Source organism: Podarcis melisellensis (assembly GCF_964234715.1).
Source record: "Podarcis melisellensis genome assembly, chromosome: 7".
In the NCBI taxonomy this organism is placed as follows: domain Eukaryota; kingdom Metazoa; phylum Chordata; class Lepidosauria; order Squamata; family Lacertidae; genus Podarcis; species Podarcis melisellensis.
In genome coordinates this window covers 76,011,745-76,083,833 of record NC_138539.1, presented here as the reverse complement: position 1 = coordinate 76,083,833, position 72,089 = coordinate 76,011,745, and the positions used below count along the sequence as shown (strand labels likewise).

The following is a 72,089-nucleotide window of genomic DNA, read 5'->3' as shown; positions in this document are numbered from 1 at the left end:
ACAACGATTTTAGTGACAACAACCTCTTTTTATTTGTTTTAAGGTACTGCGTTTTAAGGTATTTGCACTTCAGAATGATCTTACACCTGATGAAATGCAAGAATTCAGAATAATACCATTTCACAGACTGAAGGTGAAGGAACCCTGCAAAATGTGGTGCAGTCCTTTTTAGGGGGTATCTCATTTGTTACTCCTGCATCACTTATTTGAGGATGACCGGACTTACCTTACTCTGGCACCAGTGTCTGATTTGAGCAGTCACCTCCTGGCAGCCATCATTTCACTCCCCACAAACGCCTTGGAAGTTGCATCCTGGAATGAAATGGCCCTGGCCTCATGCAATGTCAATACATTCTGTCTGTCACTGGGAGGCAGCTGCTGAAATTAGCTCCGCTGCTAAATGCAGCAGTAAAACCCATAAAAACAAGAAATGTACTTTAAATGAATAAATAATGAAATCAGTGTGGTTTTTAATAATGAAAATGAATGGAATGAGTCTTTTTTCCCCCTTGCATGCCCCTAGGTTTCTTCTTAAATCACATTCATTGAAAACTTTTGTTTATTTCTTTAAACTGCCTATATTCTCTCTTTCTCTTCATGCCTGCAACCTCTACATGTGAAGCCAAAGACTTTTCTGTGCCTTTGCTCTTGTGCATTCTTTGTTCTGTTTGCCTTCCTTTCTGTCACCTTTACCATATTTTACAGCAGCTGAATATCCACCAGTTTTCTTGGTCTTTTCCTCCTTAAAATCTTGATTCCTCTGCCCTTAATGTCATAAACTCACTTTCAGACTGTGATCCTCATTAAAAAATATATATTTAAAAAGCTTATGACAGAGTATTTTTGGAAGTGCTTGAAATAGCCTTGGAAGCTCTGTAGAAGTAATAAATGTACGGTTAGTAATTCTGTGCAATGTTTAGATTCGTTCTCAGAGTAAGCTTGAATTTAAGACTAGCCTATTATATTCCTTTGGGAAAATAGGCATTACAATCGCACAGCATTTTATACAAGGATGACAGCACAAATATCTGTTGCCTGGGAAGAGATTATCAGGGTCTAGAAGAGAAAGCTTGGGCTGGGTTAACAATTATTCCAAATCCTCTACAGATTATTCCAAATACTCAGACAGCTTGAGCACTCCCTTGCCCAAACCAGGTGCCCACCACCACCACCCAAGAAAGCTCACAGGACCCATCATTTTGAGTCAAATCAGGCCACAACTTTATTGATTACAGATGTAGGGTTTGGCAAGGCATTGGACAGAACCATTGAACCACCAGCCCTATGTTATAGGCAAAGGGGTCCTATAACATACATCGAGCAGGAAACCCTGCCTTGAGGAGGTTGCTGCCTTGAGGAGTGCTGTTGTCCTAGCACCCACCTGAGCTTCTGGTCAGAAGCAACTCCTTCCTGATCCCTTTAAGTGGGTACCCTGGAATACTGGAGGGGCAGGCAGTGGTTACAGCCTCTCCTCCATCAAAGACTAAAAAGGTAAAGGGAACCCTGATCATTAGGTCCAATCATGTCCAACTCTGGGGTTGCGGCATTCATCTCACTTTATTGGCCGAGGGAGCCGGTGTACAGCTTCCGGGTCATGTGGTCAGCATGACTAAGCCACTTCTGGCAAACCAGAGCAGTACACGGAAATGCCATTTACCTTCCTGCCGGAGCGGTACCTATTTATCTACTTGCACTTTGACGTGCTTTCGAACTGCTAGGTTGGCAGGAGCAGGGACTGAGCAACGGGAGCTCACCCTGTCGCGGGGATTCGAACTGCCAACCTTCTGATCAGCAAGTTCTAGGCTCTGTAGTTTAACCCACAGTGCCACCTGCGTCCCATCAAAGACTAAGGCTTACCTAATGCCTCAACTGCCAAAATTTGCTAGGAGGTAGGCAAAACCAAAAGACAGAGCCAATTCGCCCAGCAGATGAATTCCTACAAAGACATGCATTGTTTCCCAGTACATTTCTGAGCACAATTCAGTGTTGGTGCTGGCATTTAAAGCCCTAAATGGCCTCGGCCCAGTATTCCTGAAGAGCATCTCCACCCCCATCGTTCAGCCCGGACACTGAGGTCCAGCTCTGAGGGCCTTTTGGTGGTTCCTTCACTGCGAGAAGTGAGGTGACAGGGAACCAGGCAGAGGGCCTTCTCGGTAGTGGCACCCGCCATGTGGAACGCCCTCCCATCAGTTGTCAAGGAAATAAACAACTCTTTGACTTTTAGTATACATCTGAAGGCATGCCTGTTTAGGGAAGTTTTTAATGTTTGATGTTTTATCCCTTTTTATTGTTGGAAGCCACCCTGAGTGGCTGGGAAAACCCAGCCAGATGTGCAGGATATACCGTAAATAAATTGTTGTTGTTATTATTTTCAGGAGAAGTATGCATTGTGTGTGAGGCTTCAGGAGACAATCTAGAGGTCAGACCCAAAGCTTTCAGCTCTGATCTGGGACCTGGCAGCTGCAGTTTGGTGATCTCTCACTCACTCTCCTGTGGTGTAGTGGTTAAGAGAGGTAGTCTTGCAATCTGGGGAACCGGGTTCGATTCCCTGCTCCTCCACATGCAGCTGCTGGGTGACCTTGGGCTAGTCACACTTCTCTGAAGTCTCTCAGCCCCACTCACCTCACAGAGTGTTTGTTGTGGGGGAGGAAGGAAAAGGAGAATGTTAGTCGCTTTGAGACTCCTTAGGGTAGTGATAAAGCGGGGTATCAAATCCAAACTCTTCTTCTTCTTCTATCTTTGGTAAAGTTGAAAGTAACAGCACTTTTACAGTTGCGTGATATTGTTGTAAACAGAACCTGCCCTTACGTATCCATAGATACTATTCCAGCTGCTGGTGCAAATCTCCATTCCCCCAGTCTCAGAATTGCCAAAGTGTTTCAAGGAGGAAGTCTCAAATTCCTACCCTCTGGCTCTCATGCGACATCCTGTTTTAGACTAAACTGGCTGGCACTACACATTCCACAAACTGGGGCTGATTCAAGTATGTGAAGGGGAAACTCTTGTTATTCCTGCAGCCATCCCATGTGTATTTTGGCTTTCTGAAGTGCTGGTCTCTATGACGAGGTAAACATCAGGCTCCAAACTTAAGTGATGAGAGGGGAAAATGGTCTATTTACAGACTTTCCTGGTAAATAATATATTTAGACTATGCCCGCCAGATTCCATCTTTACATATGTTGTGGAAATATTCTAGCACGTTTTATGCACGTGTGACTATAGAAAGCCTTTTTATGATTAGTCTTGTTGGATTTTCACCTTTTTTCAATAGAGCCTGCCAAGGCTCCTGGAAGTCAGCGAGAAACAATCCTTGGAAACGTAAGCCGAGAGCAAGAACTGCCCAGCTCTAGCAAGAGGAATAAATTGCTGACTCACTGACAACACTCATTGTGTGAGCTGCTGTTATTACACACTGTTCTTTGTGGAGGGTAGAAACCTAGAAGCAAGGAGAGATAACCCAGCCAGTTTCCTTGTAGACAGGATTTTTAAGATCATGGGCTGAACAGCTCTTGAACATTGTTCAGCCCGTGATCTTAAAAATCCTGTCTACAAAAAAACTGGCTGGGTTATCTCTCCTTGCTTCTAGGTTTCTACCCTCCATTCTGCTGCAGAATAAAATAATTCAGTTTCCTAGATTTCCTAAATTCCTACTGCAAAAGGATATCTATTCAAAGTGTTGGTTTTTACTTACAAAGCCTTAAATGGCTCAGGACCACGATGTCTCTCCCCATATGAACCCATACAAACCCATCAATCACCACTCTGAGGTCCTTCTTTGTGTCCCTCTTCCACAAGAGATACACAGAGTGGCCTTTTCTGCAGTGGCTCCCTTTTTCTTTGGTATGCTCTTCCCAGGGAGGTTCATCTGGCACCTTCATTACACATTTTTAGACATCAAGCAAAAACCTTCCTCTAGGGTTGCCATATGTCCTCTTTTTCCAGGATACGTCGTCTTTTTAATGGGTATGTAAAATCAGAGCCGTCATAGTGATCCCTAGTTAAAACTACCATAATACAGTGGTACCTCGGGTTACAAACGCTTCAGGTTACATACGCTTCAGGTTACAAACTCCGCTAACCCAGAAATAGTGCTTCAGGTTAAGAAATTTGCTTCAGGATAAGAACAGAAATCGGGCTCCGGCGGCGTGGCAGCAGCAGGAAGTCCCATTAGCTAAAGTGGTGCTTCAGGTTAAGAACAGTTTCAGGTTAAGAACGGACCTCCGGAACAAATTAAGTACGTAACCTGAGGTACCACTGTAAAAGGTAAAGGTAAAGGGACCCCTGACCATTAGGTCCAATTGCGGACAGCTCTGGGGTTGCAGGGACTGAGCAACGGGAGCTCACCCCGTAGCGGGGATTCGAACCGCCGACCTTCTGCTCAGCAAACCCTAGGCTCTGTGGTTTAACCCACAGCGCCACCCGCATCCCTATCTAGTTAAAAGTAGAACTCAGCATATGTGTCTTCTTTCTTGCTCTTCAAAATATGGCAACCCTACTATAACCAGGCCTTTGACCTTTAACTATCTGTGGCATTTTCATTAAAGAACCACTGTGAAGAATTTCCACACAAGGTAGGGGAATTAGGAGGAATACGGTGAACTTGTATGTTAACATACAAACAACCTTCACCCTTAAGATGCTTTTCAAGACCTTCTCATTTCTGTTATTACAGATCTGGAAACAGGCGAGGAGGGGCAGAAACGAGTTGGCAGTGGATTATCTACTGACACTGTCTATTGAACTTATTTTACATAGGAAACTAGCTGTCTATGCTCTTGCAAGAATGGTGGGGCAGAGCTCCATTGCAAATGAATATGAAGACTAAAGCTCTCAGCCTAAGATGATGAAGCAGGCATTATAAGCTCAGAGGTCAGGCAGTTTTTTATGATACTGATTTGCATTCTCCTTGTTTTTATTCTCTTGAGATGCCCACTCGAGTGTGATGAATGTTAATTGTATGCACCGCGACGTTTCTGTGAGAAAGGCCACTTGTGATGGAGTCAGACTGGTTATCTCTTGAAAAATATCCCTTCAAGTGATGCTCAAAAGCACTGCAGTGAATTTGCTGAGCCTGGATAGCGCTAGAAGATTTACAAAGGGAGCCAGGTAAGTTTGCATATATCTAAAGGGTTCCTCCTACTTAACCGTATTCATGTTTTCTTAAAAGCCTGAATCTGTGCTCTCCTGCACCATGCTGGGGGAGGCTGATGTTGCATTTTGTCATATATTTACTGACCAAAAAACCCCACCAAAACAAAACTGGTAGAAGGAGGATTCAAGGCAGAGTTAGAAACCTGTGTCCCCCTGGTTTCAATTTAGGATGCAATTTAATTGAAGCATGTCACCAGTTCGTCTCCATGCCATCCACAAATATAAAAGCATCGCCACAGAAAAGCAATTTCCAGGTAACAGATTAATCACTGCTGAAAGTGGTCACTGCAACCTCCCACAATGCCGTCTTAAAACTGGTTAGGAAGTCACTAAGCCCCACTGGAATTTGTGGGATTTAATACAAAGTCAAGGATTTGGACTGAAGTGTTAAAGGCTCAGAATTTGGAGGCAAGGCTTCTGTGGAAATAACGGAAACTATTTGCCAGTTATAAAAGTCTCTCATCCCCACACTTCGGCAAGGCCTCTTTTGCTATGGCCTGTTTCCCTACTAGGGGCATCTACTTCTGGGTTAGCGGAGCTCGTTACCCGAAGCATTCGTAAGGAGGACAGTACGTAAGCCAAGGTTCCACTGTACAGCATTTTGGCCTGGGCATGGGTTAGAAAGCCCCTGGTTCTCATCTGCTGCAAAAACCTCTCAAGCAAACTCCTCTCTCTGAGCAGCTGCTCCCTGCAATATGTGGATAATACTGACCTCTCACCTGACAGCATTGTTCAAAGTGTTTGATGTTTCCTCAGCAAATCTTTCATGTGTCTGAAATGCAACTCAGCTGCGCGGCATAGATATCTGAGAGCCGATACAGTGGTACCTCTGGTTGTGAATGGGATCCGTTCCGGAGGCCCGTTCGCAACATGAAAAGAACGCAACCCGCAGTGGTGCGTCTGCGCATGCGCAGGTTGTGACTTGCCGCTTCTGCGCATGACGTCATTTCGCGCTTCTGTGCATGCACGAGTGGCGAAACCTGGAAGTAACCCTTTCTGATACTTCCGGGCTGCTGCAGGACGTAAACTGAAAGAACGTAACATGAGGTATGACTGTACTGCAAATAACCAGCAAAACATGCTTTCTTATGCATAGGCTTTATTGATTTGAAGTCTGACAGCCAGTTACACCGGGCTGAGATCTCCTTGGGAAACATGCTGAAATAGCAGCAGGCAGTACCACACTTCCCTGCGACTGGATCTTCCTTCCACAGTATTGCAGAAAGAACGAGGCAAGCTCAGGCTAGTCATGCTTATCGCTGGGCACTTTCAGAACCTGACTTGCGCGCGGAAGTGCATCTGCTTTGTAGCGTTATTCTGCATGCTGGTCTTCAACATCCACTTGGCCTTCATCCTCTGAAGGTACTGCATGTCACGCTCACGAGCCAGTGCTGCTCCTGAAGTTATGGAGAAAGAGCCAACATTCAAGGTAAACGTAAAGGACCCCTGGACAGTTAAGTCCAGTCAAAGGCGACTATGGGGTTGCGGCGCCCATCTTGCTTTCAGGCCGAAAAGTGGTCATGTGGCCAGCATGACCAAACCGCTTCTGGCAACACCATGACGGAAACCAGAGCGCACAGAAATGCCTTTTACCTTTCCGCCACAGCAGTACCCATTTATCTACTTGCACTGGCATGCTTTTGAAGTGCTAGGTTGGCAGGAGCTGGGACAGAGCAATGGGAGCTCACTCCATCATGGGGATTCGAACCGCCGACCTTCGGATCGGCAAGCCCAAGGGGCTCAGTGGTTTAGACCACAGTGCCACCCAACTCCCCCTTCCAACATTCAACACTTAACCTGAAGGCAACGTAACTTTTACGATGAACAGAAGCACCCAGTCCTACAAGGATGTCTGCACAGGTCTAGCGGCTTCCTACATAAAATGCCATTGATGTTGGGAGGTGTGTTAAATTTGGGCCCAGGAAGCATGCCTAAATTTGGCAACCAGTTAAATCTAGGCCAGCATTCTGTTTCTAAAAGAGGCTAGCCAGAAACCTCTAAAAATTCCCAAAGAATAGATACACACACACACACACACACACACACACACACACACACACACACACATACAGCTGGGCGCAGAGGGAAGTAACAGAATGCCTAGCCCAGGCATGTCCAAAGTCCGTTTCGGGGGCAGTCAATTTCCTGGGGTAAAACTTTAATCCTCAACAACTTTGGGGTAAAATTGTATGGCAGTTTATTCCCTGGGGTAAAATCCCCCCAAAAGCTCAACAACTTCAATCCTAAAATAAGTTCGATATCTTTGGTTGGCCCTCACACATGTTCACTTCATCGAATCTGGCCCTCTTTGAAAAAAGTTCTAAACAGATGCTACACACATGGAATTAAGAGACACCAGCTCTTTGAAAAGGTATACCAACTACCATATTTTTCGCTCCATAAGACGCACTTTCCCCCTCCTAAAAAGTAAGGGGAAATGTGTGTGCGTCTTATGGAGTGAATGCAGGGGGGAAGCAGGCAGGAAAAGCCCCTAAGAGCCGCACACAAGCTCCGCGCAGCTCTTGCGGGCTTTTCCCCAAGAGGGAGAAGGGACTGACACGGCCAGTCAGTCCCTTCTCCCTCTTTGTAGAAAAGCCCGCACGATCCATGCGCTCCTTAAAGGGTGCGCGGCTCCTGTGGGCTTTTGCAGGAGGTGGGGGTATTGCCATAGCTGCGCGCAGCCCCTCCAGCCGGGAGAGGCAGCACATGGCTATGGCTTCTTTAGCTGCGCGCAGCCCCTCCGGCCAGGAGAGGCTGTGCGCAGCTATGGCTTCTTTAGCAGCGTGCAACCTCTCCAGCTGGGACAGGCTGCGAGTGGCTATGGCAGAAGCCAAGACAGCGAGTGGGATGCTTCCCCCGGCAGCCCCAGAAGCTCTTTGGGGCTAGGGGGGGAAATAAGATTTTTTCCCTTGATTTCCCCCTCTAAAAACTGATGCACCTTATGGAGCAAAAAATACGGTAGTTCAGAATAAGAGAGAATAGCAGGCAGCTACCATAATTGGCTACTTCCAGGAAAATGTCCCTTCTTATGGCTGAAAGAGATGCCTCTCAAGGACAATGTCTAGTAACTGTATTGATATAACACACTAATGCTGTTTGCTTACCTGTGCTGCCTGTCCATCCCAGAGCTTTATATTGCTGCAATACTCTGCCCACAGCATGTTTATTTTTAGAAACAGCCACAGCTCTTGAAGAACCAAACCGCTGCTTATAGTATCTCATCAATGAACGGTGACCGATCCGGGCACCTTTGTAAGAAGGAAATGTGAATATTAAAGCAACAGAGCAGCTTTTAAAACAAAGGTAAACTGGAAAATGGGGATATCATTAGCTACACCGTGAAACTCAGAATCCCATAAGGAAGAGGGTCCCAATTGCGGGAACACGTAACCCACTCGGGGGATCCGTGAAACCATTTACATAACAAAAACTATCATAGAGATATCAATGTTTTCAAAAGTAGTGGGTCCATGGCTTGGCTTCTGAAAAACAGGGAGTCCATAGTACTTAGCTAACTGGGAACCACTGCCATAAGGGAGGGTAGACAATGCCATTTAGGGTAGAAGTAACTGTCAATAACACATTATGTAAAGAACATGTAGAGATTTACATCATACCTTTCCAGTTTGCAAGATCTGCAAGGGGCAGCATACTATACCAAACAAGACTAAACGATGTACAATGGTATCTCAGTTTTCGAACGTAATCCATTCCAGAAGACTGTTCTGAGTTCCAAAACATTTGAAAACTCAAAACAGAAGCCTCAAAACGGAAAACTCAATACGGAAGCCATGTGGCATGTTCAACTTCCGAGGCTTGTTCAAAAAGCGAAGCTTTTACTTCCGGGTTTGCGGTGTTCGAAAACTGAAACATCTGTCAACGGAGATGTTCAAAAACCAAGGTACCACTGTAGACTAAAATCCAGGTAAGAAGAACTCCACATGGGATACGGCAGATCCTGGTTGTTTATAATACTTACTTAGGCACAACGCAAACCTGAACATCTCTAGCACCAACAAACTATGGGTGTATAGAAAACACCCAATTCCACAGAAAGACCTATTTTTTACTTCCTTAAATCAGGGATTGGGCAGGGGTGGGGGTGGACCTGCAATCCAGCCACCAGCTGTTCAGCATGGAGAAGGTAAAACAGGTTTTTGATGATGTGTAAAGCATACAATTGCAGCTCCCTTCTCTGCAAACGGTTCTGCTGCGAGAATATCATGGTAGAGAGGGAAATGTCTGAGCAGAGAGAGACAGACTGTACTCCTTGCAAATATGCAAAAAGTTATCCATGTATTTTGTAGCTGCACGCCTGCATGAAAGTTTTAGTAGTAGTAGTAGTAGTAGTAGTAGTAATAATAATAATAATAATAATATATTTTTTATTATTTATACCCCACTCATCTGGCTGGGTTTCCCCAGACACTCTGTGCAGCTTACAGCACATAAACAATTGTAAAACATTTGACAGAGCTTGCAATTCTGCTTATAATCTGCATTCTTCTGCGGGACTTGCAAAGTCTTTTGCTATCTGCATAGGCAGGACAGATTTTTAGAAAAAAAAGTCCCAACACCCTTTAACACAGTTTGGAAAAAAACTATCCACAGAGAAAATGGACAGTGAAGCTCAAGTGCAGTTACTAAGAATTAAATATATGCCTCTATTTCCAGGGGAAACAGCTGTGTGTGTGTTTAATGATTTCGTGTGGCCTCACCCACTATTGGAATGCAGCCCCCGACAGATTTCCACTGGGATAATATGACCCCCTTGTCCCCAAAACAGTTCCCAACCATGCTAAGAATGTGGTTCTCACTTCATTCTGAGAACTTCAGCATTTCATCCCATTGCAGTGAGTTGCAATGGCTCTTCAGAACTTCACTAAAGATTTCACACATTTGGGGGTGGGGAGTTGAACACCCCTTTCTTTACGTACTGCCATAGCAGACTACATGCAACAAATAGGGAAAATGGCTAATCAAGACTCTCTCCCTGTTCAGTTTTGGTTAAGCGATGCTCTATCAGGGTGGATAAAAATCAATGACTTAAAAAATAATAATCAAAAAAATTGCGTGCCTCTCTTCAAAAGAGGGCAGGTTGCTATATTGTAATACAGTGGTACCTCGGGTTAAGTACTTAATTCGTTCCGGAGGTCCGTACTTAACCTGAAGCACCACTTTAGCTAATGGGGCGATCTGCTGTCGCTGCACCGCCGCTGCACGATTTCTGTTCTTATCCTGAAGCAAAGTTCTTAACCTGAAGCACTATTTCTGGCTTAGTGGAGTGTGTAACCTGAAGCGTAGGTAACCCAAGGTACCACTGTACTGTCCTCATGACAAACTGGATGTGTTCCCTACATGCACACTGCAACCCAAGTCTGATATACTGGAATAGAAACTATCGTATTCCACACCCTTGTGAATGTGTTGACCACTTCAAACAACGTTTGTCATGGGAACAATCTCTAGTAAACAAGCAGAGTCCAGGAACCGGAATGCTAGAATCCTGAAAGTGCCATCTAGTGGCTTACATGTTTAAATATTTGCATCAACAGTTTAAATTTGGAGTCAGCAAAGTTTTTCAGCAGGGGGCCAGTACACTGTCCCTCAGACCTTGTGGGGGGCCAGTCTATATTTTGAAAAAAAATAATCAATGAATTCCTATGCCCCACAAATAACCCAGAGATGCATTTTAAATAAAAGGACACATTCTACTCATGTAAAAACACGCTGATTCCTGGACCATCCGCGGGCCAGATTGAGAAGGCGACTGGGCTGCATCTGGCTCACAGGCCTTAGGTTGCTTACCCATGGTTTAAAAGCTTGAGGGTCAGATTTTCTACACTGCACACCTCTATTTTCAGGAATAAATCACGAGCTGAGCTAGACATCACTTATACAAAAGTGTGTTGATAATAAACATACAAATCACACAGTGTTCTCTTTAAGCACTGCCCTCAGTATGTGATGACGCTGCACTATAATGTGCTAGAAATCACTGAAAAGGCTCTGAAAGAGAGCATTTCATTTCATTTGCAGCCCACCTTTATCATATGTTACCACCGATTTTCTTTTCTTCTCTTTTTATAAAAAAGAACTTTCCTGTCCCCAAAAGGATTTTTAATCAGGCAAAGAAAACTCTAACGGGCAGAATCCTGAGACCTCACACACCACTTGGCTGATTTAAATCAAATTCTTTGTTTTGCTCTCCCATTTAAAGCACATACTTCCTTTAGAGTGGCATAAATGTGGATCTCAAGGCTAGACCTGCCGGGGTCACAGCAGAACTGTGTTGTCATACGCCTGCAGACCTCTCCTGTGAGATTTTTAAAGCCGGGGAGCGATTTCCCCATTTCTCAGACAGCACAATATTAAAGACACACGTACTAAAATGACCAGCAAGCTTAAGGGGTGTGCCGTGAAATTTTGCAAAGTGATTGCTGCTGCATGTCAACCAAATGGGAAGGTTAGCACTGTCCCCATGTATCAGCTGCATTGAAAGTAATGGAAGAAACCGTTTATTCATGATTAGTACAATTACATCCCACTTTTATTTCAACATGGAACTTAAGGCAGCCAAGTTAAGGCTCCCCAAGGCTGCTGTATAGCTTGTGCCTTCAGACCTTGACTGGAACATTGCACATTAAGTCTACAATGTTCAGTGTGCTCACTATGAATGCTGCCACACTGAAGTCAACACAACTTTCTTCTGAGTATGCCTTATAAGATCGGAGTGCAAGAGCACGGGCAGAGATGCAATAACGTGGCACACACTGGGCTGAGGTCTTTTTTCTTTAAGACTCTTCTCTTAGGGATGGAGAAGATAGGTAAAGGTAAAGGGACCCCTGACCATTAGGTCCAGTCGTGGACGACTCTGGGGTTGCGGCGCTCATCTAGCTTTATTGGCCGAGGGAGCCAGCGTACAGCTTCCGGATCATGTGGCCCGCATGACTAAGCCGCTTCTGGTGAACCAGAGCAGCTCCTGGAAACGCCGTTTACCTTCCCGCTGGAGCGGTACCTATTTATCTACTTGCACTTTGACGTGCTTTCGAACTGCTAGGTTGGCAAGAGCAGGGACCAAGCAACGGGAGTTCACTCCGTCACGGGGATTCGAACCGCTGACCTTCTGATCGGCAAGTCCGAGGCTCTGTGGTTTAAACCACAGCGCCACCTGTGTCCCTATGGAGAAGATACAAGGGCCCTTAACAGCCCTGCCCCACAAAGTTCTTGTTGACTAATTCCACTGCAACAGACTCGACATCTCCACGCACATCAACACAATCATCAGTGGATCAACAACTGATGGGGCAAGGAACTCGCTTCAGGGGGTCAAAATCTGCCAACGGATGCTGGTTCCTGGACAGAGGCATGCTCACACCGCAGTCATAGCATTAATACAAAAGCTGGGTGTCCACCAGTATGCAGATGATACCCAGCTCTACCTCTCCTTCAGGTCAGAACCAGTGAGGGCAGTGAAGGTCCTGTGTGAGTATCTGGAGGCGGTTCGCAGGTGGATGGCGTCTAACAGACTGAGTTTGAATCCTGACAAGACAGGAGTACTGTTTTTTGGGGACAGGGGGCAGGTGGGTGTGGGGGACTCCCTGGTCCTGAACGGGGTAACCGTGCCCCTTAAAGGCCAGGTGCGCAGCCTGGGAGTCATTTTGGACTCACAGCTGTCCATGGAGGTGCAGGTTAATTCTGTGTCCAGGGCAGCTGTCTACCAGCTCCATCTGGTCCGCAGGCTGAGACCCTACCTGCCCGTGGACTGTCTCGCCAGAGTGGTGCATGCCCTGGTTCTCTCCTGCTTGGACTACTGCAATGCACTCTGTGTGGGGTTACCTTTGAAGGTGACCTGGAAACTACAACTAAACCAGAATGCGGCAGCCAGACTGGTGACTTCTGAGCACCATTCAAAGTGTTGGTGCTGACCTTTAATGGCCTCAGCGCAGCATACCTGAAAGAGTGTCTCCACCCCCATTGTTCAGCCCAGACACTGAGATCCTCCTCATAAGGTTTTCTGCTGGTTCCCTCACTATGAGAAGCGAAGTTATAGAGAAACAGGCAGAGGGCCTTCTTGGTAGTGGCACCCGCCCTGTGGAACACCCTCCCTTCAGATGTCCAGGAGATAAAAAAAATTACACAACTTTTAGAAGACATCTGAAGGCAGCCCTGTATTGGGAGGTTTTTAATGATGTTTTATGTTTTTGGATATGCTGTAAGCCGCCCAGAGTAGCTGGGAAAACCCAGCCAGATGGTTGGGGTATAAATAAATAAAAAATCATATTATTATTAAATATTCTGGGGAAAGGCAGGGACTGCTCACCTTCAAGGCAAGTCATTTGGAAGGCAACTGTGTGAACCACCCACACTGACTTGCACTAATTGTTAATGAATCTGTAAAGTGAGCACTTGGGATGATCCTGGCATATTTCAATAATACACTTACCTGAAGGTAAAATCAGCTCCATTGAATCATCATCATAATCCAAATTCTTCTCCGGTGGCAGTTCTTCAGACATCTCTGCATCATCTCCTTCCTGATAGTCAGGATAAGTGCTCCTATGAAAGAGAAATAGCAAGATCCTGCGTTATTTCCCTCAGTAAGGACTGCATGCTTAGCAGCTCAATCTCAAGACCAGCTACCAACCAGTGATGTACACAGGTTACCCGTTAAAACCTCTAGGGAGGAGGTGAAAGTCTCTTTTGAGTAATATGCCACAAACAGCTACATGTTCTCCAGAACTGTGACAGCAAAGCCACTGCAAGTTTCTGGAACAGCGTTCCAATGAGACTTGGCTTCTGAAATCTCTCAACACACTCAAAGCTGATCTTCTCATCCACAACTGTCATGTAGTATAACTGTACCAGGACCAGGAACACAGAAAGGCGCCAAACACAGGAAAATCAGGAAACATGGAGGTTTTAGATGAGAGCTAGAGGACCACATATCTCAATGCTCCCCTTTGAAAAAATTTAAAAGGAATAGAACTCCTGTACTTATACTAGGGAGTAAGGTTCTAGCATAGCTTTCACTGTGATGCACTAGTTTTCTACTAGTAGGTCCAGTCCTGACCGATTCTGGGGTTGCGGCGCTCATCTCACTTTACTGGCCAGGGAGCCGGCGAACAGCTTCCGGGTCATGTGGCCAGCATGACTAAGCCGCTTCTGGCGAACCAGAGCAATGCACGGAAATACCGTTTACCTTCCCGCCGGAGTGGTACCTATTTATCTACTTGCACTTTGACGTGCTTTCGAACTGCTAGGTTGGCAGGAGCAGGGACCGAGCAATGGAAGTTCACCCGGTGGCGGGGATTCGAACCACCAACCTTCTGATCGGCAAGTCCTAGGCTCTGTGGTTTAACCCACAGCGCCACCCGCGTCCTAGCACAATACTAGACCAATGCCAAAACTGAAACGTTTCATTTGCTGTGTGTCTAAATTTGGCCGCTGCCGTTTCCCACCTGAAGTCATAGAAGTCTGCAAACTCCAGAGCAGCATCGCCTTCCGTGAAGAGCTTGCAGTGGCTTTTGTCGTTCATATGGGCCTGCACAGCTTCCGTTGTGTAGAAGGATTTCCCCTTCTCATTGCACCACAGGCAGATCTTCCCAATGCCAACCTTCTCTCCTGTAGATTGCGAGGAGAAAGATACACACACTGTACTCTCCCATCTTATACTAACGCAACGTATTTGGTGGTTTCACAGCATTCCACAGCCCAAATGTTGTTCTACTGTACATCAGGGATGGGAAACCTTGCTGAACTCCCAAATCCAATTAACCCCGTGGAAGTTTTAAGTCTAGCAACATCCGGAAGACCACACCCCTGCTTCACATTATACAGTAAATACAAAAACGTTCACAAATAAAATAGTATAGAGGTAGGGTAAAGGACCCCTGGACGGTCAAGTCCAGTCAAAGGCGACTATGGGTGTGCGGCACTCATGACTGCATGAAATTTATTACAGTCCCAAACCAAATTCACATACTGTACTAAGTGAACATAAAACACAATAGAATTACGTTTGACAATAGAATTAAGCCTGTACAGTAGAATTAAGTTTGTTACAATAGGACTAAGTTTGCGGCACTCATCTCGCTTTCAGGCCGAGGGAGCCGGCGTTTCTCCACAGACAGCTTTCCAGGTCATGTGGCTGGCATGACTAAACCGCTTCTGGTGCAACGGGACACCATGATGGAAACCACAGCGCACAGAAACACCGTTTACCTTCCCGCCACAGCAGCAACTATTTATCTACTGGCGTGCTTTTGAACTGCTAGGTTGGCAGGAGCTGGGACAGAGCAACAGGAGCTCACCCCGTTGCTGGAATTTGAACTGTCAATCTTCTGATTGGCAAGCCCCAGGGGCTCAGTGATTTCGATCACAGCGCTACCCGCGTCCCCCACAAATATAATAGCCTTGTAGCAGTTCACCTCACAGTAATATCATAATTATCTGTCTATGTATTTCTAATAGTATAACCAAATCAGTAATTTTTGATATAACTCTAAAAACTACTCTGAAAATTTATTATTCAAAAAATGAAACCTTCATCTGGTTGTAAATATTAAGATTATACCAACAAGATGGAGTCTTTCTGTAAAAAAATTAATGATTTAAATGAAGTCTTACTGACTAGTGATTTAAATCGTGATTTAAATCAATTTGATTTAAATCAAATCCACCCTGCTTCAAATGATATGTATTTTACTCTGAGGAACAACACTGAGATGAATGCCACAGGATGCCCTCTTAAAATCAACAAGAGAGCTTTAGATAGTTGAGGCTGGCATGTCTTAAGACTTACCCAAGTACTTAATCAGACCTCTGATATCCACAAGATATTCTATATCTGGAATAAAGAAACTGTGAACTTTTGTCATGTGGGACACATTCTTCATGAGGCAGCTTGAATGGTGGGAACAGAATAAGCAGTCGGTTACTGGGATCGCGTCTGAGCTAGGGTGATCCTTCCCAGACGCACTCTCTTCGGCCTCATCCGGGATCCCTTCCATCGGTCCTTCTTCGACCTCCAGATCTTCATCTGAGTCTACATCCTCCCAACCTTTCAAACCAAGCGAAAGCGAAAGCTTAGGAGGAATCTTTTCATGCTGACCAAAAGATGCAGGTTAACCATTCAATACAAGCGGCAGGCTAGTGATTCATAATTATGAATGGTCTACCACCCCCTTGATTGCTCCCAAAATCATTTGGGCTGCTTGAGCGTTCAAGGCGAACACTAAAAAAACTCCCTAAGAACACTGTGCTGTCTTCTTTTTAGTGCCTGATTAAAAAAAAAAATGGTTAGGCTTTAACTTTGTATCAATTTGGTGACAGTTGGTTAATTTTTTGGGAAAATCAATAATAAGAATAACAATAATTTCCCCAGCCACTATGGGCGGCCCCCAACAGAACATTAAAAACACGCTAAAACATCAAACATTAAAAACTTCCCTAAAGAGGGCTGCCTTCAGGTGACTTCTAAAAGTCAGATAGTTGTTTATTTCCTTGACATCTGATGGGAGGGCGTTCCACAGGGTGAGTGCCACTACCAAGAAGGCCCTCTGCCTGATTCCCTGTAACCTCACTTCTTGTAGTGAGGGAACCAGTAGAAGACCCACAGAGCGGGACCCCAGTGTCTGGGCTGAACGATGGGAATGACGCTCTTTCAGGCATACTGGGCAGAGGCCGTATAATTAGCAAAAAACCCCCACATTTTTCTTTAGGCAAGTCTGTTGAGACGAAGTTACATATGTTTTACCTCCTTTGAGCTACTATGAATTCTAACAATCCTTCGGAATGTTTTTCTATACATGTATTTTAACCATTGTTATCAATAATTTTATTGCTCTATATTTTTCTAACCAGCTTAGGGGTTTTCTTACAATCAAGTGGTATAAATTTTTTGTTAAATCAATTTTTTAAAAAATATTCAAGCAGCCCAAATTCTCCCTATCTCCTCTATATTTTCAGCCTAGATATAAACTGCTTATTTGAACTAGCTGCTGTACAAAGCCTATTAATGGGACTTTCTAATAAACCAGGGGTCAGACAGCACAAACACATGTTGTTGTTGACCACCTCCCATCAGCCTCAGCCAACATGGCCAGGAATGATGGGAACTGTAGTCCAGAAGATCTCCCAGTACGTTTCCGAGCACAATTCAAAGTGTTGGTGGTGACCTTTAAAGTCCTAAACGGCCTCGGTCCAGAATACCTGAAGAAGCGTCTCCACCCCCATCTCATACCTGAAGGAGCGTCTCCACCCCCAGCTCATACCAAGAACTAACTTAGTTGGTCTTTAAGGTGCTACTGGAAGGAATTTTTTTGTTTTGACTATGGCAGACCAACACGGCTACCTATCTGTAACTCCACCCCCATCGTTCAGCCCAGACACTGAGATCCAGCGCCGAGGGCCTTCTGGCGGTTCCCTCATTGCGAGAAGTGAGGTTACAGGGAACCAGGCAGAGGGCCTTCTCGGTAGTGGCACCCACCGTGTGGAACACCCTTCAGATGTGAAGGAAATAAGCAGCTATACTATCTTTAAAAGACATCTGAAGGCAGCCCTGTTCAGGGAAGTTTTTAATATTTAACGCTGTATTGTTTTTAACACTTGATTGGGAGCCGCCCAGAGTGGCTGGGGAAACTCAGCCAGATGGGTGGGGTATAAATAATAAATGATTATTATTATTATATGGATGGCTTTTCCTGTGCTAAAACATCCAAACTCCCCAAAAGACTGCTGCCAGAATAAACTGCCCTTGTCCCGCTACCTTCTTCCATATCGTCGGCCTCCTCTTCTTCCTCCGATTGTTCTCTTGCCAGCTTCTTGGCCTGTTCCTCAAACCACTGCAGCCGGGGAGCTTTTTCTGCACGCTCTCTGCTACTTTCCGCAGCAACCGAAGACCCAGCAGCACCGCCAGGCAAGAAGGGAGCCTTCTTTGGAGACAAGGAGGGCTGGGCTCTGATGGCTTGCTGGATGGCGGCATTCATGGCATCTTTGTCGACGTTCTCTTGAGCGAGGCCTTTCTCCAAGTTCTTCTCGTTCAGGAGTTCGACCTTCTTGCTGACCGCTTGGACGGCTTTCTTCTCGAGCTCCAGGTGCTTCTTGGACTTCAGGTGGTTCTCGTAAGCGTTGAAGTTGGAGAACCTTTTGCTGCAAGCCGTGCAGTAGGTAGCAGTCGCCTTGTTCTGCTCCTCCAGCCCGGCTCTCTGCGCCAGAACCCTCTCCTGGAAGTTCTCAGCAGTGACAGGCGGCATCTCGGCGACTTTCCGTTTCAGGTTGTACCTGTGCCAGTCGGTCTTGTAGTGGGCACGCTGGACATCAGCATCCTTAAAAGCCACGCGGCAAGTGATGCAAGTGTACGACGCCACGGCTGGAGAGGAAGGAGAACACACAAACAGGTTAGCCAAGACAAGCAGACGCCTGAAATTCAGCTTAAGACAACTGTCTTAGGCATGCCTTATACAGTGGTACCTCAGGTTAAGTACTTAATTCGTTCCAGAGGTCCTTACGTAACCTGAAACTGTTCTTAACCTGAAGACCACTTTAGCTAATGGGGCCTCCCACTGCTACCGCGCCACCAGAGCCCAATTTCTGTTCTCATCCTGAAGCAAAGTTCTTAGCCTGAAGCACTATTTATGGGTTAGCGGAGTCTGTAACCTGAAGCGTATGTAACCTGAGGTACCACCGTATTGTATTAACAGGAATAAAACAGGCAACCTGGGAGAGATGGAATTTTACACATCCCATGGATCTAAAAACAGAGGTTAATGAAACATGTGGCACAATTCAAACAAACACTTTGAAGTCCCATTGGTTTTTCCAACAAACAAAATCAGCATCTGGCACACCGGCTGAGACCCTACCTGCCCACAGATTGCCTTGCCAGAATGGTGCACACTCTGGTTATCTCCTGCCTGGACTACTGCAATGTGTGTGGGGCTACCTTTGAAATTGATCCGGAAGCTACAATTCATCCAGAATGCGGTAGCTAGACTGCAGACTGGGAGTGGCTGCCGGCACCATATAACACCGGTCTTGAAAGACCTACATTGGCTCCTGTGACGTTAACATATATGAGAGAGTGCTGGAGGGGAAATAGTTAAATAGGTTGCGCAGACAGGACCCAGGGGGGTGGAGTCAGTGAGTCTATAAAGCTAGTTCTGGGAGGAGTTCGTTGGGAGTTGTGGGTGGGTAGTTGGTTGGATTTCATGGGTTGGCTGGTTGGGAAAGGCAGTTGGTAATAGAGAGACAGTTAGGGCAGTTGGTCCTTGAGCGTGGGGGAAGGTAGCAGAGATAGAGAGAAGAACGTAAGACTAAGAAAGTAAAGAGGAACAGCGTTTGGTATGCTGTAAAAGTTTTGCTTTACGTCTGAAATAAAATACACTCTTCTTTATTAATTAAAAAGCTGACTGAGACTGAAGTGATTTTACCAGGGAGGACCTGGTTGGTGGATTAGTGGGGTATGGGTCAATAGTCTGTGAGACGACCGGGGGCTCCGTACAAACGCCACAGCTCCCAGTACATTTCCGAGCAAAATTCAGAATGTTGGTGCTGACATTTAAAGCCCCAAACGGCCTTGGCCCAGTTTACCTGAAGGAGCTTCTCCACCCCCATTGTTCAGCCTGGACACTGAGATCCAGCTGCGAGGGCCTTCTGGAGGTTCCCTCACTGCTGAGAAGCGAAGTTACAGGGAACCAGGCAGAGGGTCTTCCTGGTAGTGGCACCCACCCTGTGGAACACCCTCCCATCAGATGTCAAGGAAGACATCTGAAGGCAGCCCTCTTTAGGGAAGTTTTTAATGTCTGATGTTTTATTGCTTTGTTGTTGTTGTTGTTGTTGTTATTCTGTTGGGAGCTGCCCAGAGTGGCTGGGGAAACCCAGCCAGATGGGCGAGGTATAAATAATAAATTATAATATTATTATTATGCCTTATATTAACAGGAAAAAACAGGCAACCTGGGAGGGCAGGAATTTTACATAGCTCGTGGATCTAAAAATACAGCTTAATTATATATGCAGCACAATCCAAACAAAGTCCTATTGATTTCCCCAACAGACAAAATCAGCACAATATTGTTGGCATCTGTCTGTCTGTCTCAAGAGGCAAAGAGATGAAGTAAAACCACCAAAATGACTTCCCAGGAGCGCAAGCCTGGGCAGTGTGTATGGAGGTCCTTGGCCGCCCAGACAACAAGGCCCCCCTCTTGGCCTCACTGATGTGGTCCAAAGGAAAGCAGAGCAATATGTTTGGCATCAGCTTGGCTGCAGGAGTTGCCAGAGGGGGGCATAGAAGGTACCATCCAACCATCTTAGGGAATCCACTCTGGATTTGTTTTGTGTTCTCCGAAAAGGCCGTGGAGGTTTGGGATAAGTGTTTTCCTTCTCCTAGCTTTTCCAGCTGCACTGGCTCCTGGTGGAGTACAGGGTCAGATTTAAGGTGCTGCTTTTGACCTTTAAAGCCCTTCACGGCCTAGGACCCTCATACCTACGGGACCGCCTCTCCCGGTATGCCCCACGGAGAGCCCCAAGGTCCATAAATAGCAACACCCTAGAGGTCCCGGGCCCTAAGGAAGTTAGATTAGCTTCAACCAGAGCCAGGGCCTTTTCAACACTGGCCCCGGCCTGGTGGAATGCTCTGTCTCATGAGACCAGGGCCCTGCAGGATCTGATTTCTTTCCGCAGGGCCTGTAAGACAGAATTGTTCTGCCTGGCCTTTGGCTTGGAGCCAATTTGATTCCCTCCCCCTCTTTCTTTTTTCTTTTTCTTTTCTCCTCCTGTGATGAGGCTGCATTTTAATATTTTAATGTTTCAATATTTAAATTGTTGTATTTTAATCTTGTTTTTAAGTTGTATTCATTCAACTTGTTTTTATTATTGCTTGTTAGCTGCCCTGAGGAGCTGCCTTGGCTGGGGAGGGCGGGGTATAAAAATTATTATTATTATTAGATGGTCTGTCTTTCCAGGTTGATGAGCTCCATCTGCCCCTACAGCACAATATGCTAACAACGTAACACTAAGGTACATATTGGCACAGTAAATCCCAATTAGTATTTTCCACAGAACCAGTAAGAGAAGGAAATATACTAGTTGGTAGTGCCTGTTCATATTCCAAAAATGAGGGGTGCTAAAAAGTTACAACATGACTAGGGAATTCAAAAGGTCCTTGGGTTAAATTAATGTAACTTAAGTTTTTGCTGGTAAATAAAATGTGTGCAATAGTGGATACAAATCCTTAAAAATGATTGCCAAGTACTTGCAGTTATATTATTTATTATATATTTTTATTTATATATTGTACATATTTTCTATTACCTGACACTTTCAGAAGACAAAATTAAAATTCTCTGGCATTCCGAGAGCAGTTAATTTGCTTCTAAATTAAATGTACCCTTACCAAGCCAAATGCTGTCCAGTCACAAAAATAACAGGTTTCAATTCCTCATGCCCCAAAACATGTTTTTCAGACCCCCTCACTGAATAAATAGGCAAACATTAAATTTCAGCTCCTAAACTGACACGCCCTAAGTGAACGGGACACCTGGCTCCATCGTCACAGAGACTTTGCACCATCCTACCTGACGTCGCCGGGCAGTCGGGCGACTCGCTGCTGCTCATAATCCAGCGGCTGGAAAGGCCGCGTCGGAAGCGAAAGTAGTTGTTTTTATTAGAAGAGAAAAAAAAATATCAGCGACTCGAATCCTGAACGACGACACGGAACGCTGGCGAAAGAAGGCAGCGCGATGGAACGTTGAGCGTGGGAAAGAGAACGTTGAGCGTGGGAAAGAGAACGTTGAGCGTGGGAAAGAGAACGTTGGAGCGGCGAAGATTCCACCGAACTTTGATCACTGTCGGCTCCAAAGACGCAACGCTTCCCTTGCCTTTTCCCGGCCTCGCAGCCACGCTTCAACGTCGAAGCTTTTCCTTCTCGCTCGCAGGAAGCGGAAGAAGGCTTTGACGGCTGTTTCCCGCTTCCTCCTCCTCCTCTCGCGCGCCCTCTGCGCGCACGGAGGGTTACATGCTGCGCCGCGTTATTCTCCCCATTTTTCCAGCGGCGCAAAGAGGGGCAACCGACCCTTTTGCGTGCCCCACAAGGCAGAGGCTGGAAAGGAGGAGGGAGGGCCCCAGCTTGGACGCCCCCAGCCCATGGTTGGTGCCACCCGCTTTTACGCGCGAGAGCCACGGAAGGCAGCGTCTGGTTCTCCGGATTCTTCTCAGTTGCCGTCGGTATCTACCCCGGGCGCTGCGCGATGCTTGGTGCTTGCTCGGGAGAAAACACAAGCATCCACTTCTGCTCCGTCCGCTCTCTGCCCTCTCTCCAACTCTGCGCTAACCCTGGCGCCTTCCAGGCGTTGTTGGACAGCAGCTTTCATCAGCTCCAGCCAGGGATGATGATGATAATTTATTATTTATACCCAGGACAACTGGCTGCGTTTCCCCAGCCACTCTGGGCGGCTCCCAATCAAGTGTTTAAAAAAGTACAGCATTAAATATTAAAAACATCCCTAAACAGGGCTGCCTTCAGATGTCTTTTAAAGATAAGATAGCTGCTTATTTCCTTCACATCTGAAGGGTGTTCCACAGGGCGGGCGCCACTACCAAGAAGGCCCTCTGCCTGGTTCCCTGTAACCTCACTTCTCCTAATAAGGGAACCGCCAGAAGGCCCTCGGTGCTGGATCTCAGTGTCCTGACTCTCCTCCTTAGCATTAAGATAAATTCAACAGTGTAAGTTTTGATGGATGTAATAATGGAATACTGAATGGTTTAGTTACAATATGCAGGGATTTATGTTATGCAAAATGAACCATGGAAAGAGTAGAAGAGAAGTCACTGACATTTTAAGGTTGTTTAAATGAATAGTCTAAATTGTAAAACAAAATTTAATTAATTTTTTTTAAATAATTAAATTTATAGCCCATAAATCCAATGGAATTAGATGGTGGAAAGCATGGGAGAGGATAGAGAGGATTTTGTTAGTTGCAGATGCTAAATTTTGTCTAATGTGTTGACATGACTCAACACTAGTATTATCAGAGGTTATAAACTAGTGTGATGCAAAAGGGCTAATACCAAATATGCTGACGTAAATAGCTGCACACACAAACTTAAGCTTTAAATGTTGTTGACATACCACCACAGCTATCACTTTACATTAACTGGAGGGCATCGTCCATCATCACATGTATGCACAAAACAACCAACTTGAAGGACTTCTGTAGTAGTCAAACACTAACCTCAAATCAGTTCAATTATAACTTCAGAGGATATTTGGCCAGGTATTATTAGATGTTGTACACCCCCTTCCCTTTTTACTGAAGGAGAAGTGCAAAAAGCTTTGTGCAGGAGGCATAAAAATAGGTTAAAAAGTTACAAGGAGGCATCCAACCACCATCTTTAGCCTTTTCACTTGTGGAAACCAATCCCAACCTGTGCTTTTATCTTAATGCAGACCCTACAAAGCTAAAGAATTTAAGCCCATTTCAAAGCAACTCCCACTGATTTCAATGGAATTAACATTCAAGTATGCATCTTCAAAAGGAAGTTTCACAACATCCGAAGTATTTTTAGTAGTTCATTGTTTTATCCATTCTGCTTTGAGGGTCTAAGGGGTAGTTCTCACATTGAAATTTTAAATACTGAAAACACCCCTGGGTCTGAACCGGAAATTGTAATATAATATCAGTTTGCAAGAGAGAAGTTACTGTAGTGAAGATCATACAGAGGTCCTCATAATTATGTGCTTATCAGGAGCAGACAAATGGGAAAATAATTTCTTCTCTCTCAAGGGTAACAGGAAATGAGGCCTCATGAAGTACCAGTGTAAGTGGTAGTTTTTTGTTTATTGCTAAATGCAGAACAGAAAAGTGTAAGGGAAATCCTTGCGGGCCAGAGGTACCAACAATTCATTGTACAGTGGTACCTCGGGTTACACACACTTCGGATTAAAGACTTCAATAACCCAGAATTAGTACCTTGGGTTAAGAACTTTACTTCAGGATGAGAACAGAAATTACATGGTGGCAGCAGGAGGCCCCATTGGCTAAAGTGGTACCTCAGGTTAAGAACTGTATTAGAGCCAACTTCCCTTCTTTAAACAAAAGGAACCACGGACAATTTCTTATATGGTAATACAGCTGTGTCTGCATTTGTAAATAACTAGGATGTTTGTGGAACACGTCAGATTTTTTAAAAAATGTTTTTCCGCAGGTTAAGTAGTCGAGGGCTGATTTCTTGGCCTATGATAAAAAGTCTACTGGTTCCACTGCCAAACCTTTCAGGGGGGAATTTGCAACAGTTAAGCACCATTTTTGAGTGAATTGTATAACGTCAGATTTTTGCTGAAATTAGGGATTTTTTCAGAAAAATGTTTTTCCTCTGGTTAAGTAGTCGAGGGTTGATTTCTTGGCCTATGATAAAAACTCTTCTGTTTCTACTGCCAAACCTTTCAGGGGAGAATTTGCAACCGTTTATAACCATTTTTGAGTGAATTGGATAACATCAGATTTTTGCTGAAATTCTTACCTTGTGGGTTAGGGCTTTTCTTGCAAAAAATGTGGGTTAAGAAACTGAGGGATGATTTTTTTTGTCTATGATAAAATATTCTGTTTGTCCTGCCAAACCTTGCAGGGGAGAATTTGCTACAGTTTGGCACAATTTTTTTAATGAATTGGACAACATAAGATTTTTGGTTAAATTGTGACCTCAACGGGTTTGGGATTTTTTTGAAAAAATATTTTTTTTGCATTTTAAGTCACTGAGGGCTGATTTTTTTGGTACATGGTAAAATATTCTGTTTGCACTGCCGAGCCTTGCAAGGGAGAATTTGCTAGAGTTTGGCACCATTTTTGAATGAATTGGATAATGTCAGATTTTTCGTGAAATTGTGACCCCGTGGGTTAGGGATCCCATCAGTGTTTTATGGATCATTCTGCAATTTGTAAAGCATAGTGATGGTTTTTACTTAGAATGTCCTGGAGCACATTTAAGGAAATGTAAGGCTTCTTCTGATACCATTTGTATTGTTTTGGAGTACAGAAAGCTAATATGAGGACTACACTAGCAGGATTGGAAATCTATGTTAGCCCATATCCATGATAGACCTCTAGAAATCAAATGTTTACTCATGCCTTTGATGAACTGATATTTAAAGTTGAGTGCTGGCTCCTAAGAATTTGAAATATTTTTTCTCACCTTCAAGGATGAGCTTAGAGAAGCTATTACATTACTAAGTGGGAATCAATTCCTATGTCAACAAAGGCAGCCAAAATCCAAGGAGCAGCGTACAAGTCATTTCCCATGCTGCAGGGGGCATTAGACTCATTGCTCAAACTGCAGCTTGTGCCACATTGTAAACTTGTTTTTGAAATGTGCGTTTGTAATGTAGTTTGGGCTTTGTTAAACAAGAGTCTGCAGTTCAAAGGCGGCAGGGGAGAACAAATCCTATTGGCCATACCCACTCAAAGCCCTTTGGTGTACCATAAATAGATCTTCCAGCCTCTGTTCAGAATATTCAAAAGAGAATGCAAAGGCCCCTAGGTAGTTAATCACAACATCTCTTTTCTGTGTAAGATGCTGAAGGTGGAAGAAGTAAGAAATCAGTGCAGCTACACAAACAAATGTTTTCAGGACTGGGGCTTTATTTTATAACATTACGATCGTACTTTTTTGTCTCGATACCAGAAAAACTGGTTTACAGGAAGTCTCAAGCAGGCCCACCAGCTGCTTTTAGTGATGAACGTTGGAACTTCAGTCCTTTTAAGAGTACCACCACAGTATTGGATATTTGGAAATCCCTGAAACATTTCTTCTAAAAACAACAATAAAGTGCACACAGTTACATTTTACAACACAGCTGGTATGAGCTAGGAAGATGCTCTGCCAGTCTTCTTACAAGTCTTCTTCAAACCCCTCCCTGCTCTCTCCCTAGGCAGCCTCAACTATTTAATTGCGCAATCTGGTGCAAGCTTACTCAGAAGTAAATCTCACTGAATTCAGTAGGGCTTTTCCCCAAGTAAATGTGTTTAGGATTGAAGGGGCGTATCTACAGAATGGATAAAGTTTGATTAACTGCACTTCCACCATGAGAAAGGAACCCAAGGGGAAGAGGTCACTGTGAGCTTCTGCTGAGCATATCTCTATTTATGGGTACAGCATTCTCTTGGGTGGAAGTGCTTTCCTCTATTCCTTTATTTGTTCATAGACAACTTCTTAATAAAATAAAATAAGAGCACTGCCCAATGGTATCAAAGCCAGAGCTACATAAAAACCTGAGATAGTACACTATTTGTGGGGCATCCTTGATAGGAAACAACTGTCAGAATCTTGCATTAGGCAATTGCTTTGTTGCAATCCTAAACCCACTAAAGAGCAAACCTGCTTGAAAGTCAGTGGGACTTGGGAGTAAATATTATTGTTTATGTCTCCCATCTTTTGCATGGCCTAAATTCACTTTCATCCACGTGACTCTAGGCTGAAGAATGAAGGCACCCACTTAACCAACAGAAAACTTGGCAGACACGCACACACGATTCTGCTTGTGTCTGTGATATATAAAACCAAAGGCATTAGCAGAATCAATACTAAGCAAGTATCCATTTGAGTCTGTAGTACCTTCCAAATCCCTGCATTTTGCATGACCATTTCACCATGCCCCCATCTGATGGGAGGTGAAATCATTATCAAGCCAGGTATGGAGATAGTTGACCAAGCTGCTTTGGAATGAGAGCTGACATTAGGGTAGTTTGGTCTTGTCTGTCTGGGGTCTCCTTAAACACCTTGCGTAGGGCAGGAGGGAAGAGAAGGAAACTGAGCTCCTAACATATCCTTCCCAAGTTAACATTTTGGGCAGTGATACTACGCACATTGCCTATTAAAAATGGAAGCTATGGTGGGAAAAGAGCACCACCCTATAAACTGGGGCTGTACTTTTTAGAGGCTCACAACATAACCATGTCTGTCTGTTAGAATGCCAGTAAAAATCTGTAACGGTTTGAGATTAATCAAAACAGCCGATATGGTCCCTCAATCTGCTGGCTTTTTATAACATACTATTAGAACTAGCAGTATTTCTTTTTTAAAAACTTTGGTTTACCTTGATAAGGCACTGCCTGCTACTGTCAACTTTAAAGGTAAACCACAAAGCTGAGAAGACAAGTTACATTTTAAGATGATCCAGAGTCAGCCACACAATATGCAAGTTGTTAAAATTAGGAGTGTTTCATGGCAACAGCCTCTACTTATATGCTAGGAATAGAATAGTCTACATTTCTTTTGCAAGCAGTAGTTCTTGAGGAACTGAATATAGCAGTCAATTTCTTTCATTTTAGATGCAATGTAATACTTAGGTCCTAAGAGCATAGAATTGATGAACTGGAGACTGTCTATTCAGTTTTTGAAATCTCCCTGGTTTCCTTGCCCAAACCCAAATTCAACCCCACACTGCATATACATATACTACACGTAGATGGCTTATATACTGCCTCAAATGTATTGTTCTTTCCTTTTGCTATGAAGCTAGTAAAAGAGTACACGAAGCATGAAATCATGCCATTCTGTTAGGCTAATGGCCTACAAGAATGGAAGTAAATTTTAAATGCATCACACTGTCCTGTGTGAAAAGAATCTCCAGGAATTCATATAGGTAACACAAATGATGGCAATCAGTTACAATGATGATGTCTGGAGTCATAAATCAGAGATATTTGCAAAAGGGTTCAGAGTCTCTGAGCCTATCAGACATTTGTTTACTCTTGGAGGTTTAGATATTCTGCTACATAGGAGGTAACTAGGACATGATGGCTTCTTGATTCCTGTTGATATCTTCTCTCCCTGAAGCATTGCTCCTAAACGCTTGAAAAGTAAGAGTAAACAGGCTGGAGGTGAAAAGGATTTGGTTACAGCCACGAGGGAGCTACATTTGGCAATTTATATATATATCTATATCTATTTCTTTAAAACCTTGCCTCTTAAATTCATTTGATACAAAATAATGAGATACGTTTTTCATTTCTATGGGATCACTATCAGAAACAAAACTACCAGCATCAACTGATCTGCAACAAGTTAGTACACTTTGCATGGAGGACATAACAGCACATCTAAAATAATAGATAAAGCTTACAGCTCATCATTTTCCTTTTTTTTCTTCTTTTGCACTTCACATGGTCTATATTTTATTTTCTCTATACTATTAAGCAGCTCCAGTTAATGGCCCCCAAGCAGGTTTGAGAGGAAGCCTAAAGACTTCTTTTCTTGTGGTTCTGCCTCTTGGCCTTTGGTAAGCCCCAGTTCGCTTTCTATCTGCTCAAGCTCTGACTGGTCAAGCAGTTCAAAATCGTCGCCTTCCTCTGTGTCTGTCTCTTCGCTTAAGTTTGGGTCGCCTTGCACAGACTGCAACTGGTCTCTGACAGCTGCGGACACCACCGACGTAACAACATCTCCGGCAACTGCTCTTACTAAGCTGAAAGCCGGGTCGCTGATCAAAGGCAAGGAAAGGCCTGCTGCAGAGTGCCCCTCCTTATCCTGCCTGGTACGGCAAGCTGATGTGGTAGAGAGATGGTCCTTTTTTCTCTCTTGACAGACAGGGATGCCAATGCTTGAATCGTCGTCATCATTTGTTCCTGCACCGTTTTCCACGGATGGAAATTCTGCGAGATCTTTTGCGAAAGCTTCCTCGTGGCGATCAAAATCTATTGAACAATCGAGAGGAGAAGCCATTATCAACAGCTTGTTTCTGTGATATGATACAACACAAATATCTATTGAATAAATAAATGTCATGCCCACTTCCAGGAATACTCAAAAACAAAAACAAAAGTCGGCATGTAAATCAACTTGGATGGACTCCATAAAAGGCCAAAATGATTAAAGGTGTAAGACATGATGCCTACTGGGTACATCAACAGTTCCTCCCCAAAACAGACAAAAAGAAAAGGAAAGGAAGGAAGAAGAACGAGAGAACAAATCTAGAGGCAAATATTAAATTTATAGATAAAGGGTAAATTTTAAGAATGGTAATCAACTAAATTTTACTCAGAGCAAACGTATTTCATGAACAGGACTAAGTTAGGGCCACTAGGTTTACTCTGAGTAAAATTTGTTGAATGTTAACCAAGATTTGGAAAGGCTGAAGGTCACTGGTTTAATAAAGCATGCAGCTGATCTGTTATAAGTTCATTTGATTGTATTCAGTTTCTTTTTATCATAATCATAAACATAATATTTTTTTTATTTATACCCTACCTATCTGATTGGTTTGCGCCATCTAGGTTACTAACCAGGTCTGCCCTTAGCTTCTTCAGTGACTCACATCATCTGATTCCCTCAGACCATTTACATTCATGTGCATGCCTTATTCATTCATACAACACACTGAGAAGTGATCACTGATGATACAGTTACCAACATTTGCAAAGCAAATGTTAGTGAACAAATATTTTAGTTAGAATAGGAAAATGTCATCTGTGAGTTGGGGATGGTGGTGTCTAGTTTTCTACCATTATAGTTTTAACACAAAAGTATCTACTTAAGATACCTTTTTGTGCATAAATCATTAAATGTAGATTACCAGGTAAACTAAAAATAGACTTGAGAGGGACAGAATTAAATAAAAGTTCTTTCATATGCAAAAACCCCCCCTACAAATTTGGAAGCAAGATGCACGTACCATCAGATGTGTCTGTTTGTGGAGTGTTGCCCTCAGAAAGATTGAAAGTCCCATTGTCAGTCCAAGATACTTCCGATATATCAGTATCTGATACAGACATCTCTCTGGCCACGACTGTAGGGCTAACCTGTATTTTGAAAAAAAGAAAACTGTCAAGCATGGCACTCTTAAATTCTAGGCTAAACTGAATACCTACACATTTAAAACTTACACCATGTGAATTCAATCAAGTTAACTCACTTGAATCCACTGATTTAATTGAAATAGCTGGATTCAAGTTAGTTATGTCCACTGATTTCTATGAGTCTACTCTAGGTATAACTTAGATAGCATCTCAAGAAACTCTTGCTTTATATACTTGTGGAATGTAAAGTTCTAACTACAAGATACAAGGAGAAAAAAACTGCAATTATGCAGCAACAATATTTCATTGTTGCTTCATTGTATAGTGATGTATTTTAACAATACACTGTTAAATGCACAATACAAGGGATTGTGAGATGCTCCAGAAGGCTGTCTCCATACTGATTGAATGGACACAGAAATGGCAATACTGTTCAATGCAAGTGTAAAGTAATGCACACTGCGGCAAACTTTCCTCCCCTATCTTTATATATACACATTAGATGGAATGCATAAACAAGTGTGCTGTAGGGAGAGGTGGAATGGGCTTGTGGGATCCTGATCCCCCGTCACATATACACTTTGAAAATCGGCACAGGACTGTTAATGCCAATATCTGCATCCTCCAGGTGCTGAAGAAGTAGACACATAAGTTTGTATTGTGATGAAATCTTTTTGTGTTTCAAAGGGTCCATAATACAAAGGCAGCTGTACAAATCAGAGCTCTGTTTCTAATTGCTTGATGAGTCGTGACTTTCATTTCCACGGACTGAAATTGATTGTGGTGGTACCTGCTGCGTTCACAAGACAAACCTCTCGTGCCAAAAAGCAGGTTCAGAGAAAGAATGCCTCCTACATTACTCTAGGCTGCAGCCCTGTGAGGCTGCACTCCTGAGTAAGTTCTACTGATCAGAGTCTGACGTGCCTCTGAATAAACAGGATCAGGCTGTAGAAACTTCTTAAAATTCCAGCACACCTGGAATTTGCAGCAAACAAGTAGAAAGGAGTGGACAACGCTTGAGAAATGTTGCTCTTTCCGGACAACGAAAGCACAACAGTCAATATGCTTATTTGTAGTCTAGAGAACTCAATATAGAACCAACCTACCTTAGGACACAAGGCTGATACATCTAGTTCACTGTTGTCATCTGTCAACTTTGTTCTTATAATTTCTGGAAAAGATTACAAACCAATTAGCTTTCCGTTACCTACTTTGTTTGTCAAACATTCCTAGGTTTTGTTGTTGTAGCTAACAAAGAAATCAAGAGATTTAGGTGCATAAATTCTACATGTGTAAAATTTATTTATATAGCATTTATTTATTATATATTTCTACACAGTTTTACATGCACACTGCTTTACAATGCATTCGTAGTAAAAATATTCACTTTCCCAAGATACACAACATTGTTTGGTTTTGAAACTTTACTCTTATCACTCATGGGAAGCCTAAGTTTTTTTTGGTATTTGTTTGTATTTGTGGATAAACTGGCAACCACAAAAATAGCACATCCCTTCTTCTTTCCTCAAGAAAGCTGACATTACACAGGGAGAAAAATCTATTCAAAGCTGCCTGCTTACCAGCTCGCTCTCTCAATTTTTGGTTGATATAGTCCCAAACGCCAAAGTCCAGTTTCAGCAGAAGTGGCTTAATGTTGCTATATACTTTCTGCCCAAATTCATTGCATTTGAAGAGTGGGCACAAGAAGGCACATAGTACTGCAACAGAAGTAGGAAATATAAATAAGTTCTACCATTTTTTACAACAAGTTTGCAGAAAAGTAAACTTTTGAGCTATGCCATTTTTTGAATACTCTTTACAAATCCTTCTTGAAGCATATAAAATGGTCTGTTTCCAAGGAACACGCAAGTTAGAAATATCTATTGCTAAATAAAGCACTCTGTGTGTGTTTAGTGGGATCCACAGCGTCTAAGAATATATTGTGTGGGGAGTTAGTGTAGCATAGTGTCGAAGTCTCAATTAGTTCAATGGAACTTACACCTAATGTAAAAGTTTATGAGACTGCAGCATGATCTCTTTAAGGAAATAAATATTGATTTACTGCTTCATTTATTCAGGGAATCCAGATTTCTGCCCTTAAGAACTTCAGCTTTGTCAATATCACATTTTCCTAACATTTAAGCCACCATTATTTTGCTGCCAGGAAAAATGCAATTCCGTCTTCTTTTCAAGAATCTTAATTGCAATGGTGAATTCTGTGCAGAATGTGGTTTGCCTGTTGCTATGGGAACCCCCCCCCCCCGAGAAAATAAAGTAACTATTGCATCCCTTAAGAATTGGAAGAAACTTACATAGAAGGTAAGAGAGTACAACTCCAGGAATGTAACTTCCTAAGATTGTGAAGAATGTGCACACACTGCAGACCAGGAGGCAAAACTGTTTAAGAGAAAGCATCAAGTAATGATTAGAGATATCATTGCCACATTCAGTATCTAGACTAAAACATGGCTTTTAACATGTTCTTACCAACAGCAAAAATTGTAGAGCTACCTTCCATCACCATCATTTTAGTAAACAAATCAGAAGAGTGATGAAAATGCTTGTTAGCCATAGGGGATTATCTTTTGTGTCTTTGTTACTCACTTTCTTTTACACCACAACAGATACATTGTGTGAGTGAGGAGCTCAGAGAAAAGCTTCTTCTGCAGCTCAGTTGCATCCCCACCCAATCATTCTGGTGGCTGAGCCCCCACTTCAACTCCAAAGGAAATACAAAGTTGTGGGGAGGGCAACAGGAAGTAACATGACTTTGGGGGGCCAGTCTGAACACTGCCCTCTGTTTCTTCAGATACCCCATGGTGGTATGAGAGATGTGCACATGCACAACACACAACTGGAGTGTGTGCGTGCTTTCTGGGAAGTGAGGAGCTGTTTTAACCTGCTGCTAGTTTTAGCCCAATTTATTCCAAAGCTGGTAATTTAAGCAAGAGGTGTTTCCGCATACAGGCATCCCTTTTTACTAACGGATATTCTCCTAGTCATCGTGAAGAAGTCAGCTCACTACTGCTGGCATCCACAACAATGGCTAAAAGAGGAGTGGGGAGAGTAATTCAATTTATTGTACACATTCATACCTGTAAGATTTCATTAATCCCAAAACTGATTGGCAGCTCATAATGAGACCTGGTCCAACATATTTTGCGATCTTAAGTGGTTGCCTTGCATAATTCAAGCGGTGCAACACCAGGAAAAGCACTTTTAATGTTGGGAAAGGATGCTGGACAGAACAGTGAGACAGTGTGCTGTTGACTACAACCCAAAGTTATACTACAGCATCTTTTCCACTATCTAAAGGGATCCTGGAACTTTTTTCTTGGGCTAAATAGTGCTTCATCACAATAGGCACCCATAAACATAGCTTTATGCTTTATGCTGTTGGGTATGTTAGCATTGCCTTCCCTCAAGATCAATGGGACCACTAAGTACACATATATATGGTTCTGCTGTTAACATCCTTGTTTACACATTGATTATTGACACAAAGTACCAGGAAGTTTATTCATTGGAACAAGATAAATTGCAAGCCTCCTTTTACCTTGCCTGGGTTCTGTTCTTTGAAGTGAGACATTTCTTGGAGAAAGACAAAGAAACTCATCATTGCTTCTTCCATGCACTGGTTCAGCCTGATCCTGTATTCAGACTTGGAATCAATGACTTCCCAGCTGAAAAATTAAAACAAACATTAAAAACTCACCAACAAATAAAACAAACAGGGACTTTGCTCTCAAATAATTTCACCTTTTTGTTACTCAGCAAAACTAATCCTCAGTTATAGCCATAATATGATGGTTAGGCCCCTCCTGGAGATCAACTTGCTGCCCCGAGTGCTGGGTCCGACTACTCTCATAGGTCCACCTGCAACTACACATTTGTGCACAAAAATGTAGCATATATACAGAAGAAATGCATGTTTGCATCTGCATGCCAGGAAATGGAATCAGCTCCCTGATATACATACAGACAGCAACAAATACAGATTTGCCACCCCCTAGCTTGTAAAGTGGCACTCAAACACCAGCCTTGTTTAAAGACAGCGAATGCAACTGCCACATCTTAAATTGTACTTGACATTTCTGCACAAGAGCTTTTCCTGCTCTCAAAGGTTTTTTTTTTAATCCCTCAACCACTTCTGTCAACGCTGGGCAGGACAAGAACTTTGCCACTCAGATTTACAGCTTCTATTCTTATATATGTTGCAGAAAGGCCTGAAAGCTCAGTGGCAACAAGAGGCAACAGGTGAACAAAATATATGGCCAAAACTGTGTGGACGGTACTGAGCTCTTTAATTGCAACTGGGTATATCAAGGTATCAAAGCATCTCTTCCTGCCTATTTTCTTTTTAAACAAATAATAGTATTCCTTATTGCAAAAGCAGTCTAACCTGTCCAACCCAATCCAGTAGAAAACTGCCTTAAGGAGGCACAAGGCATTTGGAAATACCCACACACTTTCTCGCCCGTTTCCATGATTTCTGCAATTTGGCAAGCACTAACAGTGAGGTGCGTCTGTCTCTTGTTAAAACATACGTCTTTGCTCAGCTGTTTCCCTGACGGTTGATGCCAATTTTTAACGATTCTGGTAGTGCACTGATGGCTTTAGGAATGTTTTATTCCTTAATATAACAAAATGATAAAACATCTACTTGCTTTTGTTTTGCTTTGATTATTCACTGGATTTTTTTTGGGGGGGGGATAAAGTGATTTCTATGTTGCTTTTATTTTTTAAAATTTTTTTGAAAGTGGCTTACAACAATAAAATGTATTTGACTGGATGTATAAAATTTGGATTTATAAAATAATGAGTGTGGTTTGGAAATGGTTTTAGTATAAAATAATTGGTTTATCACCAGATCAAAAATCAAAGCCCTAAGAAAACCAAATCCCTGTGCTCCTCTCCTGCCTCACCTGCAGACCTTGAGATACATAGGTAAGGATTATCACCCACTTTAAAATGAAATATTATTAAACTGATCTCTTTCTCCTCCTGCTGTTGCAGCAAGCAAGCAAGCAAGCAAACAAACAAACAAACTGTGTGCAACATTTTGTTATTTAAAGCTTATTGAGATGCTGAGTAATGCATGCATATCTGGGCAGTAGAGCCGCACCTGTCCAACCTGTCCCCACCCCTGGGCCTACCTGGTATTTGTGCCACATAATTGGTGCCTATGCATGTTAAGCCTCCTAGAGCATTAGCTTTATCCCTCAAAATTGGAGAAGCAAAGACTCTGTTACCAGGCTTACATGTACTGAAAACTGAAGTCAGGACAGGACATAAAAATTTTAATCAGGTGACAGCAAAAACTGCATTTTTTTAGCAGGAGCAATTAGGATAAGATCTATTTGATTATTGATGTAAACCTCTAAAATGTATTTTGCATAGCTAAGTTTTTACCTTTTTCTTCAGTACATATAATGAAATGATTTTAGAATATTGTATTATTTTACTGTTGTTAGCCGCTCTGAGCCCAGCTTCGGCTGGGGAGGGTGGGATATAAATAAAATTTTTTTATTATTATTATTATTATTATTATTAATAATAATATTATTGCTGTGGCTAGTGGCTGATGCAAATAAAGATTCTTCTGATCTGATCTGACCTTACCTAAAAGTTTCTTTTTTCTTAAACAGGCACTTGAATCTCATAAATAGGTGCTGAATTCTCCTTCCCATCTGCAAATGACTCTTCATAGGGTCCCTGCAACCTTCAGGAACAGCTTTTTGTGGGGTACATGGGGTGAGGTGGGAACAGGATCCCAGGAAGGCCTCAGTACACACTGTGGACTTTTAAAGCCCTAAATGACCTTGTCCCAGGAGCATCTCCACCCCCATCATTCAGCCCAGATACTGAGGTCCAGCTGCGAGGGCCTTCTGGCAGTTCGCTCACCGTGAGAAGTGAGGTTATAGGGAACGAGGCAGAGGGCCTTCTCGGTAGTGGCACCCGCCCTGTGGAATGCCCTCCAATCAGATGTCAAGGAAATAAACAACGATCTGACTTTTAGAAGACATCTGAAGGCAGCCCTGTTTAGGGACATTTTTAATGTTTGATGTTTCATCATGTTTTTAATATTCTGCTGGGAGCTGCCCAGACTGGCTGGGGAAACCCAGCCAGATAGGCAGGGTATAAATAATAAATTTATTATTATTATTCGTGAGGGACCTCCTCCTGCTGCCTCACAGCATGCTGCCTGAGCCCACTTTCCCCTTCTTGTGAAGAGGCCTTTAGTAAATTTCCATCACATTCTTACTTGCCTGCCCCAGGATAAATCCTGCCCAGCTTAGGAGGCTATGCATGCCCATACAGACAGAAATATTTAGCAGGTGAAGTGAAATAAGAATGTTTGACTTGGAGTTTTGGCTTTCTTCTGGTGAAAGCTGCTTAAACACAGAGGGACACACACTCAGGATGTCACCTAGCAGTTGTGACAAGTGTTGCAGTCCATTCCTAGTGTGGGCCAGAAGATTCAGTTCTATCAGGTTCGCTGAAAATGACTAATGGTCTCATGCTGCCAGTTTGTAACCAGACATCTGCTCCAGGCAAAATAAACCACTGAGGTTTTCTTAGAAAGGTCAGTAACATCTCATATTACAGATTTAAACTCACACACACACACCCCGCCGCCACCCAAAGCTGTGCTGGAATTTTGTAGTCACATGAGTTGGTTAGTGTCTGCATGGATGCTCTAGTTTTGCTCCCAGTTAGGATGAAGTAACTATGACGTGGCAAAGAAGGGATTATAAAAGCACAAACAAAATGCTAGCAATTACACAGCTTCCGGTATTCCCAACACATCTAACAGCTTGAAAACAGAGATGAATATTCACCACCCAATTCAGCTTCTCATTTTGATCTGTTCCATACAGTGACAAACTGATTCCCTACCCCCACTCTGCTCCTTTATTCCCAAAGGCTTTATTTTTTAGTTTTTAGTAAAGTGGCAGCTTGACACAGAAGGTTAATAAGCACCCCCCCCCCCCATTTCTACAGATTCTGTTAGGGATAAACATAACACATATGATGACATAAACACATAACTCTAGAATTTGTCAGTTGCTTTTCTAGCATCTTTATGAAAAAGATAGAAAAGCAACCTATTAAAGCAGAACGAGACTCTTATTGTTTTTTGTAAAACTCCAAAAAGCTTAATGAATATCTGTTATCACAAAGAATAGGCTATTTTTCTATAAAACGAGCTCACCATGAGCTTCTCCCTCCTTCTCTTAGAATGGCAATGGTACCCATCTGAGAGCTGATTGTGATCTCCGGCTTTAAAAAGCCCTGCAAAGAACTACCAAAATTTCTAAAACCTTATCACCATTGATTGCACCACCAATATGCACAGCACTTTATCAATATGTGTTCATTAATACGCAAAGTAAGCAGCTCGTCCCTATCCCAAAAGGCTTGCTATCCATGCAGCTTCCTCAAGAGAAAACATAAAAATATATAGTTCACTTGGAAGGGAGATTGAAGGTGGACTTATAAAGTCTCTGAAAGAGAAATATTTAACTGGTAAATAGGCAACGACAAAAGAAAGATAAACTAGATACTGGGTCACTGAAAACAGGAAGGAATCAACTTACTCCATATTTGAAGGGGAACACCCTGAACTGGGCCCAGATGTAAACTGGTAGTCAATGCAGCAGTTTTATAACAGGGGCTATATGTGTTCTAAAGGCAACTCCAGCCAGTAATTTTGCCACTGCATTTTGGGCCAGTTGGAATTTCCAAATCATCTTCAAGGGCAGCCCCATGTAGAGTGCATTGCAATAATCCACTGTGGAAATTACAGAGCATGGCGTATGTTAGTTAAGTCATCTCTGCCGCAGCTAGCAAACCAGCCATAGCTGGAAATAGGCACTCCAACTATTGAAGTCACCTGAGCCTCAAGGAACAACGTTGGATCCAGGAGTATCTTAGCTTACACTTCCAGGAGAGTGCTAATCCGTCCAGAACAAACTGTCTTCCCAGCTCCTGGACTTGAGAACGTGGAACACATAACACCTCTGTCTTTAAGGATTTTGCTTCAATTTTTTGTCCCATATCCAGCCCATCACTGCCTCCAAATACCCATCTAGCACCTCAGACACCTTTCCTGATTCAGATGGAAATGAGAGATAGAACTAGATAACATCTGACATTTGTCAATCAATTTGTTCCAGAAATTGAACCAGGCCTGTGTGCTTATTAAACACATTCTTATCCATTTGCCTATAAAGTGAGAGTGTGGGTACTTTTTATCCCAAACAGAGCACGTGGGGAGGGTTTAACAAAACCCCCATTTTAACAATAAAATGAATGCTGTGAATGGTTAGGTATCTGCAATGACAGCACTGAAGTACAGTCTGTTAGGGAGAAAGATAACTAAAAACCTCAGGGATTTCTGCGCTTATAGTGGTATACTAGCAGGTTTTTCAGATTTGGGGGCATGCTAACATGCAATGTTATCATTATTCAGCTAGCAATCCAGGAAGGTAAAAAGGTAAAGGTTTCAAGAGCTCAGTGGTTCAGACCACAGTGCCCCTGCACCTCCCATTCCAGTAAAGGTAAAGGTAAAGTGACCCCTGACCATTAGGTCCAGTCGTGACCGACTCTGGGGTTGCGGTGCTCATCTCGCTTTATTGGCTGAGGCAGCCGGCGTACAGCTTCCGGGTCATGTGGCCAGCATGACTAAGCCGCTTCTGGCGAACCAGAGCAGCGCATGGAAACACCGTTTACCTTCCCGCTGGAGCGGTACCTATTTATCTACTTGCACGTTGATGTGCTTTCGAATTGCTAGGTTGGCAGGAGCAGGGACCAAGCAATGGGAACCGCTGACCTTCTGATCGGTAAGCCCTAGGCTCTGTGGTTTAACCCACAGCGCCACCCATGTCCCTCTACGCCCCATTCTAGTACAAGCTACTAAAAACCTGCTCACTGTATCTCAAAATATCCTGACTTTTATCAAAGATCTGTAAAGCGGCATGTGTACAAGCATCATCCTGATTTTGGGGTTGGTGAGTGATGGAAGTGGTTTCACATCACTTCCGTCTGAATGGTGCAAGCTGTCAGTTTGGAAACTCAGTTCAGAGGAGAGATATGACAGAGAGAGAGGATGGCACTGAGTCAAAGTACAGCCCATGATAGCATTCATTAGCTGAAAACAACATTTGATTACAATAACAAAGTTCACTATACCTCACTATATCTCTCATTGCCATCAAATGCCAACAGTGTCCTTCAGCTCTCTATATTGGACAAACAGGCCAGACCTTACGCCAAAGAATAAACGGACATAAATCGGACATCAGAAATCACAAGACAGAGAAACCAGTAGGAGAACACTTCAATCTCCCAGGACATTCTACACAAGATCTCAAAGTAGCTGTTTTACTACAAAGGAATTTCCAAAATAGACTGGAAAGAGAAGCTGCTGAATTGCAACTTATCACCAAACTTAAAACCATGGAGAGTCCTGGTCTGAACAAAGACCTTGGATTCTTATCTCATTATACATGACAAAGCCATTTTTCACCTTCTCACCCCTTGCTTTTTCCTGTAAGACCTATTGCAGTCGTTAAGAGTCGTCAACAGGCTCATCACAGCTATCTGCCTATCACCCATTCCCACCACCCTTCTGAGTAATACCCCTCCCCACCTTCTCACTATATAGAAGGGTCTGGAAACTTCTGTTTCAGTGTATCTGAAGAAGTGTGCATGCACACGAAAGCTCATACCAAGAACTAACTTAGTTGGTCTTTAAGGTGCTACTGGAAGGATTTTTTTTGTTTTGACTATGGCAGACCAACACGGCTACCTATCTGTAACTGGCACTATACCTCAGGGAGACATGCAGTTCCTCTTCTAATTTCCTATACTTTTATAAGATGAGAATTCTAGAATACTGGGCCTTAAATAAATAAAAAACAATGAACAACTATCTCTGTGTGCATGCCCATAATGTAGTCATTTACTGGCTGCTGGAACATGAAAGGGGTATGACTACAGTCAAAAAACTTTTCTCAGCTCAGGCTCAGCTCTCCAAAAGTGTGAAAAGGACAACCCAACAAAAGCAACAAGTGACTAAAGGTGTAGACCATCAGCTACAAATTATTTCTTTAAAATGTCAGATCAAACAGGAACTATACTATTGTAAATGCAGAAGGATCCTTATCTAAGAAAGAATGACAAACTTATTCTAAGAGAAAATACCCCACTATCACTCTATTCTAATGCCAAGCACAGCAGCAGCAACACCACAGTAACTGCAAATTTAAAAAAGAAATGATGGGAGCCATTTTGCTTAATTTGTGCAATAATTTTCCTACACAGCAAATAGGTGTAGGAAAGAAACATTAACAGAGCACACTTTTGGAGCAGAAAAAGTTTGCAGTGTGTTTTGTCAGACCACTTGAAATCAATGTACCTAATAGGGCCGGAACATTGATTTGTGTCACTCTTCCAATTTTCTACTTCAGCTCCATGTACTTTCTCCCTTTAAAACAGGGGTCAGCAAACTGTTTCAGCAGGGGGCCGGCCCACTGTCCCTCAGACCCTGTGGAGGGCCAGACTATATTTTGAAAAAAATAATGAACGAATTCCTATGCTCCACAAATAACCCAGAGATGCATTTTAAATAAAAGCACACATTCTACTCATGTAGAAACACGCTTATTCCTGGATCGTCCATGGGCCAAATTTAGAAGGTGACTGGGCCAGATCCGGTCCCTGGGCCTTAGTTTGCCTACCCATGCTTTACAAGGTAACCACCCTCAGCACCTCATGACAAAGGCAGCAGTGAGAATTTGGGTGGGTGATCTCAGAAGATTTGTGGGTATCAGGAGATGATCTCCAAAATGGCCTTGTGACTATAGGATTCATGTTAGCAACCCCATGTAATAATAATAATAATAATAATAATAATAATAATAATACTTATACTTTTATTATTCATACCTCACCCATTATTTATTCCCCACCATTCTGGGCAGCTCCCAACAGAATATTAAAAACACCTACAGAAGCCTTTTATAGGGACATAAATATACAAAGTAGTGGATGACTGGAAAAAGCAACATCTGAGTCAGTTCTAGCTCTATTGCCTCGCAAGCAAAATGAGACTTATGTAAGACACACAAACACCTGCATGAAGAATGGTTTGATCCACACAGAAATATACCATGTACAGCATTGTGGCAATGTGCTGATTAAGACAACAATGACTCATAAACTATTAAATGCAAGGACTTTGAAACTTGTCCCTATATAATATTTGTGCTCTTTTTTATTTACTCTCAGAGCTAGAATCCCCAGCGGAAGACACAACGGGGAGGCACCACCATGACCTGTCAGATGGGCTCTCCACCTCCTCTTTCTCTCTGGCAACAAGGGAGGCTTTTCTGGTAGGTGAAAAAGCAAGAGAGAGAAAGAAAGAGAAAGAAGGGAACCATTGCATTTCTGACAAAAAGCTGCAATGAGGCGAGCAATTATGGGGTAGGGGAAATATTGTGACAATTTGGTGGATTCAGAAGCTGAGAAAAGAAGAGTACTTTATTGTCTTGGGGAGGGAAACTGGGGCACTGAGATGGAAACTCTGGAGGAGGTAAATGGAGGCAGGGAGAAGTTGTGGTCCTGAGAGACAACTGAGGCAGGGAAAAGATGGGAGATGTCACCATCCTGGAGAGGGAAATAATTGGGGAGGGGGGAATTGAGGCAGGAAGATGGGGTTGGCAAGCAGAGCAAGCAGGACCATATTAAATATATTAAACGTGGTACATAGAATTTATGGATGGTTAACATTTGTTGGACTCAAGGGACACATTAATCCCTTGCCAAGCTTCAATGCCATATGCCAGTAGTGGGTGTGACCAAAAATTGCATGGCTATCCTACACACTCTCTCTCTGTCACACATGGTAAGTACACAGTACTCCCCCGTAACTGATCCACATAGATCAGCTGAGTTGGGGGGGGGGTTATTACCCACTCCCCATGATTAACAATTGACTGATCCAATGAGTAGCAGGGAAGTTGAGTGAGTATAGGGGTTTAAATCCAACCCAGAGATGGAAAGAAGATAAAGTCCCTACCAGAGAAGAATGGCAGATGAAGTTAATGGACTATGCTGAAATGGCTAAAAAGACCAGAAGAGTCAGAAATCAGGAAGACCAAAATTTTAATAAGGAAAGGGGAAAATTTACTGTAAATCATTGTAAACAGTTAAAATCGTTAGCAGGATTGGAAGATCACTTGTAGTTTAAGGTTGAATTCTGGATATAATGGAAGAGGCAAAGGATTTGGAGTATAATAAAAGATGTGGGAGGAAATGATTAATAATAGGACCCACAAAGGGGAGGATGGAAGTCCAGGAGATTCCTAGGAATCTTGTTTTTATGATATATGTTTTATATATCTCTGTAAAATTTTAATTTGAAAAACCAAATAAATAAATTTGTAAAAACTACAAACAACAACAACCCAGAGTCATGCCTTTTAATTTTTTTTGTCACTGACAAAACTGATGAGGACTTGGCAGAGCATAACAATTTGCTGAGAGGGTTGTGGGTTAGCAACACCTGTTTTCATTGGATATGTTTAAGTTCCTATATACAACCCAGTCAAATTTAGCCAAAGACTATAAAGATAAATCACTTCACCCACATATTATTATTCTGATTAATTACCCACCCTTCACCCTAAGGTCCCTGGGTGGATCACAAGAATTTAAAACACAATATTAAAAGCAGTTTAAAACAATTTACAATTACAAGATTGTATCACATTCGAGGATTGGCGAACAAAAGAGGGGTTTTTGTTTTGTTTTTAACTAAACCTTGGGAATACAAATGCTGTAAATGGCCTGTATTAGAGACATTCCTACTACTATGATTCTAGTGACAGACTCCACTGACCACAGTTTGAACCTATGTAGGTAAAGACCTGGGTCATGGTGAAAACAAGGAGGTAGAACTGTGCGTCATCACCATGTTGAAACTTAACTCCAAACCTCTGCACAATCTCACCCCATAGCATCACATATACAGTAAGTCACTACCCTCTGTGGTACGTGACACTATCCACAGAAGCCAATAAAAAACCCACACTACCTGGTAATCTGTTCACCGAGTCAGATTGATACCTATTCTTTCCCTCACATTGAACAAGTTTGCCAAGACTGAATTTTGAATTACAAGTGACAGGAACAACTAGAGAATTTCCAGGGGTTTATCTGTCCAAAGCATTAACACAGTTAAAATGACAAAAAATAAAAATATCCGACTTACTTGCTACGCCTCACAAAACTATGTATTTATAAGATTAGTATTCCTCTTTTCACACACATACACAATCTGAGTCCAGGGTGCCTTCCAAAGGTCTAAATGAGCAAAATATCTCAAGAATAAGGCATTATGCTGCTTCACAGGCACCATCAACATATGCTAACCTGCTTTATATGCTTTCCTGTGTTTAAATAATTGTCTCTGATCACAGCTTCCAAAAGAACCCATTTCTGGTCTTACCTATTTGCTTCACAATAATGCTTTAAGATCTAAAATGTCAAGTTCTCTAAAAAAAGAAAAGAATAAAAAGTTGCACTGTATGCCATTTGCTTCTTGACAAGACTGTTTCCAAATGAATCTTCTATTAAGAATTATGATTTTTTCGGAATGAGATTAATTCTGACAGCACCCATAGTTTCCATGAAGGATATATTCTGTCTCTTTTCAGTTTTAGGGGATCAATGGTTCAAAGGTATTTTTAAAATTATTCAGAGCAATATTTTTATCCTATGATTGTACTGGGTTCTACTTTTGATCATCCATTTTGCTCCTTCAGTTTTATTTAGCTCTATTCTTTTGGTTTTGATTTCACTGATCTAATAGGATGGGTACTCAGATATATTACCTTTTCTAGTCTCAGATTTTCTGTAAATATATATGGGTGTTTATGTGAGGGGGACAGAAATTGGGCTCTTGAGAATTATACTGATTCAGAAGAAAATGCGATAGAATCAACAATACGTTTTATATCATGGGTGGGAAACATTTGCCCTTCCAAAATTTATTGGACTACAACTCCCATCATCCACTGAAAAATACTGACTGGGGTTGCTGGGAGTTGTGTTTGGAGGGTGACAGGTTCCCCACCTTTGTTTTACACCCTTACAGCAGGCTAACCTGCAGCCTTCCAGATGTTGCTGGATTACAGTTCTGTCTGTCCCAGCCAGCATGACCAATGGTCAGGGATAATGGGGAGTTGAAGGCCAACAACATCTGGAGGGACACAGCTCATCCACCCCTGCCTTAAATTTTTTTGTTACAGCCTGATATAGACTTAAGCTCTGACCTGAAGGAAGTATTCCACAGGCATTTCTCACAGGAACACTGTGCCCTTTCTAGTAGTAATACATTACATATCTGTCAATAACAGACTACACTGGAGTTATTTGTGTCTCTGACATTTCAAGTCTCTTCTGTTGGCAGCTTCATTGGAGGGCAAGCATGGGCAGTGACTTTTTAGAAGTTACAGAATGAAATGTTGTTATTATCATAAGCTCAAAAACATGGCTGTTTGCACTATTATTGCCATGCAAGAAACTTTATACACATTTCCACAGGTGTGAATTTATTTATAGGAGAGCTACGGCAAAAAAATCAGTGGGTATTCCTATGCTAAGAATCAAAGAAGCCAAACAACAAAATTCCAGAAAAGAAAACTACAGTACCTTTCGCTCGGTCCAAGGTCCTCACTTTCCGACATTCCTAACTTTTTGTCTCTTTTAAGTGTAAATCCAATGCTCAAGGAAAGTTTGTCAGTCTTCCTTTGAGCTTGAAGAAATCCAGTCTCCTTTTGTGGCTCCTGTTAAGTCCCTCTGGTACAGGGTATATTTACACACATCCTAAGTGCCTGCTTGTCTTGAATGAAGTTCACAGTGTACTATTTTGATTGGCTAATTCCACGAATAAACAAGTCACACCTTATTCCAAATACTGTGACAGGCTCCTAGGCGGCAAGCACTGTCCAGAAGCCAACACTTTTATGGTCATGTGAGCAGTAACCACTACCCAGTTATTAACCTTTATCTGCCTGACTAGTTTGGAGCCTTGCCTTCTCCTCTTTTGCTTGCTATGCCAGCCTCGTGGAAAAAATAATGACAACTTACATTTATCATCTTACACTTTCATCTTACCTTTGCCAACCCAAGCTCAGTTTTTGGCTAATATTTTTCTGGCCACCTCTACCAGTCACACTGCTAGCATACAGCCTCCCTGCTCCCATACTAGCCTCTTATGATCCAGTGACATCATAAGGAGGTGATGTCATGGGAGGTTCTACATTTTTTCCAAGTAAATGTGGCTTCCTTCTCGGAACAGCAGCAGCAGCACATGAACATTTCACTTGGCATGTTCTCAAATGAGAAAAGCCATTTCCTAACATGGTCCCTTCTTTCCATGTGACAGGCAGAGTAGCTCAAGATTTGTGTTTAGCAGCAGATGGTCAGCACGCAAGAGATAGCCAACAAAAGCAAAACACAAGAAAGCAGTATAACATTTGAGTATCATCCTCGTAAACAATTGGATGCTTGGCAGGCTTGAAAAATTCACCAACTGCTCCAAATTATGTCAGCAGGGACAAGATAAGAGCAGCCTTCTCACATCACAGCCCCATATTAATGAACTTTTGGCAGCCGTTAGTATTGACTCCTAGCAGCGCTTCCATGACCAATAGATAGTGACAATTACTACTATGAGATGCATGGGATAGCAGAAGGCACAGTCACTGTGGGGCAGGGAATGCCATGTTCCCTGCCACCTCAAGTGGGTTCTCACTCTGAATTTTCAGCTGCATTAACATTTCTATATTGTTTTCCAAGTGAGAGCCATTTTCACTTCATTGGATAAAACAGGAATGAGGTTGTGCAGAGACATGCAAGTTATCCGATTAAAGCATAAAACATACCAAATCGCTGGAAAAAGTGGTTTGCTATTTGCACACGCTTGACAACCCGCTCCCACCTCAAAAAGGAACCCTTTGAAGTAAACTGAAAAGTGTGCTTTTGAAGCCTCTATAGCGATTGAATATAGTGTGTTCTAGCTTCTGTTCACTAAAGGAAGCAGCAACATGGTAGGCAGTCAGACCACGCTCCCCTATTTCATTCTCAGAGCTACAATTCTCAGAAGAGAAGCTGTGAAGAGGTACTGATTGTTAAACCACTTTGACAATTTAACTCTGCAAGTGGAATAGGGGCCTCCTAACAACTCCCAGGACCAGGCATAGGGAAACTGTGGCCCTCCAGATGTTTGGGACTACAATTCCCACCATCCATAGCTAACAGGACCAGTGGTCAGAAATGATGGGAATTGTAGTCCCAAACATCTGGAGGGCCAGAGTTTGCCTATGCCTGCTTAGGACCCTTAACAAACCACAGCTCTCAGAATTCTTTGGGTGAAGCTATGGGCTGCAAGATGATCAAACCTATCCATTCTTAAGGAAATCAGCTCTGAGTGCTCACTGGAAGGACAGATCCTGAAGCTGAGACTCCAATACTTTGGCCACTTCATGAGAAGACTCCCTGGAAAAGACCTTGATGTTGGGAAAGATTGAGGGCACAAGGAGAAGGGGACGACAGAGGACGAGATGGTTGGCCAGTGTTCTCGAAAGTACTAACATGAGTTTGACCAAACTGCGGGAGGCAGTGGAAGACGGGAGTGCCTGGCATGCTCTGGCCCATGGGGTCACGAAGAGTCGGACATGACTGAACAACTAAACAACAACATGGCTGTTTAAAGTGGTATCATAGTGCTTTAAATGTGTCATGTGAATATGGCATCAGCTGGTATTTGCATGTGAGAAAGTGCAGTTCTGGTTACTGCTAGCAGCACACCACGAACAACAGGTAATTTTACTACCACATACAAGTCAGAATTATGTCTACCTTAATATACACCTCTAGATGCCTACATTGGATTGTAAACCATTCTTAGTCTAAGTGTACACTGTCAGGCTGACCACAGTAAATAAAATCCTATTTACAGATGCAACGACAAGCTACCCAATACAATGCTTTGTCAGAGTCACTTATGGAAAAAGTTGCCTTTTATAGGTTCAGTATGATTTTAGCTATTTGATCTTTGGCTACTTTTTGAAGCTCATGAAACAAGAGTTGTCTCTCCAGAAGGCATTCCACACCTTCTTTGGGCCAATGGAACCTCAAAGTCAGACTCAAGGGCACAGCTTCATTCTTATGTGGCCATTGGTTTCAATTTCTTTCTCCGATTTTTATGGTTGTACAGTTTCCCAGTCTTTGTGATTCAGATTAAACAAGGAACTAAGTATAGTCGCTGGACACTATTAGATGGGATGAGACATATAATTTGCATTGTCAGGAAGCCCATTACAACAGACTACATGAGCAGTCAATCAGGATTGCAATTTCAGAACTGGGCTTAGAGTACTTTGCCTTGCAGGTAGGTTAGAGACACTGGAAATTTCAATAGCAAGTTCCCATGCTCAATTCCTGCTCAGCAGGGCAAGGGTGTTCGACAGCTGACTTAACATAGCCTACAAACTGGCATACTGGGAGAGAGGAAGCAGATAACTCACTCCTGCTTTTTAGGAGTGAGGATCAAACTTGGTGCTAGGCAACCATTCCACATAAAGTGCCCTCTCCCTGCTCATCACCTGGGGCACTGGTGAAAAATGGAGCATTCAAGCAGGTTAAACAGAATCCTTGAGGTACATGCATATAAAACTAATTTGTGCTTTAAGAGGTGATCACCAGCATTTTGAGTAGCCTCTAGAAATGGACCAGCAGCCAGTGCAACTGTTTAAGAACTGCTGTGATAGGTTTCCTCTGATTGGTCCCAGTTAGTAGCCTAGTTTTGCACATGGTGCCAACTGAATCATCTGCCTTCTGAGAGTGCAGATCTCTGATCTCCTATGCCTCTTTTGTGGTGGTGGATCTACTCAGTTGGCCTATTATATTTCCAAATGCTGGCTAATTTTCGTCCTCTGATCTTGATAGCTAGGCACAGCTGCTCTCAGGCATTCTCTTCTACCATCACTGTGTACCACTGGCTTAAAGATGATTAGAGGAGGAGACAACTTGCCTAGAGATAGTACAACGAAGCAGACAAAACTATACTGTGACAATGGTAGCGGCAAATAAATCCATTGCACAAGCAAACTGCTATGACCAAGCGAATCTAGGCTGCCTTAACATAATGTCCATCTACTTCACAGGCAAAATTTGTTGTAATTGGTTCAACTGAACCAATTAAAATGTAGCGTTTGCAACATGCACTGCATGGTCCTGATTATTTGGAATGGTTTCAGCTGTTCTCACCTTCAAATGCTCTAAAAACAGAGGTATTTTACATGGCATTTCTTCTACATTTTTTTTGGAAATGTATTTGATGTTCTTGTGTTTTTAACTGTTTTTAATTATCTTCAGTATACATCAATGCTGTTCAGAAGATGATTAGTAAATCAATGATGATGCTAATACTACTCCTGTATTATTATTATTATTATACATTTATTCTGACAGGTCTCTAATGCACACACAGAGTTCCTCATTAAACATAGGTTTCCTTATTCACAACAATTTTGCACATTTAATTCAAATGCATGCAGCTCAACTTCCAATTGTACAAAGACTGAGTCAGCCCATATTCAGAGAGAATTCATCAAGTTCAAGGAGCCTTGAAGTCAGCCTCAACCAGGAGACATTATCTTAGTGGTAAGATACCAAGGTTAATTATTAATTTTTAAGAAAATGAAGTTCTGCATGAAAGCAGAGTTGTTTGCGTATGTATTAAGACCTCAGAGAAACACACATGAAACTGCAAAGACTTGGAATAATCCAGCCAACGATAAGCACATTAAATTCTAGTGGAGAGATTCAGGGTAGCTCTTAATTATCCCATTAAACTCAACAGGACTTAAGTTGTCCAACTCCTACCATTTTAAGTTCTTTAAATTATGCTTACTTGAAACTTATACCATTCAATTTTATTAGAATATAAACAGGTAAATACCTAATTTGCCGCACTAGCACATTCTCTGAATTTGTTACAGAAAGAAGTCTCACAGAGCAATGAAGGCACATAAGGTATTACAACTAGAAAAACTTTCCTGTGAAGTTCTGGGACTTGGAACTTCATTCTTCATTTTTCCTGCAATCACTGCAAGGTGACCACCTTTGGGGCCACTGCTACACTGCAAGCTTAATTCTTTATCAAGGCTGAAGAAGCATATCTGGAAGCATTATTGTTTCTTTGTTTGCTTAACACCATGCCCTTTCAAAAAGGGCAGCACTACTGTAATGGAAACACAAAGCTAAACAGCTAAATATATGTGCCTTTAAAAGTTAGACATAAAATTGTGCGTATCAGCTAAAAACACCAAAATATCAGTAGTATACAGGAGTAATACAAGCAACTATAACATGACTCTCAGATCCTATAGAAAGCCAGCTGGAACAGAAATGCTCTAGCAACACATGATCGTTGCCATGGTGTCCAAAAAAGCATCCCTGAAAATCAAACCCTATTCACGTCCAGAAAGGAAAGAAAGGAACCACCCAAGTCGGTCACACAGTTGGCCTGAATCACTAATCCAGATATTATTAGACCTGTCCTCTGAAACACTTAGAAAATGTGGTCTTCTAAAGTTTGTTGTTTCTAAGTGTCAACCGGAGCGTGCTACTGGCTACAGAAGGGGCTTTCCATTTAAACTGATAAAAATTTTCCTTAAGGGAAATATATCTATGAAAGGGAATTTAGTTTCCAAACAGTATAGGCATATTTGTGCCAGGGATAAACTACATATCCTGTCAATTACAGTTATAGTTATAATGAGGGACTTCTGTTTTTGCTCATAATAATCAGAAGGAGAATAATATGAAATATACTTTAAAGAGTTTTTTTAAAAAAATATTCACATCAATCTACTGATTTGGAGGTTTGTAAATTCCTAGTAAACACTTCACAAAAGTCTGTAGGTAACTCTGCTTCTAACAGGTACAGTGTGGATTGCAACAGACATGTGGAAGAGATTTGTGCAGCAGCACTCCATAGGACAGAACAGCAGTGGAAAGAAATGCCTCTTTACCATTTGCACCATATAGGCTGCACAATGGGACTCTATGGCTCCAGCATGTCACTATTACCACACGTTTATCTACTCTTCTTGGCAATTTCCCTCTGAAGGAGTGCTAAAAGGATTCCTAGGCCAAAAGCTGACCAATATGCCAGCTAAACCACTGCTAATATCAGTGGATAGATCCACCACTGCATTCTGGAAACCAACTACAAATCAGCTACTTCTCATCATAGAAGAAAAGACCTTAAACTATTCTATACATGTTGAGAATATGACATAGTTATTACAGCAATATTTCAAAACAGACATTTGGGTATTAAACATTTCATAACAAAGCTTTATATCAGAAAGCTTGCGTAGCATTCTGTACATGGGGACAGATCATGTGGCACCTGCAGAGGCCTTTTATGTAGGACCATCTTCATTCCTACTGATCTTATTGGGTGTTAAGATTTTCAGAGGGTGATTCTAAAGGTAAAAGGAGGTAAAGGACCCCTGGACGGTTAAGTCCAGTCAAACTTGACTATGGGGTTGTGTTGCTCATTTCACTTTCAGGCCAAGGAATTCGGCGTTTGTCCATAGACAGCTTTCTGTGTCATGTGGCCAGCAGGACTAAATCGCTTCTGGCACAACGGAACACCGTGATGGAACACAGAGCGCACGAAAACGTCGTTTACCTTCCCGCCGCAGCGGTACCTATTTATCTACTTGTACTGCTGTGCTTTCAAACTGCCAGGTTGGCAGGAGCTGGGACAGAGCAATGGGAGCTCACCCCGTCGTGGGGATTCGAACTACCAACCTTCTGATCAACAAGCCCAAGAGGCTCAGTGGTTTAGTCCATAACACCACCCAAGTCCCAAGAGGGTAATTCTACTATCCTCAGAAGTGTGGTGCATGGTGGGCTGGGAGACTGCTTTTTCTGCGGCAATTTAATTCCTAAATTGTGGAAGTGCCTCCCTACAGCCAATTGCTCCCTTTCTCCGGATACTGCTGTGCTGCTGAGCCCCCAAGCTTACTCTGAAGAATCAATATTGTACAGCTTTTGTTATGCTAAAGAAACACATCTCTCCTGTGGTCTTTTGACATTTTAGGTACAGTGGTACTTCGGGTTACATACACTTCAGGTTTCAGACTCTGCTAACCCAGAAATATTACCTCGGGTTAAGAACTTTGCTTCAGGATGAGAACAGAAATCGTGCTCTGGTGGCGCAGCAGGAGGCCCCATTAGCTAAAGTGGTGCTTCAGGTTAAGAACAGTTTCAGGTTAAGAACGGACCTCCAGAACGAATTAAGTACTTAACCCGAGGTACCACTGTACTGTGTTTTCTGGGATCCACCTCTTTTGTGGAATTCACATGGTTCCGCTCCATTTGAAATTGTTTTGGTTGTTTTATTGTTTTCAAAGTTTTACCTTTTTATATTATATTTATAGTTACCCACCAGGGGTCCTTATGCTGAAAGGTAAGAAGTTCAATAGATAAATAAACCTTCCTGTTGCTCACATGGTCTGTTTCTCCACCCCTCCCCAAGCTAGGTTTAAAACAGAATATTTTGTACCCAATAGAGTAGGTTGCAGTGTGTACTTGTAATGTGTTTTTGTGTGTGGTGCTCACAACAGTTTCTCCAGTCTGTGCCCACAGGCCCCCAAAGACTGGCAAACACAAGAGTACTTGCTACATATTCAGGTATAAAAAGATCCCAAGCTAAAATCAGTCTTGCAGACACTGGGATTAGGGAGAAGGGCTTGCAGGGAATGCTGCCGAGAGCTTAAGCAAGGACAGACACTGTTGTTTTTTATAGCGGATTATAGTAGGGAACGTGCTACAAACAGAAACAGTGCACCACTTCAAAGTCGTAAGTGATTTATGGCACATAAACACATTGGATCTCTACCGTTTTCTAGGGAAATGGCTTCACAGAAACTCTGTTGCAATGTGTTGTGCTTCTATGCAGAGCTGCATAAAACACAATGCTGCATACGAGCAGAGGGGATGCTGAAACTCTTGAAAGGAAATAAACATGTTATTCTGCTGATGTGTTCATATGCTATGATAAGCTCGTTCCAGGACATTCCTGCTGAAGTTAGTGACTAATCAGAAGTGCTGCTGGGGAAGCACACCCTCCATGTCGTCATAACCCGGATGTTTGCACATGAACCTCAGCTGCTGCTGTTCCAGGTTCTTGTGCCTTCTGTAAATAATTCCCATAGAGTGTTTTGCAATCGAATGCTTGTGTTTCGAAAACCAGGATACAAGAAAAGGTCACAAGGCTACATTTTTATTCTCCAGCAATAGCCATTCTGGGCTCTACCCTTTTGTACTTCACAAGCCTCACTCTCTCACACTTTTCCGACTATTAAAAATCCAACAGCCACATGATAATCTTTCAAACTTCAACAAAGCCAGTCTTTGCCTACAAACAAATCAAAACCTTGTTTCTTCCTCACTGAACTTTAGTAAGATTTTCCATTTTCTGTAAACAGTTAATAGATAACATATAAAAAATGTAACTGAAGTTCAAATAAAAATGTACAAGTTTAAAAAACAAACATACCACACCTTTCTTAAACAATGGGAAAGAGGCTTCTATTCATTAAATTGTGTTCCTGTGAATCTTAGATCTCTGTGGAAGTATTTAAAATCCAGCCTTGTGTTTTCAACAGAGATAGGAAGATAAGGAACAAAATAAAGGAGAAGGAGGAGGAGGAGGTGGTGGATATAAATTTATGTGCATCAGCTTGTAAAGGAGTCTGATAGAGTTCCAAGGCTCCACAGTTGCTGTTCCAGAAAAGCACCCCCTCTGCCATTACATTTATGCAAAGACTTCATTTGCACATATTTCCAGAGGCAAAATACAAGAGTCAAACTCCTAGGAGTAAAGGAGCTTCAGAGGAAGAATACAACATGAAACAGGTGAACAACATGAAACAGGTGAACACGAAACGATTCATCAGGAAGTCCAATGCCATCACCGATGGGTTAAATCAAGGCAAACGTGATTTTTAAAAAATCACACTGTTGTTGTTTAGTCATTTAGTCATGTCCGACTCTTCGTGACCCCATGACCAGAGCACGCCAGGCACTCCTGTCTTCCACTGCCTCCCGCAGTTTGGTCAAACTCATGCTGGTACCATCTCATCCTCTGTCGTCCCCTTCTCCTTGTGTCCTCAATCTTTCCCAACATCAGGGTCTTTTCCAGGGAGTCTTCTCTTCTCATGAGGTGGCCAAAGTATTGGAGCCTCAGCTTCACGATCTGTCCTTCCAGTGAGCACTCAGGGCTGATTTTCTTAAGAATGGAGAGGTTTGATCTTCTTGCAGTCCATGGGACTCTCAAGAGTCTCCTGCGGCACCATAATTCAAAAGCATCAATTCTTTGGCGATCAGCCTTCTTTATGGTCCAGCTCTCACTTCCATACATCACTACTGGGAAAACCATAGCTTTTACTATACGGACCTTTGTTGGCAAGGTGATGTCTCTGCTTTTTAAGATGCTGTCTAGGTCTGTCATCGCTTTTCTTCCAAGAAGCAGGCGTCTTTTAATTTCGTGACTACTCTCACCATCTGAAGTGATCATGGAGCCCAAGAAGGTAAAATCTGTCACTGCCTCCATTTCTACCTGTGTTAAATCACACTACCTGTGTTAAATTACCTTACCAAATATCTGGTTATCTATGCTATCCATGTCTGTTTCAATGGTTCCTTGGCACACTACAGGTGCTAATACAATTACCTCAGCGAGCTGGTACTGTAAGAGGTTCAAATGTGTGCCTACCTACCTAACATATATTTAAGCTCTAATTATCACCGATTTCATGTTTGCATCTCCTTGCCATTCAACTTCGCCTTACCATTGTCTCCTTTATATACCCACCAACTAAGAATTCACTAATGCATCTGATAAAATAGTATTGACTCTAAAAAAGCTTCTGCCACAATACATTTCTTAGGTCTTTAAGGTGCCACACTTGGATTGTTTTTGTATACGCTTTATGTTACTTACTCTCAGGATTCCAGTTCCAAGAGTTCCATTAATATCAGGTTGAGAGTGGGATTTCTATTTGTAAGGATAAAGATTTCCAAATCTTTCCCTTTTAACACAGTGAAACATATCTGGCCACCTAAAAGGATATGTGCCCCCAATTTGTTATTTAAAATATACACAAGGGGTTTTTATTAACCATTCTGCAGGGGCCCCGATCGGAAAAAGGTTGGGAAACATTGCTCTACAGCAGGGGTGGCCAACTGTCAAGAGACTGATCTACTTTCAGAATTAAAAACTGGCAGTGATCTATCGGCATTTTTTGGAGGTTCAGCTCAAAGTTGTTCAGCTTTTTTTAGGGAGGAGAAAAGCCCCGTAAAAGCTTTTTGTGGGGGAAAGTTTCATTTTGGGGGCGCGGTTAAAGGTAAGGGACAAAGGGGTAAAATCACTCACAAAAAGATTGCTATGGATCAAAACAGCAGCACAGAGAAAGCTCCGTCTTCCCTTCCAGAGATCATATAGCAATGGAGGGCGTGGCGTGGGGGCCTGGCAGGAGTGAGTTTTAGCTACACTAAGGAAAGGGAGCCAGAGATCCACCGCGATCTACAATCGGAATACAGTAGACAATAAGAAAGGGAAAAAACACTCTGCTGCCCTCTACTGGAACTTCACGCCAGCTTCCAAACATATGGCCCATTCCTTTAAAACCAAAAGCAGAGACAGCTGGAAGAGCCTGCAAACCCCCAGCAAACTGATATGCTTCCACTTGTTCAAAAGTAAACAACTATGGGAAGGGTCCATTTTTTCTTTTAGTTTCTGTTAATGACGGTAATCATAGCTATGTGCCCAATTAGTGAGACGATATGAATGTTAGATGTTCTCTGAAGGATATTGTTATCTAAAACACTTGCAGTTGTGCCCTGTATTGACAACTATGGAAGGCAGAGATGGGAGGGGGCAGAAAGGGGCTGAGAAAGTGCATGTAGACACACACACACACACACACACACACACACACACATTGCTGATCTGTGACTAGAAGTTTCTTTTATACCTGCAGGTCACTCCATTGGTAAAATGCAGCCCACATAAAGTGTGGTAAGCAGATGAAACATTCACATATTGTATAACAGAATAAAGGATAGCACAACTGAGGAGTGTCAGGAAAATGAAAAGTACAGTGGTACCTCTGGTTACGTACTTAATTCGTTCCAGAGATCTGCTCTTAAACTGAAACTGTTCTTAACCTGAAGCACCACTTTAGCTAATGGGGCCTCGTGCTGTTGCCGCGCCGCCGCGGCACAATTTCTGTTCTCAGCCTGAAGCAAAGTTCTTAACCCGAGGTACTATTTCTGGGTTAGCGGAGTCTGTAACCTGAAGCGTATGTAACCTGAAGCGTACGTAACCCTGAGGTACCACTGTACCACAAAAAGACATGGTAAACCTTTGAACAGACAATACAGATGTGTTCAGATATAAATAAACCCTCACCTTCTCTTTCTTCATTCCCTACCCTGCACCTCGATACCTATCTAACATTCTAGGCACTAACATGTACTGTACAAGAAAATAAAATGCACTTAAATTATTAAGTCATGAAACTACAAAAGAAAAAAGGTAGAATTTTATCTGAAGTTAACAAGGTCATCAGAGTCTAACATGATCAAATGCAATGCACCACAATGGTGTATTGAAATCCGAAAACTTGGTTTTCGATTTTGAGTTATGAGTGAACACTGGTTAACATTAATCATGAAGACGTAAGTACAGGCATAATGCTAAACCGCGATTAATGGTGGCAGGGGAAATGGAGCACATGGTTCTATAGCTCATTCACAATACTTCCACTGCTGGGTTAAGGCATGAGCCACATTGCAAATCTCACTTTATCCTTTTTGTGCACCAAACTGCCACACACACATAATGCAATTACAATATTGTAGATATTGGCTCTGGTGTACAAGCCCGTATAAAGCTTGGAATCAGGATACTTAAAATATTTCAAGTAGACTAACAGGACTAGAGGCTACAAAGCTCTAGGTATTCCTAGAGGGTATCTAGGTATCTAGAAGGACATTGTCAATACAGAAATATGGGTAGGAGAATGTCCTATAAATAAAGGCTAATCTAGACAGCAAGTAAGATCTATTCTAGAGCTAAAGCGTTTAACGTCCCAATACCATTTTAAAGTTCTAATATTGAGTAGTCACCAGCAATATAACACTAACACTTACCGGTCAGTGAGGCTTCTCCACAACTGTGCACCTGAAAACAAGATAAGGATAAATAAGATATTTTTCCGCATATGGTCCAATGTTTATAGCATATGCACACATTCTCTTATATTAAATAAACTATAAAAATGCAAAATTGGGGCCTGATGTTCTACTGAAAAAAATCATATCCCACTGTGCAAACACGAGCCCTTAAACAAACCTATACTAGAACTCTAGATTGTGGTCTTGGTCTACATATTATAGGAGACTGGTACATTTGAATATGTCAAAGAATAAATGTATGCAATAGGAGACCCTGTTCAGAAAGTCTTTCTTTAGCAAGCTAATAATATTAACCTACCTTTCTACTTAACATAATCCTCACAGAAGCTTACCATAAAATTTTAGTACTGCAGTTAGAAGGATAAAGGGATATTGACAGGTTTCCATACATTGCTGATAAACATTTGCATGTTAAACAGATACTGAAGCAGTGTCTTACCTCTTTCTCTAGACAAGATCAAATCCTGCATGATCTGCAGCATTACAACGCCAAGGAGTACATGTGAAATTAGATGATACAGTCTCCAAGGAGTCAGTGCAAGGAACCTAGGAGAAGAGAAAAATCATTTTACCATGCAGATATATAAAAAGCTTTCCTTGCCATATGAAAGCACAAGAGCAAGTCAGGTAACTTAAAGCTATAAAGAGCTTTCCCCCCAAGCTGGTGCCCTCCATCATTCCTGACCATAGGGAATGATGTGGGAGCGTGGTGGGAGTGGGGTAATGAATATCTGAATGGCTGACTAGCTTGGGGAAGGCTGTCACTGATTAAGGAGAAAGGCCTAACAGAGTTAATCTGGAATTAGGGAGTTAAAGGTGTAGCAGGCCATTGCCATCAGACTGCAGAGACTAATCAATGGGTTCATGACACAAACATCACTTTCCTACTCCACAAAAGATAGAGTATCATAGCTGGTGAGTCTTCACAGAACTCTTAGTCACTGTACTACGCCAGCTCTGTCAAGACTCATCAGCCACAAACCTCTTTGTTTTGTGGAGCAGGGCAGCACCTGTCTCACACTTGTGTCATGAACCCCTTCCTTGACCTGGTAATAAAATGTCCATATTACATAGCTGCTGTAAAGCTATGTGATATAATGTGCAACACCAGGAAAAAGACCAGCCTATACAGATTATTCTTATCCTGGTGAGCAGGAAAAGGGGAGATTTGTCAATGAAATACAAGATGGCCCCAACTGACAAGTTCTAACATCTGGGAGACATGGTTGAAAATGCTACACCCAACTATAAAAAGCAGTTATTCATTCAAACACTAATTACACTCAAGTTTCTATCTTCACGGTTGCACAAAAAAGCTTCATATGTTTGTGACGAGCCCTTACTAGCTCTCATTTCCTCTCCTCCTTCCTTTTTTCTCATTGAGATTTATATTCTGCTCTCTGCCTGGTGACAACACTGATATCATTCTGGTATCAGGCAAAAGCTTAAATTCCCTGCCCCCACCAAAAATTATAGCATGCAGTATAAGTTGTTTGGAGCATGGTTTTATCTAGTTTTGCTGCTGAACTTCTGTGACCACTGCTTTCTATTACATTCATTTTTAATGCCAAATTTTAATACTGAATTTTCTATCTGTGTTTTTTTTTAAAGAAATAGGTGCTTCACCTTGAGAACCTTGTATTGAAGGGCAGCCTAGAAATAAGGCAAAATAAATATTTACCATTGATTCGATACACATTGCTCATGACATAACTGCAGTTATTTTCAATCTCAATGAACTCCTTCCTAGATAAGAGAACTGGGCAACATTTTATGCTGCTATCATGGAAAAGCAGTCTAAAAGGAGAACACGGCTCCACCAGCTTGAGATCATTTTCTAAAGCTGTTCTCCAAATCCCTTCTATATTTCTTGAAAATCATGGAAGTTCCTTCTCACTAGTGCCTCTAGAGCAGGTGAGGCAACTTTAGCCCCTCCAGATGTTGCTGTACTAGGGACAGGAGTTTTAGTTTAGTAACATCTGGAAGATCAAAGGTTCCCCATGCCTGCTCTAAAGGCAGGAGAGGCAAAACAGGCTTGAAATAGTGACCCCTGGCTTGCCTTTTCCTGAAGAAGAGAGCCCCAACTGCCATACCCATCTTGAGAGGAGCACACCTCCTTGCAAACAGGAAGGTGTCATTATCCCTGGCTGGCCTTTTCCATTTACGGTATATTTATTCTCCAGCTTAGCTTTCCTAGCCAGCAGTGGAAAGGAGAGACACAAAGAGGCTAGCGATTACTCCTCTCCTTCAGGAAAGAGCTGCTCCTGTCAAGAGTGTGCTGTGCCTGCAACTTTTGTTTTCTTGGAGGGGAAGAACGACACAGGGCAAAGCAACTAGACATCCAGCACTCTGAGTCTTTCTGCCTTCAGTGGCAGCTGATAAGAAGAAGACTTCAATTTTTATATACAAGCCAAGAGCATGGCAGCTGCTTTAAAAAGTCAAGGGGCTTTGGGGTAAAATGTAGACATCAAAAACATCTGGAGAGGGACACAACAGATGGGGGCTTAATTGGGTAATATTAGAAGCCTTTAAAGCAAGGTGGGGGAAAGTTAGAGTACTTGGTGCTGAATGAGAATATAAATCTAACAGGCATATTGGAAAGTGTAGAGAATCAGTACAGTAGCATCCCTGGATATAATGTCTATAGGAAAGATGGTGTAGTGTAGGGCTTAGCGGAGGCATGCCAACATACTAGAAAACTTCTAATAGGAACAAACAGGAACTATGGGTATAAGTGCCAGATGCAAAAAAATTATTTTATGCCAGAGAGATATTATTGCTCTCCTGATCAAAATAGTGAAAGTGGTCTTCAGATGAGAGGTGGGGAGTCAGGATCCAAAGGAGAAAGTTTTATAATAATCAGTGTCTTCAACTTCTTTCACACTGACTGGGGAAGATGCACACTTGAGTAATCAGAAAAACATTTCCTGATGCAATCCATGACTATGCCCTGAAAGTGGCCCATGAACCCTTCCTGGCCATAGTCTTGAGTGGTGCCCAGTGCCTAGTACAAGATTTCAGAGTACTCAAATCAACTGAGAGCAGGGATCAAAGTGCTAACAAGTTCAAAATGTATGTCCATGGAAAGTTACCAAAAAAGCTCAACAGAGTCACACATTATTTCAAAAGACAAAGCATCTCAGAAGTGAGAGGGTTAATGGAAAGGAAGCTTTTGAGAGAGTGGAGGTTAGCTCTTTTCCAAGACGCTTGGAAATAAATTTTAAAACCATCAATCAAATGCTCAGCTAGAATATATGCAACAAACAAGGAAATGTACCAACAGGCAGGCCGTACAGATCTCCCCACCCCCCAAGGTGGGGGGGGGGCAAAGGAAGCAAGTATAGTTGACAACCAGAAGCAAGAAAGTTATAAAAAGGCTGCTTTCAGAAAATTTGGCTGGATTTCAATCCAGCTCCCTCCCTCCCAAACTGCTTGCAGTTGAACAGCCCAATGTCTGCATGTTTCTTATTCCCTTCCACCTGGAACCTCATGTCTGTTCAGCCTAAGGGCTGGGAAGAAAGGTGCAGCAGCTGTGCCTCAGGTGAAAATGGAAGCCCAAATAAGAAAAACAAAAAGGAGCAAATACGTTGGCAAATGCTAATTGACATTAAGCAATAAAAATAAAATAATGTGATGGACATATTTAGAAAATGTTTTAAGACCAAAAATATAAAATGTTTGTAAATACGTCAGAAGCAGGAAACCAGTCAGCATGGCATTTGAGCCATTAGACAACAATGGAGTGCTTGTGGAACACAGGGATGTTTTTTCTTTATTTTCTTTATGTTTATTAAGCTTACAAAAAGATAATTAAAATCACAGAGGAATCGAGTTACAAAAACTAAAATACCAGCAATTTAAAATACAACGAATAAAATACAAGTCAATAGAAAGCAGTCTGAAACAAGCCTTGGCTGGCAAAGTGTACTCTTAGCAACCAACATTATTTGCACCTTCACTGATCGTTCCTAGTCTGGGAGAACCCATTCACCCCCAAAAAAGTGAGTTGCAAGGCTCCACCCAGACTGGAGCTGGTTTGCCTTCATGCACTCCAAACCAGACCCCTGTCCAAATCTGTACAGCCTCCCTGGGGCTAGTAGCTGGAAAAGAGCCAGCATTAACCAAGTAACCAACTAGGAAAGATCTTTAGGTCATGGAAGGTAGCTCAGTAAAAATGTCAACTCTGCATGCAGCAGCTGTGAAAAAGGGCAAATTCCGTATGAGGATCATTAGGAGAGGCTTGAAAACAGAACTTGCAGTACCACAATGCTGTCGTACAATCTATGCACATGTGCATAATGCTGCTTGCCCTGCCTCCAAAAGCAGAGGAAGGTGCAGAAAAACACAACGAAGGTTATCAAGAGAATCAACCCTATGAGGAGAAGCTAAAGCTTTCAGATTTTTTTTTTAAGCTGAGTGGGGAAAGCATAAGTGGAACGGTGCATCCTGCAAAGAAAGACGAGAGTAAGAAGTCCATCTGTAGAATGCAAAGAAACTGGCGGTCAGCAGGGTTAGAACAGTCAAAAGAATGCATTTCACATAATACTGGAATTCCCTGGCACAATAAGTGGTAATGGCCACCGGCTTAGATGGATTTTAAAGATTAGACAAATCCACACAGGATAGGCCTATCAGTGGCTATTATCCAGTTTCAGAGGCAGTAGGCCTTTCTATACCAGCAACTGGGAATACAAGCAAGAGTGGGTATTGCTTTCAAGCCCTGCATGTGGGCTTAATGGAGGCATCGGCTGTGCTGCTGAGAAGCAGGATGTGGAACTAGATTTTGGTCCATTCCAGCAAAGCTCTTATATTCTTATAGCTGTTTTCATAAGAACAGAGTAGTGCATAACTTGTCTCAGATAGTGTTCCCATCCTGCACATGGTTAGGTTCCTTGAATCCCATTGACTTGAATGGAACTTATGCTGAATTATAGAAATGACCTTTTCAGGTGTTCAGAACAAATTGTGATTCAGAATAGAGAGACGCTTGCTGATTTATTTATTTTTTAAAAAACCTATAGAGCTTCTTGGGATAAAGAAATACATTCTGAAATGTTTATTGAATTAAGAGATACATGGAAATCCCTTGGCTAATGTTCTAAATTTAGCATCTTAAGCTACAATAGCTTTGTCCCTAATCTAATACTTATTGCTAGAGACAAGAATGATACAAACAGTGTCACACGGGTACTTAGTTTCTGTAAAAGCTAGCATGTTCTCTGGTGAAGACATCAACCTCCTGCAAAAATGCATGTCATTTCAGTGACCTACTAGAGATGAACAAAAACAGAAATTAACAAGCCTGGATTCTTACAAAATAGTCTGCCATCCAGTTGCACTCAAAGGGTTCTGTACCCTCTCGCAATTCTGTTTCTATGTTCTAAATAACCCTCTTACAAAGATGCTTTTTATTTTTTAAAAAAGGACCTGAGGGCTTAGTTACAAGCATTTCCATGTAATGCTGTTGTTGTTGTTGTTTAGTCGTGTCCGACTCTTCGTGACCCCATGGACCAGAGCACGCCAGGCACTCCTGTCTTCCACTGTAGTTAGCTTCTATAACTGTGAAGAGCCACTGTTCCCCCACATCTCCTTTTTATTTCAATAGAAAAACATAACTGTTTTTGGGAATGTGGGGTAGGGATCAGTTGGCTTCCTTAAAACTAAGCCAGTGGTGAGAAACCTCTGGCCCATAGGGCTAATTAGTCAGTGATGCTGTTTCAGCCAAGCCACAACCACCTGCCTATCTGTGGGGCAAATAAAGTTGTGGCTGGTCCAAAAGGGAGTTTGTGGGCACAGACTATCATCTATCTGGTTGGCATTACCTACAAAGCCTTGTGCTCGGTGCTTTACAAATGGAAATGAACAGCAGATCATCAAGACTTACAAAGTGCTGTGCACCCACACTATTTGATTCACATCCATGCAGGCAAAAATGGCTCACCTGGCTTCATTGTGATTTTAGGTGATTGACAAGTGTGTGGCATGATGATAGTAAGTAGAAGAGTTTGGATTTGATATCCCGCCTTTCACTCCCCTTCAGGAGTCTCAAAGCGGCGAACAATCTCCTTTCCCTTCCTCCCCCACAACAAACACTCTGTGAGGTGAGTGGGGCTGAGAGACTTCAGAGAAGTGTGACTGGCCCAAGGTCACCCAGCAGCTGCATGTGGAGGAGCGGAGACTCGAACCCGGTTCCCCAGATTACGAGACTACCACTCTTAACCACTACACCACACTGGTAAGTATTTTTGTGGGTTAATAAGTTGCAAGGCTGTTGCATGAGAGGCAACATAGAAAGCACAAATCAAGACAAAAATGTGTAGATGCTTCTAAGTACCCAGCTATAGGGCCGGACAATCCAAAGTTACAAAAAAATAAACTTGGAACCTATTACAAACCCAGAAGCATCACCAGTCTAATAAGCTTAAAAGCAAGTTGTGCAGGTATTCATGGTTTGCACTGGTATATGGGATGTAGTGAAACAAATGACAAAATCAATGACCAACAGTAGACAATAGGCAAACCAGAAGATTAATGTGTAAACAAAAGTAAGGCATGTTGAATTCAATGGGCCTCAATCCCCACTTTAAGTGCATAGCCCAAAAGATAATAGAAGGACTAGATGTAAAGGGTTGACATCCATGAGATGAAATCAGGCTTGAAAATAGCCATTTGCCTGGTTACCCGTGGAAGGCAAAAACCACTTCCAGAAGGGACAGAAGCAATTTTACATTTGCAGAGAATTGGATTTTTCCTCTCTTTGATCTCAGTGGTCCAGTTATGGACGGTTATTAAACCAGGAACTTCTAATTAACCTCAGCTTTGCATTTATCTGAACAGGTAAAAACTAATTACTCACTTTGGAACAATCCAGGATCTTAAACCAATGAGGCTTTAAGAAACTGGTTTGTTCTGAAGCTGGTAACCATAGTTTCTTGAACAGATAAAATGGGAAACTATGGTTAATTAGAGATATCCTGGTTTAATTATAGCTTGCTGCAGAGAGCAGCAAAGGGGCTGAATGTGCAGGCCAAAGGCTCATGTATAACTTGGTTAGCATTGTCCAAACACAGCCAGGGTGTCACAAACTTCTAATGTTTGTTCTATTTGCACCAATATACCAGTCATATATTAAATGTATATACTACCCACTTAATAAAAATAATGAGGGTGGTTTAAAATAGATTTAAAACTACATCACTACAAGACTACATGGTGCTGAATAAAAGCAGAATTCAAAACAGATACCAGAAGTGGTACTGTAACATCAGATGTTAAAATACTGTACTGGGGAAATAAAGAGGCCCTTTCAGCACTGCTCAAAAACATCAGCATAGGCACTAAATAAGGCACACAACCCCCACCTCAGTCAACATCAGCCCCCTGGGAAGATCCCAGACCATGTAGGTCTTTTATGTAGAAGCAGGCAAGTACAGCATCTAGTAGACTTATTTGTACAGCTGGCTGCAATACACAGGCCCAACAGGTTACCCTAAAAAATACCTAAAATACTTATTTTCTGGCAGTTCAGAGTCTACGTCTGTCACAAAAGATGTGAGGTCAACACACCCTAAACTGTACTTACTTAGGCAGCCTCAATTAACATACAGTACTAGGGAGCTTCAAATTAATCAAAGGACAAAGTGCTGCTAATGTTTTACACAATAATGAAGCTGCTGTCCAACTGAGGAATACTAAAAAAAGAAGCAGCTCTCAATATTTAGCAAAACATTCTTATCCACTCTCCTCCATATGACATGTAAAATAATAGGAACATTCCTCTTCTTTACATAAATAACATACTTGCTGAAATATAAATTCTTCTGTTGCAGGGCCAGATTAAGACCTTTATAGCCCTAAGCACTGAAAAGAGTATGGTACCCCCATATGTTATTCAAAATAAAAAGCAATACTAATCATAAAATAAATTTTTTTTGAAAATGACACAAAACGTACATGTATGCTGAAATGTACATGCATGTATGCCATGTACAACACATGACAGGAACTTATTTCCTCGCATTATTTCAATCTAGGAGAGTAGGATGCCCCTTGCTTCAGGTGGGGATAGGTAATAAAAAGAGAACAGAAAAATGGGGGAAGCGTAGTAGTGTGCAAGGAAGTCCAACAAAATTCTGATTTTTTTCTATAACTACTTCAAGTTTTTTAAAAAAATTATCAGATGTCAAACTCAAAAAAATCTCTCCCTTCTTTTTTTTTGTTCCCCACTTTTGCTGGTGCCCTAAGCATGTGGTTAGTCTTACTTATTAGGAAGTTCAGCACCATGCAGATATGTTGCTAAGTGGTTCTGTGGTACATGAGCACTAGAAGGGTTGTGTGTGTGTGTGTGTGTGTGTGTGTGTGTGTGTTTGTTTATGAATCTTCAAGCAACTCAAGTTAGTAATTTATTTAATCTCAAAATCTGAATCTACATTTGGGACATTGTATTAATGCAATTATACATCCTAGTCCATTGAGTATTTAACTCAGTAATGAAAAGCAATGACCCTAGGAATGTTCTCTTCAAGCCAGTGTAGGGGGGAAAGTATCTCAGTTTCAGATGCCACTTGAAGAAAAAAAGCACATGCTTCTTGTTTGGAAAAACACTAGAGGGCTAAAGGTTAAAATGAGAAGTTACCTATAGCACAGGGTTGGTAACACAGAGAAACAGAAAAACTAAAGAATGGGAGAAATGACAGAGATTGGTTTGGGCACCAGGAAAATAAGAGTATAAAGAATCTACTGAAAAGGGACAATTTTAAGCACAAAGCCAGCAGGCTGGCAGTCCAGTGCCAATCCATGACAAGAGAGTGGGAGAAACAGGCTGTGCAATTTGGGATGCTGTCACTCTGATTTTTGTCAACTTTGCATAATCACAAGGCAACCACTATGCAAGATTATATGCTCTACTTTATGGGCACTTCCTGGTCATTATTTCACCTTGCCACATCTGCGCCCCACCTTCCCTTCAAACCTTCTTTAGGAGCCTTTGATGCTCCCTGGCATCATCCAGCCACAGCTGATTCATCTTCACTTTCTGCAACGCGTCTCACAAAGCCCACTTCGTGGCCACTAGTACTGCTTTACCCTCAGTGAGTGGTTATCCCCCATCACACCCCACCCCGGCCAGGATCATTAATTCTTTCCATGGGTTTCCTTCCCCATGCTTTTCTGTAGGAAACATTTTGTGGCAACACCCAACAAACCAAAAGGAGCCTCTTTCAAAGCGAACACAGTTAAGAAGCGCTCAATTTAAATAGAAATACCAAGGATGGCAGAGCTCGATTTCTCCATCCTGGGGCTCAAATCTACCTGTATGACATATGCCTTCTGATGAAGAATGCTCCCTTCTCCATCTCTACCCATTGTGGAGATAAAAACCACATCAGCGTGGAGATAAAAATAAAATATATATTTATTCAATTTGCATGAGATAATTTATTCAATTTGCTGAAATTAAAAGCACTTCCTCCCACAGCACAGGTAATTAACTTATGGGATTCCAGTGCAGGATGAGCTTTACAGGATTAGGTAGATTCATGGAGAGCAAGCACACCTAACAGGTTCCCCAGCCACTCTGGAGAGAGGAACAGAGGCCAGTGTTGCCCGCAGCACCCCTGACTATCTTTCAAGGCACCCTAGGGTGCGACGGCACACTGTTTGAAAACAACTGACAGAGAGAAAACGGGTGGGGGGTGGCGGCGTTGTTTTGCTTTCACGCCCCTCTCAGGAAACGTCTGAACGGGCGCTGCTAGTTTAGAAGCCAACGGCCTGGGCCTTTTACAACAGGCACTTTGCCCATGCTCAGATGCACCCTTTCCCCCCTCAGAGCTCATTTGCACGTTTTGCAAAGCCCAGGAGAGCCGAAGCGCCATTGAGGTGGGGAAAAAGAACGAAAGATAGATAGATAGATAGATAGATAGATAGATTATATATATATATATATATATATATATATATATATATATATATATATATATATATATATATATATGTATGTATGTATGTATGTTTCGGGAGGAGGGTCTATAGGATTAGCGCAGTGGCTGCGCGTCTCTCTCACCAGAAGATTAGGTTGGCGCAGAGGAAGGCGGCCAAAGCGCAGAACGGCCTCTTCCAAGTCGCCGCCTCCCGCCCGCCGACGGGCTTCGCCTCACAGCCCTCGTCCTCCTCCGCCAGCCGTTCCCAGTCCAGGCGACCCGGCGCCGCCACCTGCTCCTTCTCGTCAGCCATCTCGGTAGGGGCGGCTGACCACAACCGAGATGAGGAGGCGAGCCGGCTGGGCGGGGTTTGTATACATCCGGGTACCAGGCACGCCTTCTCGGCTGCCACAGACCAACGAGGAGCTTCCGACGCGGCTGGGTTGCCTGCGATTGGTTAGCTTGGAGAGAGAGCAGGGGCGAGCGCGCAGAAGCCGGCGGGCGGGCGAGCGCGCGCGCAGTGGCGGGGGAGGGGGGAGGTGAAAGGAGGAGAAGCTGGGCGTGGATAGGCGGCGCGAGCGGAGTATAAATCTCAAGAGACGCGGCGCGTGCGCAGTGGGTGAGTGGCGGTTTAGAATGTTGGGAGGCGCCGTTGGGCGTTTGGAAAAACAAAATAAAAGCCGGGGACGAAGCTGCGCCTCACGCGCTGGAAAGGCGGTAAGGGTGGGTAAGGGGCGTGTGTTTTATGATTTATACCACTACCTTTCTGGAAAATGCTTTCGGTGCTTTATAAGAAAAGGAGTCGCTGAGTGAAATGTACGATTCCATTATTATTATTATTATTATTATTATTATTATTATTATTATTATTATTATTTATGTATTTATTTATAACTTGCTTTTTCCCCCTGACAGGGACTCAGAATGGCTTACAGATAAAAATCTGAACAGCTACATACCCTCCCAACATTTCTCTGATGATAATAGGGATGTGGTATTTTATATATAGATAGATAGCCAATTTTTTAAAAAAATGCTTTTCCATAATTCTAATTTTATTATTTATACCCTACCCATCTGACAGGGTTGCCCCAGTCACTCTGGGAAGCTTCAGTCAAGGTACAGTCAAACCTCGGAACTGGAACACTATCCATTCTGGAAGGACATTTGACTTCCGAAATGTTCCGAGTTCTGAAGTGCGGCTTCCAATTGGTTCTTGAACTCATTGGAATTCGTGTTGGATGTTCGTTTTCCGAGGAATGTTAAAAACCAAAGCATTTACTTCCGGGTATTTGACGTTTCGGAATCGAAACATTCGGCAACGGAGCGGTTTGAGAACTGAGGTTTGACTGTACAGTGGTACCTTGGTTTTCAACCTCAATCCGTTCCAAAAGTCTGTTCCAAAACCAAGGCGCGCTTTCCCATAGAAAGAAATGCAAAACTGATTAATCCGTTCCAGACTTTTAAAAACAATCCCTGAAACAGCAATTTAACATGGATTTTACTATCTAATGAGACCACTGATCCATAAAATGAAAGCAATAATCAATGTGATGCACTATAAAATAAATAAGACAGAATTGTACTGTAGATGATAAAAATTAAAAAAAAAATTAATTCTTATCTGCGCTGATGATAGTCACTGTTTGGACGGGGGGCTTTTATCCATTTCTCAAGAGGCATGTCACACAATCAATCAATCAGTAGCTGAACTGAGTTCTACACAGTCACAAAAACAAATTAACCAAAAAAAGCCTCCAAAATAAATAGCAAAAACAAAAGCACCAAACTTAATGCGTTCCATAAGTCCATTTGACTTCCAAATGTTCGAAAACCAAGGCACAGCTTCTGATTGGTGCAGGTGCCCCGGAAACAATAGCCGATAACCACATTGAATGTTTGGCTTCTGAAAAACGTTAGAAAACCAGAACACTTCTGGGTTTTTGGCGTTTAGGAACCGAGGAGTTTGAGTACCAAGGTACCACTGTATATAGAAAACATAATACAGGGCTGTCTTCAGATAACTTATAAAGGTTGTATAGTTACCATATTTACCTCCTTGGCTTGGTGGTCACATAACTCCATACCCACCAACATTTCTCCAGTGAAAATAGGTAAGTCCTAAGGAAAAGCGGAATGTTCCGGGATCAAATCAGAAACTGGGGCAGCTTCTGTAAATCCAAGACTGTCCCTGGGTCTGCAGCTAAGTGTTTAATTTCAGATCAGTTTTTTAAACCTCCTTAAAAACTACTCATAGAGGCCGTCAGTCATGCTGGAGGCATGCACCATATAAGAGTTTTTCAACAAAGGTTAGTAAAAGAGAAAGGTCCCTTCCCCACTGCTTGTTAAGAAGCAGGTATGGATAAATTCCCTTTTCTGTCTGATCAGTGAAGAAAAAAGGGCTCATTCTCCACCCCACTTCTTCTTATTATTGATGGGAATAATAAGGTGAATGGGTAGCAGAAGGCATTTTGCCCAGGCCCTCTTAAACCTGGTGGTGCCACTTTTGTCCTTGAAACTGTCTCAGATGAATGATCTTGTTTTGCCTCTGTTAATCTAACTCTGCTTACAAGGTCAGTTATTTTAAACAACAATGTTCCAAACTAAGCAAAATAAATAATGGTGGTTTTTTTGTTTTTGTTTTAAATGGTCAGACCCAAGGAATGGAAGAAGCTTGAAGAGTTGGGAGCTGGAGGACCCTGAGGAGGACCCTACCCCAGGATGGGAGAGGTAGAATCAGGACCCAGATAAAAGCCTGATTCTGGGGACGGGTCCTGTGGCCTGGAGGATGGAGATCAGGATCCAAGGAGTGTGGTCCCTCCAACATTAGACACCCCTACCCTAACACCTATTGTCATGGAGCTGCTCGTGCCTCCAGAGCCAGTGTGGTGTAGTGGTTAAGAGCGGTAGTCACGTAATCTGGTGAACCGGGTTCGTGTCTCCGCTCCTCCACATGCAGCTGCTGGGTGACCTTGGGCCAGTCACACTTCTCTGAAGTCTCTCAGCCCCACTCACCTCACAGAGTGTTTGTTGTGGGGGAGGAAGGAAAAGGAGATTGTTAGCCGCTTTGAGACTCCTGAAGGGGAGTGAAAGGCAGGATATCAAATCCAAACTCCTCTTCTTCTTCTTCTCTTCCTGTCAGTGAGGCACCTTCCCTTTGTGAGGTTACTAAGAGTAAGACTAATACTGGGCAAGAGCCGAGCCCACCTCTGTCTCTATGGAGATGACAACACCGTTGAAAACATACCTTGCGGAGTTAACCCACTCAAAGGAGTGCCTCTTTGCCTGGTCTTGTGACTCTGGTCACTTACTGTGCAAATACAGTTGTGTCCACCTCAGTCTTCAGAAAGAAGGTGCAGGGTCATGTCGATTGTTGTATCAATGTCTTAGCATGCACTGAACCTCTTCTGTACCTGCTGAACCATATAATCTGTTGTTTGCCTTACGTACCAATCTGATTTGAGCATTAAAGCCTTTGGCAGAACTACAGCTGGGAGCTGAGAGTTCTTCATCCAGTAGTGAGGGCCAGGGCAGTTTGAATTTCCAAGCTCACCATCATTTTGATGGGTTCTCTTTCAGCCACACGGACATTCTGGAATGCTGAGCCCAGGATTAGAGAAGCAGTAGAATATTCAGAACCAACAGTTACTGGCAGTTACTCAAAACTTCCTCTGTGGATTACTTACTTAGAGCCAGTGTGGTGTAGTGGTTAAGAGCGGTAGACTCCTAATCTGGGGAACCGGGTTCGTGTCTCTGCTCCTCCACATGCAGCTGCTGGGTGACCTTGGGCCAGTTACACTTCTTTGAAGTCTCTCAGCCCCACTCACCCCACAGAGTGTTTGTTGTGGGGGAGGAAGGGAAAGGAGAATGTTAGCCGCTTTGAGACTCCTTAAAGGGAGTGAAAGGCGGGATATCAAATCCAAACTCTTCTTCTTCTTCTTCATTTATATCCCATCTTTCTTCCATCACAGAATTCAAGACAACATGTATGGGTTCACCAGGCAGTCTCCTATTCATGTGCTGATTGATGCGGACCCCCTTGGCTTTAGCAAGATAGATTGGGTTGTACTAAAGCTGTGGGACAAATTCTGAATGTTTCCTTTGAACAGTTCCTCCGAATTTTCATCTGATAAAAATGAGGACATTTTGGACTCTAAGACTCCTTTTTAAAGTAGTCTGAAATATCAATTCAATAAAGTACTGTACTGTACAATAAAGTTTTAAATAAGACTAGTCAATTTCCAGTTCTTCCTTTGGGGGGGTGTTTCCTATACTTTTTCTAGTCTCCTCAATTAGCAGTCAGAATGAACTAAATCACACTAATTCCCACTCATAAGCAGTTTCTCACACTCCACACATTACTTTCCCAGTTGTCTTGTTTTCTCACCTCCTTTCCCATCTTCTGTAGCTCCATTGTATGTATTATATAGTCTTAGATATTTGTCTATCCCCAAGGCTCTGAACACTTTGTACCTGAAGGTGGACTATTTGCAACTTCCTTCTATGTCTTTGGTCACATGCTGGAGGTCACCTGGACAGACCTCTGCAAATTCAGTCACAACTTGACATATTCTACTTTCAAAGTGAACCTAGTGGGCTGTGCAGCATTCTTTAAGATTCCTCTGTCTCTATGGAGACCAGAACCTTATCATTGTAACATTAGAAGAGGCAGGATCCCTTAAAAGGTACAGCTCCTTTAGTAAGGACGCGTGTTCTGTGCAGATAAAGTGCCGTTGAAAAATGGAATCTTGGCTGAAAGTGGAGAGTGTTTTCAGGCTCCTTTTTTAAAGTAGTCTGAAATATCAAACCAATTAACGACTAAAAGTTTTAAATAGACTAGTAAATCTCCAGGTCTTCCTTTGCACTTCATCCTGATAATGCACAACCAGTGGTACTGCATATATTGTCCTACTCTTCCCCCTAACAAAACATTAGATAAGTGTCTTTGCTGAGCTTCATGAGAGCTCATGTCTTGCTTTTTTTCTTTCTTTGGACTTTTTTTCTTTCTTTTCCTCCCTTCTGAACCAACATAAACTGGCCTCTTCACAGGTCAGGATGGAGGACTGTGATTTGGTCCAGCCTTCTGGAGGTTGTGACCAGTGGACTTAGAGCATAGCTGCAGCTCCCAAAACGTCAAACTGATGAAAGCTGGCAACAGCAAGACTACTTGCATCCAATGGATCAATCTTAAACCCAGTAGCTTAAGCATAGGTATGACACCAGTTGTTTCAGTGACAGATGTAGACACTGTTTTAAGGTCTCACAGTAATTGGACTAATACACAGCATAGCTACTTGGGAGTTGAAATTAGACCCATCACAAGGTAAGGAGGAATGAATAACTTAGGACCATGAGGTCGTTCCCCCCCCCCACCGTTGCCAGATTTCTGTAGCAAGCAGGTGCATTCCCCAAGGTCCTTGAAAGCCCCTATGATTAAAGAATTGCAGTGCCTTTGGGCTCCCTAGTGAAGAAGCTTTGCACTTTTCCAGACAGGTTTAAGGAGCTGTTTTTTTGTCCTGGATGTTTTGCTAGTGGTTCTGACAGTGAAGGTAGAGCTATAGTTCCTTCTGAAAAATGAGTGCAGGCTGTGCTTCACAGTGCTTTTTGAATTTGATCTTTCATGTGATTGTATCATTTGAGTTGTAGACTTTGTCCTGTTCAACTAGGTTTTGTAATAAACAGTCTGTTTTTGATGCTCATTGTGGTGCACCTTGAAAAAGCAGCATATAAATACAATGCACAGAGATTTGAAGCTTCAGTGTCTGCCTTCTCTGCCTAAGTTATGAATTCAGTCTTTAAAATAATGGTTGCCCTGTAGATTAACTATATTTTGCAAATCAAACATAATTAGAAGAATACACTTGTAAGGGCAATG

General features: G+C 42.5%; 2 protein-coding genes and 1 long non-coding RNA gene across 5 annotated transcripts; 1 reads left to right on the top strand and 2 right to left on the bottom strand.

The window, feature by feature from the left end:
• Positions 1-6,233: 6,233 nt before the first annotated feature.
• ZNF622 (zinc finger protein 622) lies at positions 6,234-21,977 on the bottom strand. Of its 3 annotated transcripts, none has more exons than XM_081919121.1 (7): positions 21,729-21,977; positions 17,921-18,523; positions 15,956-16,213; positions 14,613-14,775; positions 13,598-13,710; positions 8,256-8,399; positions 6,234-6,548 (listed from the first exon to the last, which is right to left on the bottom strand). In XM_081919121.1, exons 1-7 carry the CDS (start codon positions 21,766-21,768, stop codon positions 6,421-6,423), a joined length of 1,449 nt encoding a protein of 482 aa, XP_081775247.1. In that variant the 5' UTR covers positions 21,769-21,977; the 3' UTR covers positions 6,234-6,420. The 3 variants fall into 3 exon arrangements, with proteins under 3 accessions (XP_081775247.1, XP_081775249.1, XP_081775248.1); XM_081919123.1 differs by lacking the exon at positions 21,729-21,977 and adding an exon at positions 21,466-21,599; XM_081919122.1 differs by lacking the exon at positions 21,729-21,977 and adding an exon at positions 19,017-19,372.
• A 3,790-nt stretch (positions 21,978-25,767) lies between these two features.
• Positions 25,768-66,542, bottom strand: RETREG1 (reticulophagy regulator 1). The gene is made up of 9 exons (XM_081919129.1): positions 66,358-66,542; positions 56,737-56,843; positions 56,253-56,283; positions 33,496-33,622; positions 32,252-32,336; positions 31,520-31,657; positions 31,046-31,110; positions 29,816-29,942; positions 25,768-28,838 (listed from the first exon to the last, which is right to left on the bottom strand). Exons 1-9 carry the CDS (start codon positions 66,525-66,527, stop codon positions 28,354-28,356), a joined length of 1,335 nt encoding a protein of 444 aa, XP_081775255.1. The 5' UTR covers positions 66,528-66,542; the 3' UTR covers positions 25,768-28,353.
• A 4,852-nt stretch (positions 66,543-71,394) lies between these two features.
• LOC309374315 lies at positions 71,395-71,972 on the top strand. Its single transcript, XR_014170517.1, has 2 exons — positions 71,395-71,757; positions 71,794-71,972. It is a non-coding gene; the product is annotated as an uncharacterized lncRNA (long non-coding RNA).
• Positions 71,973-72,089: the final 117 nt, after the last annotated feature.

Coding starts and splice junctions, on each gene's coding strand:
- RETREG1 (XM_081919129.1), bottom strand. CDS start 66,527: ATGGCTGACGAGAAGGAGCAGGTGGCGGCGCCGGGTCGCCTGGACTGG. Junction 56,284..56,736: donor GATCTTGTCTAGAGAAAGAG/GTAAGACACTGC, acceptor TCTTGTTTTCAG/GTGCACAGTTGTGGAGAAGC. Junction 31,111..31,519: donor AAAATTGAGAGAGCGAGCTG/GTAAGCAGGCAG, acceptor AATCTTTTCCAG/AAATTATAAGAACAAAGTTG.
- ZNF622 (XM_081919121.1), bottom strand. CDS start 21,768: ATGAGCAGCAGCGAGTCGCCCGACTGCCCGGCGACGTCAG. Junction 8,400..13,597: donor GGAGCTGATTTTACCTTCAG/GTAAGTGTATTA, acceptor CTTCTTACAAAG/GTGCCCGGATCGGTCACCGT. Junction 6,549..8,255: donor GGGATGGACAGGCAGCACAG/GTAAGCAAACAG, acceptor CCATAACTTCAG/GAGCAGCACTGGCTCGTGAG.